At 38.6% G+C, this 72089-nt stretch overlaps 2 protein-coding genes across 7 annotated transcripts in view; both read right to left on the bottom strand.

Moving 5' to 3' along the window:
• Positions 1-12888, bottom strand: part of LOC306869748 (adenylate kinase isoenzyme 1) — a 22410-nt gene extending 9522 nt beyond the window's left edge. The window contains exon 1 of one of the 4 annotated variants that reach the window (XR_013784200.1): positions 12783-12888. The gene's annotated coding sequence lies outside the window, so the exon portion shown is untranslated. Of the gene's footprint in view, positions 1-8551; positions 8821-12782 lie in introns of those variants that run through there. The other 3 variants (XM_079416647.1, XM_079416645.1, XM_079416648.1) reach the window with 3 other exon arrangements.
• Positions 12889-28638: 15750 nt separating this feature from the next.
• Positions 28639-61489, bottom strand: LOC306869746 (G-protein-signaling modulator 1-like). Of its 3 annotated transcripts, none has more exons than XM_079416642.1 (14): positions 61262-61489; positions 48432-48653; positions 48195-48330; positions 46735-46877; positions 42442-42565; positions 42203-42318; positions 41191-41346; positions 40764-40872; positions 40573-40687; positions 39795-39865; positions 39210-39374; positions 34099-34255; positions 33191-33396; positions 28639-31768 (listed from the first exon to the last, which is right to left on the bottom strand). In XM_079416642.1, exons 1-14 carry the CDS (start codon positions 61318-61320, stop codon positions 31574-31576), a joined length of 1974 nt encoding a protein of 657 aa, XP_079272768.1. In that variant the 5' UTR covers positions 61321-61489; the 3' UTR covers positions 28639-31573. The 3 variants fall into 3 exon arrangements, with proteins under 3 accessions (XP_079272768.1, XP_079272767.1, XP_079272769.1); XM_079416641.1 differs by having other exon boundaries at positions 28645-31768; positions 40540-40687; positions 61262-61417; XM_079416643.1 differs by having other exon boundaries at positions 28645-31768; positions 40540-40687; positions 48432-48677; positions 61262-61373.
• Between the last annotated feature and the right edge of the window lie 10600 nt (positions 61490-72089).

The raw sequence follows: 72089 nt of genomic DNA, 5'->3' as shown, positions 1-72089 counted from the left end.
TGCACGTGATTCTAAAAAGGACTTTTCTGAATGCTTTGTATGTGCACTGCAACTCGCACAGGCTCAATTTAGTTCTCTGCACCACAACGAAGGTATCTGGGCATGTCAATACATTTTTTGATACTGTGAACTTTTTGCATACTTTCATGACTGGTGTGCACAGGCATGCTCGACTTCTAGAGATCCAGAAGGAACTTCATCCTCACAGAATGTGCCTTGAACTTGAACGATTCACAGATATAAGGTGGAGCTCAAAATCTGGCTCCATCAGCAAAATACTGACACTATTTGATGTACATTTAGAAACGCTAGCGGAGTTCTCTGAAATAAGTGGCCAAACGAAACTCGAAGCTGATTCACTCTTGCATCAAATTTAGACAAAAAAAAAAAAGTGTATTTCTGCTGGTGATATTTGGGAAATTATTTGAGGCCAGTGACGTTGCTACTAGGGCTTTACAGAGCAGCACAATATCAGTCACCGACTGCCTGTCGCTGATCAAAGATCTATGGAATATGTATGTACAGTTCTGAGAAAACGTCCAAAATGATTTCGACAAAGTTTTATAATTGACTAATGAACTGATGGAAAAGAATAACATTTCCAACTGGGATGTCACCAGCACCAGAGTTAGAAAGCTATCAGCTCGACTGAAAGAGTCTCTGGTTTCATGTAGTTTAGGTAAATCCACAGCCATAAAGGACAACTGTGATCCCAACATTGTGTGATTGATATTTTAGACTGACAAATCACTGAACTGGACAGCCGTTTCCAGGAGGATCAATACGGATTAATGCGTGCAGTTTGCCTGGCTCTGATTTTTTTTCAAAAGGGGAGCTACTGAGGATGCCATGTGAATACTACGGTGTTTCCTTTGAAGAAGCCGAACTACGCATTTTCTTTCAACTTCTGTGCAGGAAAATAGAAAACGGTCACTCTTTCTCTTCCCTTATGGAAGTTCTGGACACTTGCTCCGCTTACGTGTTCCCAAACAAAAGTAGACTGTTAAAGATAATGATCAAACTGCCTATGACTTTTCTCAACAGTAGGAAGAGTCAAATCAGCTTTGAGATGATTCATGACAGCTCTGCGTTTAAATAATCTTTCCCTGCTGTCTTTCGAACGGGAATTGGTGGATTCTCGTGAAAAGCTTTTAAATAAGAGGAATAAGAAATGCTTTAGGATGTTTACAATACACGTTTGGAATGCATTTAAAATGTGTTATTTTTTTATCGATCGATGCAAGGATTAAGTGCATTGGAAATTAATTATACAAAAATACACAAGGTAACATACACAAAGTCTAACTTATCAGAAGAACCGTTATCCATATGAGAAAGGCATGCGTCCTATAAGTAAATATTCTGTCATTTAGTTTTAAAATACATGTTAGCTGTCTTTTATAAGTGTTAATCTGTGTTCTGTTGAAATGAATGATTAAACTGTAATTTAGGTTTTAAAATACAGGTGTTAAGCTTTATTTATGTGTTAAGCTATGTGACAAATGCCAATCTCTAAAATTTCATGTACTGAATATTGAGTGTGAAAGTGAAAAAACTTGTAAACCTTTTAAATCAGAAGGAATGAGAAACTGCACTTTAGGATGTTTTGATGTCCGTTTAAAATACACAACATTTTTGGAATGCATTTAAAATGTTTTATTTCTTTATCAGTCAATGCAAGGTATAAGTACATTGAAAATAAATGAAGCAAAATACACAAGGTAACATAAGTCTAAGTAATCAGAATAACTGTCATTCATATGAGAAAGGCATGTGTCTCATCGGACACCATATATGGTGTACTTGTAAGTAATTTAAGTTTTAAAATACAGGTTAAGCTGTCTTTAGCTTAATGTTTAAGTAGCCTATTAATTTGTGTTTTGTTGAAATGAAATTGTAGTAGTGAGTGTGGCGGGGCCGAGAGCCGTGGGAGCGGAACGAGGCCGGTGGAGTGAATGATAATGAGCGACACCTGCGCCACTCACCGGTCTCGAGTCCCACGGAGGAGCTCCGGAAGGATAAAAGGAGGAGTGACGACAGTGGAAGATAAGAGAGGACCAGGCCTGGACATTATTTTGTGTTTTGTGTGCGGCAGTCGTCCGTGAGGGGCTGCCGCTTTACTTTTGTGTTTGTTTATTTTGTTATTAAATTCTTAAATGTTTGCCGGTTCCCGCCTCCTTCTTCCCGACCTACGAACGTTGTTACATTGGTGCCGAAACCCGGGAGGAAGGAGGGACACGCTGTCAGAAAGCCCTCGCTGCTGAGGGGGATTGCGGTGCTGAGGAGATCGGGCAGCAGGGAGTAGCGGGGGCGGCCGCTGGCTGAGGCGGCGGTGGTGCTGGAGCGATGGAACAACAGCTGGGACGGAAGGCTCGCTGCTGTGCTCCTGGGTCGAGGAGGGGGGTTGCCGTCCGAGAGGGAGCGTAGGAGTCGGCGCCATTTGCCATGTGGCCGTAGCCTGCTGCCATCCGCCATGTTTAAGTCATCCGCCCGATTAAGTTAATAATGCTTAATCGTCATTTCTGCGGTGGACGTGCAATATAGGCTACATTTTTCATACTGATTACATAATCTGAGAACATTTGTTTTCTATTTGAATTGGTATTAAAACATTTCGAGTTCTATAGCCTAGATATATTTCTCATGTCTGTGAGGCAACGGAGTTTCATTTCATTTTTGACACGCTCAAGTTTGCAGGAACTGAGATGGCAGAAAAAGTATCCTGTTTAGTTTCATATTTTACAGTGCACAAAGTTTTGTTATTGTGTACACAAACGTAGACCCTTAACAGATTCTAACGATGCAATTATTCTTGTCTGTATGACCAAAAATGACTGAGTAGCCTATGTGCAAGTGATCGCAGCGGCGCCTCCATGTGTTACCTGTCATGCAGTATAAGCGTGCTGCTATTCAGCTTTCACACGCCGCACAAAAACTTGAAAATGCGCAAATTTAATATTGGCATTATAGCCTACATGTAATATATAGCGGCATGTAGTATATAAAATTCTGGCTAGGCCACTGATGTAGGCTACAGGTCATGACGCACGCGGCACACGTATGTATGCAATTTCCTGTGAAATCCATCCCTACAGCTCTAAAATATAAATAATTCCTTTAGGTTTTTTTTTTCTTTTTTTTTCGAGCAGTTATTTGAGTAAAAACGTGGTTTGGAATATTTTTTTGCACCCACTTATGTATAGCCTATACCATTTTATATATATATATATATATATATATATATATATATATATATATATATATATATATATATATATATATATGAAATGGTAGCACTTTACAGAAAGGTGACATTTGTTCGCATTAGCCTAATGAATGATCTATTACAGTGCTGCTGCTGCTTGCTAACATACACTGTTGATGTTGTGGGTCTACTGTACATTACGTATCAAGTCCAGGATACAGCAACTGTAAAATGTGCACAAATAAGTGAGAACTGACACTGAAGTCTGATGATGTTCTGTACACTTCAACCTGCTTCATTCCCCTAAAGGGGATGAGTGCACAACCATACTCCTCAACAATCTAGTCCCTACCACGTTTTAAGACAACACCAATATGGAATAGTTTGTCCCATAGAGAGACGGATTTGTAACCCAAAGGTCATGGGTTCGAGTCTCAGGTCTGGCAGGGAATGTAGGTGGGGGGAGTGAATGTCCAGCGCTCTCTCCGCCCTCAATACCTCGACTGAGGTGCCCTTAAGCAAGGCACCGAACCCCCAACTGCTCCCCGGGCGCCGCAGCATTGGCTGCCCACTGCTCCGGGTGTGTGTTCACGGTTTGTGTGTGTGTGTTTGTTCAGTACTCACTGCTGTGTGTGTGCAATTGGATGGGTTAAATGCAGAGGTGTCAAGTAACGAAGTACAAATACTTCGTTACCTTACTTAAGTAGAAATTTTGGGTATCTATACTTTACTGGAGTAATTATTTTTCAGCCGACTTTTTACTTCTACTCCTTACATTTTCACGCAATTATCTGTAGCTACTTTCTACTCCTTACATTTTAAAAATAGCCTCTTTACTCCTATTTCATTTCGGCTCGTTTTCATTCCGGCTTGTCATCGCCATGGGCGTTGCTAGGTCATTTTTAGGGGAGCTTTAAATTTCTGCTCAGCCCCCCTAAAAATCTTGCGATTCTTCCCCTTTAAATTTCAAACGGCAGCAGATCTTTCTGCGCGTTCTTCAATCCACGGACTGCGGTGGCGCAGAGGAGAGCACAAGGTGGGTGTTTATCGATAGATTGTTATAATATCTACATCTGTGCAGTTCTTTGTCTTAAATACAGTTTACAAAAAGTCATGGGAGTGCAATCGGTTTCCAATCTTCTGTAAAGTTTTCGCTGCATTCACCACTCATCACACCACAGCTGTTTCCTTCAGCGAACGCCCTTAACACATTATAGGCATACTTTATAAAACGATCACGTTATTGCTATTTTCATTTGAAAATTTAGCTTTCAATATAGAACTTAATATTACAGTGCATGTGGCATTAACTACCATACAGTTATGCATAGAAGTGATTAAAGACAGTGACAGACAGCACTCAGTCAGTGCACTCATTTTAATTGCATATCAGAGTGATTGACAGAGATTGAAACATTGTGTGTCCTTCTCACAGACTGCTGTTTTTTATTTTTTTTATTTTTTTTTTACTTTTAAAAGTTAATCACAGCACCCACATAGTTTAATCCATTGTCCAGCCTTATAGCTGTGCTGTTTATATTGCTAATATGGATAGTCAGTGTAAGTTTAAAGTGATATGATGTTTTATGTTTACAATTTTCTGTTTGTACTTGAGCATAGAAAAAGATTTGTACTAGTAATGCAAACAGTAACATTTTTGGTTTGTACAGTAAACAGGTGTGTGTGTGTGTGTGTGAGATCAGGTAGACTTGTATTTGGCTTGTACTCGGATGTTATACCCATCTATGCAATACAATGGAATACTGCAATAAGTTTAGTATACCATCCTACCCTATTAATATTTTTTTTTGTAAATATTTATTTATTTTTTATTATTATACCATCATTGGGGGCTGAGCCCCCCTAAAATGAAAATCCTAGCATCGCCCTTGGTCATCGCTCAAAAAAAATAAAAAATAAAAACCTATCCAGATAAATCGCGCCATCCGGATAGAGTGAATTGTGGTTGGATGAGAATATAAACCTATACCATTCCGACACCCTATTGGTTTGTACGCGATCCATCGCACCTGCACATGACACAAATCACGTCACACTCAAAAAAGATTATTTCTTAAAAGTTATTATTTCTCCACTACTGGCTCATTTATCAAACGGGTGCTTTCTCTTCGTCCGTTGCCCTCACAGAGTCCTGCAGTTAAACTTGGATGTACATTTACATTCCAATAAAGGTTATTGATGACATGCCTCTGAAGTTTGACTTTTTGCACCGTTACAATACTTACAGGCAACTAGTCATCATATCTTCCGCTCCATGAAACACGTTAATGCTCAGTAGTACACATATATGGTTTTTTAATGTATTTGCATTGTACTAAAATGGGTTCATTTTCAGTGGGCACATATCCGGCTGAAACAGGTAGCCTAGTGCATCCCACATTTTTCAACATTAACATTTTAATATAACATTATAGTCATTATGGCCTTTAGAAAAAACATTTTTGAGGAGGTGGGGTAGTGCACAATAGGCTCCTGTGCCGCGGCCTAAGCTTTTGTCCTTAATGCCATTTTTTTCCCCTTCCATTACTTTTACTTTTATACTTTAAGTAGTTTTGAAACCAGTACTTTTACTTGAGTAAAAAACTTGAGTTGATACTTCAACTTCTACAGAAGTCTTTTTAAACCCTAGTATCTATACTTCTACTTGAGTAATGAATGTGAATACTTTTGACACCACTGGTTAAATGCAGAGCACAAATTCCGAGTATGGGTCACCATACTTGGTCACACGTCATGTCCTTTCCTTTCCTTTCAAATCTTGCCCATGCAATACTCAGCTACACACTCAAAAGTATGTACTTAGTACAGGGTGTCCGTGGGTCCTTAAAAAGTCTTAAAATGTCTTAAATTCAGATTCGATGGGTCTTAAATATTTTTGGTCACATTAATTTTACTGCTAAAACAATCATTGGACAGACGGAAGAGTTTTTATTTATTTTTTTCAGACAAAATCGCAGTTACATTAACGTTAGCAGAATACAGGTTGAACTACCTTCTTTGTGAATAATGTTCTCAATAATAATCATAATAATAATAAATATAAGTAGAGCTACAGCTAGCTGACCACCTGCCTTCTTGTTTTTGTCCTGACCGGACAAACATCCTGATTAAAACGTTAATGACAAAAAAATAACCAGCGGAGCATCGAAACGAAAGAATGATACTGCTGATTTTAATACATTCAACATAACCAGCGATTGATAATGGAATGGTATTTCTGGTTATCAAGGTCAGGCCGCCTATCTCTTTGACTTCAAAACAAATGACCATAACAGCACACATAAAGAAACTCTGAAGAAACACACTGAGGTAAAAAATCTAAATATGTAGTTTATTTATAACATGATATAGTTCAGTAACATACCAAGGGAGCTATTTCACTGAATATTCTCACGATTGCAAATGTTACCTTGGTTTTAGTCCAATAAACAATTAAAGTTAGTTAGTCAAGTTATTGTTAATTACATTTTAGACACAATATTTACTGTTTTGTTCTGTTTCACAAACGAAAATAGTTCCAAACAAGGATCACAGCAGAAGTATAGCACATTTAAGCAGCTGGTGATGGTTTAGTATGTTGAAACGTATGCATTTTCCCCCCAACATTTTTTATTTGTATTCCTAAATATATTTAAAACATTAATCTCATAACATTATTTATTGCAATTTTAATTTTGCAGAGTAAATTATTTAATCTGACTGCTAACATTATGAAAATATAGCTTCAGAATAATTTATTACACCAACAAAAATCTCAGTGATGGGGTAGTTTTGTGGGGATATTTGTGTGGAATATTGTCTGCTGATATGAAAAGATATATTCTAGTGAAAAATATTATTTATGACAGCGATTGATTTTTTTTTTTTTTTACATTAAACATATTAAATATTACATATACGTATGTAAAATAATGTGCATTTCCATTACAGGTTTAGGTTTAAATGTCATATAAGGTGGTATTAAAAAGGTCTTAAAGTCTTAAATTTCACTTGTTCATATCTGTAGAAAGCCTGTAGTAGCCGATGTGTTGATGTTTTTCTGTTCACAACACCTTATTTTACAGTTCAGTTTCAGTAAAAGCTCTTTTTTTAGAAGTTTTGAAAGCTGCAATATGTTAAAGTGTTGCAGTATGTACTGTACTATAATAATCTCAAAAAAAGAAGGAATTTTTCATGTGTGTAAATCAAACTGTCTATGCAATCTATGCAAAATGTTGCATTGTGCATCAGATGAAAGCTGTTTTTTGGCATAGCTGTGAAGAACATTATTAAAACCCTGCAGCCAATGACACTATTAGAGACATCAATCTACCCATCTTTACAGCAAAAAATAGATTCAGATGCAATATGAGTTCAAGTTCAAGTTCAAGTTGAGCTTTATTGTCATTCTGCTACATGTGGGGACATACTGTAGAACAAAATGTCGTGCCTCGCAGGACCACAGTGCTACATAAATACAGACATACAACAATAAAGTAAAAAACACTATAAACCTATACACGACTAACCTACTGACAGATTTAACTATAAGTATACTATATATAAGTATTTACCCTATACAAACTAAAAGAATAAAGGATAAAAAATGCAAACTATACGAATGCTTCACAAATACTGTACATGTGCAAAGAGAAACATTTTGAGTCAAGCAGCTGGTTGGGGAACAGTGCAGGATGATTTGTAGTGCATGAGCATGTAAACATACATATATTGCTGAGTCTTTTGTGGGATTGTGTACACGCAGCAGTGTGTGTAAAGTGTCTAGTGCACATAGAGGAGAGTGTGTTACTACAGGTGGTTTGTACAGGCCCACTCACCTGTGTGTAGCACACTTCGAATTGCACAAAAAAAAAAAAAATGAGATGGTTATGAATGCATAAACGAGCTGACGTTCCTCACAGCTGTGACGTATGTGAGCTGTCACACCTCAACACAAAACCAGAAGAGGAACCCACTGCTTATAGACGTGTAGAGCCATTACTGCCTCACACTGTAAACAGTATAAAGTTAACTGTAATTCAAAACTCTCAAACACTTATTTAGTTGTTTTTTTTGGTCTCAAGTTGAAGTTAGTTTCACATGTGATGTGTGTTTATGCAAATAATTCAGATACTTAATCACAACCATGGCTTGCATAGACCAACAGTTGTGCGTTATAAATTGTATGAAACAGCTGTGTCAGTCGTCTGTTCAAGTATAGAGGTTAGTGACACTCAGATGACACACCCACCACTATGACTGAGTCTCCAGACAGGATTCATAAAGCATAAAGACTCTAAACACTACAGCAGAAAGAGAGAGAGAAGCTTATAAAGAGTGTCTTACTGTTCTGGAGTTCTGCAATCGGGCTGAAATACTTGGAGCGTCTGGATGGCAAGTGCAAACAGATCCCTTTTTCTTGTGACGGCACAGCTGGTCATGTGACCCGCAGTGAGAACTCAGCATTTGCATGCGAGGCAAAGACTGGTCCTGCTGGTCTGTGCTGTAGCTGCAATGCTATTTTGAAAGAGCAGTGCTATAGTAAATTCTCCTAATGAAGATGTAGCTTTGAGAGCAGATCGTCTTGTATGAATGACTGTCAGAGATCTCTGCTCGCTGTTGAAGCATTTGCTACGGCTTTAAGCTGACTGTGTCTAAGGTTTTACAGACCGTTTTTAATAGTAAGGCTTACTCAAACAAAGGTGACCATATCCATTTTTAGATGTTTTTGCCCTGGCCTTCAGCCCCAAAACCTTGTGAATGCAACAGAGTTGGCACAAATATGTTTCAAAAAAGGATTATGTCATTGTTTCATTATTATTATTATGATGTGCCATGTGTTACAAGGCACTATTCAAGACTCAAAATGTCTCAGGTATTACATATAGAGACATAAGCTCAAACATTGCATAAAGCATAAAATATTTGTAATATAAAACAATATCTATCTATCTATATTTTTAGTATTACAAATATTTCTAATATTTTTGATACATATATTCTAATAATATTATGCATAAGAAAATGTATATGGCTGTTGTAAATGAACCTAAATGAAACTTGAGCCGAAGCAACAAGTCTGGTCATGTTTCCTTTCAAACATGGAAATGTGAGGACGTTATGAGGTTTAAAATGATGAAATAATACAGAAGCATGCCACTCCTGTTTCCTCCATTGTCTAATGTTGACTTGGTCAAACCAGCATAATAACTATGGTATGCAAGACACATTAAAGCTATTCCAGAATTCACATTATAGCATTCAAAGTCTTATAAACTGATTTGTATTTTTCACATATAGTCAAACACTGCTGAGTTTGGAACTATTTGCACTTCATGTGTCTTTACTGATCAGAAAAGGATCACTTAAAGTGCTTCAGGAAGTGGTTTCAGACACATTCCTGGTCAAGTGTACATCTGTTTGTTTAAGATTAAAAAAATTGCACTCCTCCCAAAACTGGAAGTGCAGCACATGTCTATTTTGTTTTGTGCAGTGAACTCCACTGACACACTGCAAGTGTTATGTAATTTACTGATCTGTTCTCCAGCGGGCTGGTTTATATGTGGGTGACCCTGGGCCACTGTAAATGTCACCCAAAGGCCTGAATCAGCACCGGACACTTCAGTGCTGCCTGTCCGGCCTATTATGGTGATTTTGCAGGACTCTCTGGCATGTGAGACTCTCTGTTGTTCTTGGCACTAACTGGGCAGGGGGTTTGTATGGTCTACATGCGTGTAATGTACTGCATGATGTTGATGAATTGATTATGGCAGAGATTCAAGAGCATTTGAAGCAAACACCGGTCCGGCAGCTCTCGCTCTCTGCAGCTACATGTCTTATTTCTACTGACGTGAAGTGTCTACATGGAAAGCATTAACTGAGAATCATAGCAGGTTTAATGGCTTGTGTTAATGCTTGTATTATTTACAGTTCAGCTTTATACATTGCAGTACAGTGTGTGACTCATTCTCAGCAAACGCTGCTATTTCTGTCCTGATGACTTCTTGTGTAATTAATGGCTTACTCATCTCTTATTATTTGATAGATTGGAAAATTTAAGAGATATTTAGAAATAAAGCATTCCTTTTGTGTTTCAATGTTAGTCCACATGCACAGTATCTGCATTACTTTATCTACTTTTCAAGAATTTAGTAAGCTGAAGCATATGACTAAATTACAACAGTCCTTCTGACTATACAGAGCTGACACTTTATGATACTTTGAGTTTACCATTCAAGATTACTCAGATATTAATATAGAGATATAAGCTCAAACACATCACAAAGCATACAAATATTGACATAATTATATTTATAAAATGATACCAATTTAATTATATAAATAAAATGATATGTTTAATTATAGGTTATTATAGTTAACTAAAATTTCAATAAAACTAAAAGTAAAACCATAAAAAACTATATTGTTATAAATATATAAATAGAGTAAATGTGATTTTTTTTAAGTTAAGTAAATGTTAAGTTCTCATTTAAATTCAGTTTAACTTGCTGTGCTAAAATAACCATTTTGATTTAAAATAATCGTTTTAATTTAGTTGAACTTGAATGATACCAAAATAGGTACACATATTATATTATATTTTTTACATAATATTTTTTGTAGTAAATGGACTAGTAAATGGGAGCTGAAACCACAAGTGTGAAATATGAAATATGATATATGACAAATATGAATATGTTACTTTACTATGTGTTTTATGAAACATTTTCTAAGATCATGTCATGGTTTTTCTTTTAGGTAAAATTTCAAAAGGATAATTAAGTGTGTGTGTGTGTACTGTATATATGTTGATTCCCTGTAAACTCCCATTTGCTCCTTTCACAAACCAACATAATTATGCAATTTTGACAGATACACTGTTGCCATGACTACTCAAAAATTGGTTCTAGAGGTGCAATAAGGTGTCACTGTGTGCATCAGCCAGCAAAATGAATCAAAAGTTAGAAAGGTTTGGAAGCACTTTGATTATGTAATGCTTTGGTAATGTAACACTTTTTTTTTTTTTTTTGGTTACTAGACAGCTTAACTCTACAAGGTTTCATGTCAAGAGTCCTAGACGAGAAGGCACAAATGCAACCTGAGGTGCACAGAGCTGTTTGTAATATTTTCTATTAAAAGCTAGTGTAAATATGAGCTGGATCGCTCAGCAGACAGCTGCTCACAGCTTCCCATCAGCAGCCACAAATGAAACCTTCATCTTCTGTATGCAATGCATTTTAACACAGATTTCAGTGATGCCATTAAACTTTGTGCATTCCTGTAATATTTTCAAATAGTCATTTTGAACTTATTTAATGTATTATCAATGTAGTGCAACCAAGTTGCTGCATGATTTTCCCCACCAAAAAAAATAATAAAATAAAACAATTGGCGTAAAAACCATTTTCACTCAGAAATTGCTAGTAAACAATTACACAGTTTCACAATTACAAAGAAAGGGCAAGTAACACATTGAATTAAACGTGAAATGTTTAAATAGAGAGATTGAAATAGTATTTTCTTGTAAAATGTACTCCAATCATATTTGAAAAATGCACTGCATTTGTGAACTTAAAGAAAAATGATCGAACTAATAAATCTCTTTATTATATTTATTTTAAAAATATATTAAAGTTTTATTAATTTTAATTTGATTAATTTACATTTTATAATTATATAAAATTATTATATAATTGTATATATAACTTTTTAAGCTGTACTGCCAAGAAAGGGTTGCAAAAATGGCAATAGTCAATTGTAATCAAAATAACAGTGAAATATAATATTTAGCATACGAACAACATTTTCTGAATGGTAGCTTAATGTGCTTTCAAGCCCTATTTTGTACCCTGTTCAGGAATAGATTATTTTTAATGTCATAAAAATATATATTAAATGTCATGTATGACCTCATAAATCAGCCATCAAAATTTAGAACTAGCTGCATGTGTTTTAATGGGACTCAGTGTCATGTGACACATCTGTGGACACCTTGTGCTCACTTTCTGGTGACATTGATATGAGGGAAACCTCGATCCCATCCTATCGTGTAGTTTCATGACCCTCCTGTCCACCAAACCGGTCATGAGGAGACCCTAAAAAAAGATGTTCCTCTATGGCAGCAGCTGCTGTCTGGCACAAAACCAGAGCCACGACCACTTAGTATTCCCAAACCCGATCAGAAAACACATTTCATCTATTGCCATAGTAACAGAGCTGCTATAGCTTTAAGAGAGGAGAGCGGCTCTGTTTGACGCAAATGAGGCCGTGTTTACAATGGAGAACATGGGACTGATTCCATCAGAGTGTTTATTCTTGAGCATGAGATCATCACTGCATTAAGCAGCTCATGAGAAAACACACATAGACTGCAAAATGATTAAACAACACACATGCATCTGCGTATTTGTCCGTTTGACATTGCAGCTGTCAAAACACATTCTCATGCAGCTTTACACTGATCGGCCTGTGAACAGCAAGACCTTAAAGAGCTTAACTCTCTCTCTCTCACGCACACACAAACACACGATAAGGCATTTCCTTGCTGTATTATTGCACTTCCTCTCAGTGTACTGACCTGTCTGTCTCTCTGTGGTCTAGTGAAGGCTGAGCGTCTCCGGCTCCTGTCTGTCTGAGTGACCCGCTGCACGGCAGCCCTCCCTCTGCCCACCACCGCTTTATATAGCACCGCACGGCTTTGGCTAACGCACTGCACACTGGGAAGACGGAGGGCTGCTGGGAGGGAGTGAAAGCCTTATTAGAAAGCCTTAAACTGAATTTGTATTGCAATGTTTGTGTGAAATTATCTTTTTTTTAAAAGGGTCTTGAAGTGCAGTTTCAGATTTTTAGATTCAAGTTTGTCAAGGTTAGTTTATAAATGCTGATTTTTTTGCACCAAAAAGGTCCAATATTTGTACAAATAAATAAATAAATAAAAAATAATAAATGATCTTTTCTATCCTCATTTTCACTCTCTGTGACGAAAACTCAATTCGAAGTAATAAACTATCGGAAATAAACTCCAATAAATAAACTGTCAGGTTACACACAATGATGAAGACATGAATTAGTGATCCCAAGCAGGTATTTATTGAACAGGTGGTTAAACTGAGAAAGGCAGGTAAATAATGGCAATAAAAACAGTTACAGAGTTAAAGGAGCATTGTTTGATGCTGATGAGTAAGGCATTGAGGGGAACTGTGAGTAAGAGGGCCGTGAAGGAGCCAGGAAGAGGGAACTACGGCAGAACCGATGGAAGGGCAGAACCTGGATGGAGCCAGAGACCCGACAGACAGAGGTGGGGCCATGGGAGATGAAGGCCCAGGTGAAGCTGAGGAAAGGAGAAGCCAGGGTGACATGATTAGTCTGGAGGTCCAGGGTGGATCTGATGGCTCAAGGAACTGAGGCGAAAAAGGGACCCGGAAGGCCACGGTGGAGCCAGAGCGACCAAGGAGGAAGGTGGAGCCAGAGGGAAGACGGAGCCCACTGGAGCCAAAGGAATGGAGGATTGAGGCATAGTCAAAGGCCTGGAGGTCCGAGGGAGCTCTGCAGAAAGAGTGGGATGACGGTCCATGGTGAAGACGAGGGAGCATGGAGCCAAGGTGGAGCTGATTGGTCAGAGGCCTGAGGTGGAGCTAGGGGATTATCACACTAAGGCAGAGCTGGAGACCGGAAAGCCCAAGGTAGATCCAAACCACTCAGTGGGACCACCGATTGAAGAGCTGAAGTTGACCCAGTAGAGATGGGACCAAAGAACTGGCTTGAATTGGCAGAGGAGGAGAGAGAGGAAAGCTGGGCAGGAATGACATCACCGAAGGAAACTTTGAACTCTCCGGTGAAGGAGACTTCGAGCTAAATGAAACTAGCAGAGATGCAAGAGATTCAGAACTGAGTGGAACCAACGAAGATGCAGGAGAGTTTTGTTGGATGGAACCCGGGGAGTAAGCATGGTTTGGATATAGGAGGGAATTATATTGCCTGTGCTCGTGGGCTGAAACTGTGCAGCAGGGAGGGGGTGGTCAAGGGCATGGTCCGTCAAGCTCCAGTAATATTCCTACTGGGACGGTCATCTGTGCCAGCTCATGAACCTGGTCAGACATGACAACCGGCTCAGGCTCTGGGACAAGCTGAGCTGCAGGCTCTGGCTCCAGGGTCACCTTATTCCATGAAAGGACTTTGGCAGGCACTGTCTCAGGCACTTGGTGGGCTGAGGTTTTGAGGTGGACTATGGCTTTGTGACCATGGTGGATGGGGTAAGGTGCTCTCTGGGCTCTGTATCTGCAGCAGGCACTTTCTCTGGCTTTGGCTTAGTGGCAGGTTTTAGGAGGGGTGGGGAAGGACTTGGGAGGAGTTCAGAGGCAGATGGTGTCTCTGTGGTGAAGACTGCAGACACAAAGAGAACAAGAGTAGACTGGGAATGCTGTGCCTTTGTGGCACTGATGTTGTTGCTCACATTGCCTACAGTGAGTGAAGAACCACTCACCACAGCACATATTCAAAATATCATTCTAGGGTACAGGTGGTAGTTCCTGCTGGTAACTGTTGGAAAAGAGTTTCATCCAACCCACTCCAGAAGACAGTCTTCAGGGTGTCATTGCTCCAGGACACCAGAGCATGAGGAACTCCTCCTCATTCGCAAACCACGCATCACACAATACAGGCAGCGCAATCCTAACAACCTGCCTAACACTTTGCCTTTGTCTGCTAATACACTACTTTCTTTTTCTATTGGTCTCTGGAATTGTCCGTCTGCAGTAAACAAAGTAGATTTCATTGCATCCATTTCTAGTCATTCAATACTAAACCTCATGGCCCTGGACATGGACCAAACCAGAGGAGACTGCTACTCCGGCAGCACTCTCCAATCATTTCTAATTTTTCCACACTCCCTGTCTGACTGGAAGAGGTGGTGGTACTGGTCTGCTTATCTCTAATGATTGGAAATGTATTCCTTTACCTTCTCTGGGTATTAACAGCTCCTTTGAATCACACTCAGTCATCATTACCCACTGTAATAATTTTAGAACTATTATTTTAATTTTAGCTTTTGGAAATATAGTCGTATGGATTCGATATTTATATGATTAACTGATATTAATCAAAACGTCCAATTTATACCTTATTAACGATATCTCATTAACGACTTGTCCAGCAAGCATTAAAACCAGTATCTCTTAACAATTCAGTTTATTCCCGTGGCCACGGTAATACAGAATTGATTAGGTAATTTTGAGCATAGGTAACGCGATCGTTAGTAAATAGTTTCAGACTTGAAAATCACATAGCACCAGACAAAAGATTTCTTTAGATTATTTACTACTCTACATTACTACTAAGCTAAATAACACAAAAAATAATACGTACACACACAAACACACATACACGCTGCAGGCAATGAATTGTTTTGATTTGAAGAGAGTTTAAGGTTCTAATGCTCGTTTTCAATAATGCTCTAACTTCAACCTGAGGGAGTCACAAGCAAGGAACTTTACTAACTTTACTCTTAAAGATGAATGCAACCCAGGTTCAGCAAGATATGAAGGTAGTTGTTTGATTACTTGCTTTTCGAGTTGAGTCGATCGCTGGGATGTTGTTTTCGCGTGTTCCCGCGTGGTCCAAGGGAAACCTCAGAGGCTGTGATTGATGTCGTTGCGTGATGTCACTGGGAATACCCTCCTGTGAGTGGTTGGTTTCTCTGTGACGTGATGACTCTCTTAGGAAGTCTGTTTAGAGTTCTTTCGGCTTCAGGTGTTAAAGTTTCTTTGGTCAGAACTTTGAAGGCATGTGTGGAACCTTGCCAGATGGTATATGGCTGAGAGCGCTTAACAGCGCGATCAGATGAGGAGCCAAAGTTTCAAGCAGGGCAGTGCGCGAGCAAACAAGCACAAGCCAATGCGGGGTGTCTGTCTTTATCGGGCTGATTTCAGTCCGAACCGTTTGCTGTTTGATCCAATCACAACTATTTCTGTAGGGCGGAGCCCCGCACGGCTCAGTTTTCTGTGCGTAAATCCTTTGCGGAGTTATTTCATCAAATGAAGAACATAAACTAGCAGATTCGTATAAGTGTTTTAATCATACATTATGATGAGAAAAGTCATCCACCCCAAATTATCGTTGACGCAACTAGCTATCATTCAAAATCAAAGGTATTTGGCATACACAAAGTACATACCTTAATTTTATATACTACTTGGGTTAATGCATCGATTAACATCCTACCTTCTAAATAATCACACCAAGCATATGAAATACATAAAATAACATACAACCTTAATATATATTGTCTACATATTGTGTGTGTGTATATATATTTTGGTAGCAGCAACAATTATTATTTGTCCTTTTGGAACACTTATAAAGGTCTGATTTTCTTTGTTCTGCCAATAAGAAGAAAAGGAAAAGCGTATGATAGCATCATTGAATTTATGCGTTAATGGTCAGGAGATCATGTCCAAATACTGAGGTCTTGGTCCTGTTTCTGGTTGAATTATGGTTAAGTGATAAGAACCAACCATGAAGTCCTGTTTTAAATACATTCCAGATTTTCTCCACAAATCTATCCTTGTTTTTAGGGATCTCGTGAGACGTTAAGGAGAGCAGAACAGGATGTTGAGTGCGGGCTGGTAATTTATTAATTTTACGGCCCCAGATAATGAAAACAGGGGAGTTCTTCAGGAATGTGCTGTCCTGTTAATAGGTGTGTGTATGTGTGTGTTCTTGTTTCGACAAGGTTCTACACATTCCCCTTTTGCTCGGTGAGGTTCCCATTGTGAACATCGGCGGGCACTGGAACAAGAAGCAGGGAGAACAGGCACACACAAGACACAAACAACATCTCCATCACTGACTGAATCCTGGTGCAGGGTAATTTGGGAAGGAACAGGTTAGAAACTTGAGAAGACGTAGGATTACGTTCTTTAGTATTATTGGTAATAGGGTCATTTTGATTGGTTTTGTTTGTCAGGGCTTCGACGAGGCGGTATAGGCGTGATCTCAAGGTTGATTGAGTTCTCCGGTTCAGGTTCTTGGTCGGTTTTATCACGTTACCTCAACTTGAGAATGTGGTGTCGCTTCGGCCGGGTAGCTAATGTAGGGTCTAATGGATTCTAGGCCGCAGATGCTCTCAGTATTATCGCGGACAAAGGGTTTACTTTGGCAAAGGAAGTGAATGTCCTTCGTGAGCGTACACATCTTTAGGTTTGGGGCCAGATACAACTGCTCGTTGTTATAGTGATACGTAACGACTTCAGGAGTATGGATTTTGACATAGGTGTTCCCTTGCCAAAATCCCACATTCACAACATCTATGAGCCGGTAAATGTTATTAGAGTCAATAATGGGCAAACTGAGGAGAAAGGCCAAATCGCCTGCTTCTGGGTCTACATACAAGGGAATAGCGCTACCTAGGGAAAAGGCGAGATGAGTTTGGATGGGGCTAGCAGGGCCCGCAGTGGCCGAAGTTAGGATGCTTTGGACAAGGCTAAGAGGTATCAAATAGTGTAGAATCCTACCCATGGCTAAGTTATCAACTGAGGAGCTTACTTCACGTAGCATGTCGGTCATGAGGGTAGTTAGGAGTTGTGTTTGGGCTAAATCGTTTTGCACAACCGAAAATGGTTTATTAATTAATGGATTTTATAGCTTGGTTTAGAAGGGTGCTATGGGTATTTAGAATTGCGATGGTGCCGTTCAGAGATTTTCCGAAGGTCTGTAGGGCGTGACTCTGGACTAGGAGCTGTTGTCGTATTTCGGGCATTTCGGCCTGAATTTTGCCCACATGCCGTCTGACTGTGGCCAGATTAACAGCATTAGCGTTGTTCATGCCGATGTTAAACAGAGTTCCAGGGCGCCCAAAAATCGTTTGGGACGCCAGTTGTACCCACTTAATTCAGCCTGGGTTACAGTCATTTTCTGTAATTGGTGCAGCATGTGGTTCACATCTGCCTGGGCGTGGGCAAGGACTTCTCGAGTCCAGCGGGCTCCAGCTCAAGTGGTTTGGGCGGCTGAGAGGGTGTAGTGAGCTCTGAAAACATCACAGGGATCTAGTCGGACGTATACCTTTCGGGTGTAGGTTTTGCAGTTCGTTATCAATAACCCTGGTTGTTCACGGAGTATTATCCCTGATGCTGGTCCGGGCGAGGCAACTTCTGGCTGGGGCATAACCCTGATTATGCAGCGAAACAAGGCGGCGAGTCTTAGCATCTTCCTGGTGATAGAACAGACAGAAGGCACAATTAGCTGCGAAGATTATGATTTGGCGGGTCGCCTCTATCACTTGACAACGGTTCTCACAACGAGTTACGACGACTTTATTGAAGGGAGTCAATCTCAATTTTGGGACCTGGATTTAAAGAATTGGTAAAGCGAGTTCCCTGATGAGGGGACTAGAGGGGAAAAGAAATTATAGTGAGAGAGGAAAAAGGAAAAACACAAAAGAGACACAACAAAAAACAAAGAGATACACAAAAAGACACAAGGACACCAAATGAGATGAGGCAGCGAACGAGTGTCACGTGTGGAGTAACTCCTCTCTACTAGAGGTTGGCCCTATATGTGCAGCTGAGGAGAGACTCAGTAAGTAAGTGAGAGTAAGTGTTGTGTTTAAGCAAGGTCGGTATATGTTTTCTAAACAACAGAGGTTATGTTAGTGTGGTGTAGAGCATATGATTGTCGGTCTGCGTCAGTGGGTTTAATCTTCCCCCTTTCCTGGTCAGCTGGAGCTCTGGTGCCTCTTTATCTGGTTTCGATGGACCCATCAAAGGACTGGCTCGCTGCGCCCTTGTTTGATTTTGATTCGGTAGGCGACAGGTGAGAGCTTGTCTACGATTTCGTGGGGTCCTGTCCAGTGAGGTAGGAGCTTCTTTGACAGGCGATGGGGAGTGTTCTGCTTTGGTTGTTAGTAGTTTAATAAACATCCATATGTATTCACACTTGGTTGTCTGTGTCTGCAGCTCACAGCTGCAGACACAGACAACCACGGGAGTAATAGTCTAGTTGTATTGCATTGTTCCAATGCAATACAACTAGACTATTACTCCCGTGGGTTTAATCATTAGCGTAGCTAACTAATGCATGCCCCCTCGCCCGATCATGGAGCAAAATTAATCTTAGAATACTGCAAGTCAGTATCGGATTAATGATAAGTGGGAGTCAAAATCTTGATCAAGTAATTGTTGCAACAATCGCATAAGTCCCATATATCTGGCCAAGAAACTCCAGATCAGCAGCGCATATAAATAGTTTTATATTAAGTTGAATTGATCTTGGGCGAAAAATCCCCACTTTCAGTTATGAACAGCATAAGCCCCATATCTGACTAGTACCTCTCAGATCGGCAGCGCATAGAGTTTTAGATTAAATCTATTTAATATTGGGCAAAGAAAATCCCCAATTTCGGGGTTTTGTTTTAAACCGCGTAAATCCCTCCTGAACAGATAAAATCTCTTCAGGATAGCGGCTTCAGTTTAGCTGTGTGATGAGAAGAAAAAAATCTCACTACAGTTTTTGGTACGTCGTCTGTTTATTGTCGCGTATCATTGCATTCATATATATCCATTGATGTGATGCAATTGATGGTCGATTAAATGGTGTAATGCTTTGCCATTGTCTGTGAAGTGAACGCGCTGTGTAAGTTATGAATTAAGTGTGAATGACAGACTGAGCGCGAGATTCCCATACATGTTTGCATCCGGCTCACGTGCTCCGTGCACACCGGCTGTTAAGCGTGCATCGGTTTCTTAGCAACGTCTGACCCCAGAAGGCGATAGCGAGGCCTTTCCGGTTCAAACAGACTAATGTAAACAGACCACTGCATGTAGCCGAAGCTACCGCACTAATGGCCCTACATGGATAGAAGCTAAAGCCCTTACCTCAGCTGTTATCTGTTAGCATCTGACTAACACTTAGAGAGACCGTGTGTGTAAAGTGTAACAGTTCCCTTCCTCCCTCTACACTTTCTTTCTGTTCCATCTTCTGTTGGGCTATCAATTACTTTGGTTTCCCCCACATGCTTTTGTTTTATTTGTGTATTTTATTTTTCCTGTGTTGATTGCAGCAATTATTTATTTATTTTATTTGGTCTTATTTTATTTAATCTACTCCAGTCTGTAGTTAAGTCTAGCTACACCTATTGAGAAAAATTTAATTTACTTAGATTTTAAATCTATTTAAAACAATTTTCCATTTACTTTCCTAAGCAATTAGGACATTTTAACTTGGTTTCTAATTTTCAATTCTACTTAGTTACCCTTTTCCTCTCCTTCCCCTATAAGTATAGGCATAAGCATAGGCAATGCTAGCCACCACGGTGCACAATGAGCCCTCAAATCTATTAGTGGCCCACCGCCACCGGCATCAAGCTGCTTCATGTATCCTAGACACTTAATCTTTCTGGTGTCCCCTCTCAATGTTCCCTGTTAGGTAGCATGCCCCCTGGGGCTTGGGCAGTGAGCTGACGAATCATCCATGGGAGCTCTCGGTGACTGGACTCCTCTGCCTGACCTAACCGACGTGTACGGGGGGGGGGGGGCCTCGGATACCTCTGACCCTGTACTCCAGGAGGCAACACGCAGCACGACATCAGCAATGGGGTACCTCAAGTGTTGTATCGACCATACTGACTGACACATAAGGGCAATTTTGGTTAATTACCCTGTGAAGTTCCACGGTGGTCCACTCTCTTGAGAGGAGCGAACTCCGTGTAACTTGAGACCCACAGGCGAAACCCAATTTTGGCTGTGCCAGCTAGTTGTTGGCCCTCCCTCACTTGAGTGACGCAACATTGTGCCAAAAGTCATTTTCTGTTTGAGTGGTTGCCAACGGGTGCCATGGGTGCGGGTGATCAGGAGCCCCTGCAGTTGCGTGCTCGGGAGAGTCAAGGGGGATGGCCCAACCATTGGGGTTCACCCGGGTGACCGCAGCTCACCACCAAGCCTAGAAACACCTAAGATATAGCCATTCACTCAATCTGAAACTTGAAGAGGACTAGAGAGCCTCTCTGCTTTAGCGTGCTTGGTCTGTCCAGCTATCTCTCTCATCACCTCCCTAGGCAGTATAACCCCAGAGAGCCCCGCTCTGCAGTCCTTGTCACAGTCCCTAGAGGTGGTAGTAAGCCCTTGATTTCCAACTATCCCTTTCTAGGTTTGAACTTTGATTTGTTTTATTAATTTCAGGTTTGTTTTATTAATTTCACTTTGGGTTTGCAATCACTGAAATGACACTTGGCTGTTTCACCACATAGAGGCCTATAACACCATAGTGAGGTGTCAGTCCTCACTTTCCAGTCTGGCAGCATGTCACAGACTGCTAACCCCATTCCCCAAGGAGGAGATGTGAACACCTGGCTAAGAGGCATTACAGATAGTCTCACCCACAAGACCATTGAACTTTTAATATTCTGAGTAATAGTCACGATTCGGAAGAGACTCCTGACACACGACTCAAGCCAGAATCACCACTATGGGGAGCTAAACAAGGCCCTCAGTTCCCTAAGCTACGCCTTCACAGCCCAGCTGACGAGCGACGAGCACGGCACCCATCGTCAGAAGGGGCTGACACATGCCCAAAGCTGCATAGGAAAGCTGGCAGTCAAAGTCCAGGATGATTTCAGGCATCAGACCACTGAGTTCCTGAGAGAGCTATTGCACATCTCACGCTGCACAGACAAGCTCGAAGTGAAAACCCAGGATAAACTCAAGGTACTAGACGGAGTGAAGCAGGAAACAAAGGAAAAATTTAACAGCTCCAAGAAGCCCTTGAAGTTGCTAAACGTGACCGACAAGAAATAAAGACTTCCAATAAAGACATGAGAAGACATCTACAGTCTATACAACAGCTACTACAAAAAGCCAAAACTGACTTTAAAACAAAGACTCTAAAATAAATGCTCTAGAAGACCACCTGAAAAGGAATTATAGCCAAGAAAAGCGGAGCCCTCATCAGCATCACCATCACTGAGAAAAACGGAGTCCCCCATCCAAGAATTGCCATACAATGGAAGAAGTGCATGGCCGCAAACCAAAGCATCGCCAGACTTCACTACAGAACACTTCCCTTCTAACAAAAGAAAAAAGCCCTCCATGCAGATCCCGAAACTGCACATGAGATGACTCTTAAAGACCTTGACAAACTGGCTAAAACATCACCCAGTTTGACCGAACGCGACAGAAGGCCTAGATATCCAGAAGTGGAAGTTCACGCGAATGACAGAAGCAGGTTACACCTCCTTAGACCCACATCCAGTCCTGAGAGTCCATGTGGTGCAAAGGTCCATGAAGAGGTGCACGGCTGCACTTCCATGGACCTTCAAACGGAACCACCGGAGAAGAGGGACCCAGGCAGCGACAATGGTGAACCTGACCAAGGTTGACACCCAAGCTGGGGATCCAAAGGCTGAGGAAAATTAGAAACCACCTGTCATCTGTCCTGTCTGATTCACCTGCCATCTGACCTTCATGATCCACCTGCCATTCGACCATCATGATCCACTGTTGTCTGAAGATGTCTCCAGGTGAACATCTTCATCCAAAAGGGGGGATTCTGTAACATCTGCTTATGATCCTTGATGGTCATTGGGACTTTATGTCTTGAGACCCCTTTTAGCCTTTTGACATTTGCATATAATTCACAGACCTGGCCCCACATTCAACCTTTAAATGGGTGCTAAATTGCCAATGGTTGCCCCCACTGTCAAAAAGACATTAGACAGACAGATCTGTTCTCTCCATGGGACTTCAAACACATTCCAGAGAACTAAATGACCCTCGATACCAGACACCAGCGGCCTGGCTGACCAGTGGACTAACTCCACGAGTACAACACACATAACACACGCATAGAGACATTTCCTTTATTTAGACCATAATTAATCAGTTACAAAGGTATCTGGTATAGGCATGTGTTGTTTGTATGTTTCCTTATTATATTAGCCTAGTGACCACTCGTTATTTGTATTAGTAAGATCTAAACACTCATATTCAGGTGTATGAATGTATCTCTGGTTTAATATCTTCTAGATGTCTCTTTCTTGATTTCAAAATGATCTGCTCTTTATTTCTCAAACAATGAATGGGTGTTACAGGGTCAGATAAAACTTCTCCCACACCCAAAAGGCGAGTTTTTCTCTTTACCTGCGGTGCCCTAGACACACATCACCGTAGAAACCTTACGACTCCCCTTTCGGAGGGAGTCCGAGCTTCTGGCAGTTTTGAGGTCAGTAACTTTGGCGATTTAACTTCAGACCAATCAACCCGTGGCTGGAATGACGAAGCTTTCACTCCTAAAGGAATTCATCAAGAATCTACGCATTATACATGCAGCAGGACACTTCACTCAGCATCAACTGCTATGCCGATGACATGCAGCTCTATCTCTCTTTTCAACCAGATGACCCAACGGTAGCTGCACGGATCTCAGGCTGCCTGGCGGACATCTTGGCGTGGATGAAAGAACATCACCTACAGCTCAACCTGGCAAAGACGGAACTTCTGGTCTTCCCTGCCACTCCGACTCTATGGCATGACTTCACGATTCAGTTAGGCTCATCAATGATTACCCCATCAACTTCGGTCAGAAATCTTGGTGTAATCTTTGATGACCAGCTGACCTTCAAAGAGCAAACAGCTCTTTTGGCTGGTCTGCCATCAAACACAATCAAACCTCTACAAATGATTCAGAATGCAGCGGCACGACTGATCTTCAACGAGCCCAAAAGAGCGCATGTTACACCTCTCTTCATCTCCTTGCACTGGCTACCAGTGGCAGCTCGCATCCAGTTCAAGACACTGATGCTTGCGTACAGAACTACCACAGGCTCAGCACCCTCCTACTTCCACTCACTATTACGAACCTACATCCCCTCCAGAAGTTTGAGATCTGCTAGTGAGCGACGCCTTGTGGTACCATCACAGAGAGGCTCAAAATCACTCTCCAGAACATTCTCGTTCACCATTCCTGGCTGGTGGAATAATCTTCCCACCCCTATCCGGAACGCTGGATCCCTGGCAATCTTCAAGCAACAACTGAAAACTCATCTCTTTCGGCAGTACTTGACTTCATCCTAAACTCAAAAAAAAAAAAAAAAAAAAAAAAAACTTTCCCTCTATCTTTCTCTCCGCTTACTAGCTTGTACTTATTTGAACAATGACTGAGACTTGGTGTTACGAGCACTTCCTCTGTCTGATTGCCTCTTCAAGATTAATCGCTTTTTGTATTCCCCAATTGTAAGTCGCTTTGGATAAAAGCGTCTGCCAAATGACTAAATGTAAATCAACAAACCAGTGCAAGTAACCGCTTGTTAGCTATTTAGATGCGCTTCTAGGCTTCAACCCCTTTTGATTAAGGTGATATAATTCTTTGATGGTTCTAACAGGTTGTGTTTAGCTGATGTGCAAATCCTGCCATTTTGCTCTCTCTCTTGCGTGCGAGTGCTCTCTCTCTCTCTCTCTCTCTCTCTCTCTCTCTCTCTCTCTCTCTCTCTCTCTCCATGCCTTCCTTCCATTGGCATCTATGTTTAATGTGTGTATGTTTGTGTTTAGTTCAATGTTACATGTTCCCCTGTAGTGTAGTTTAATAAACATCCATATGTATTCACACTTGGTTGTCTGTGTCTGCAGCTCACAGAAACGAGGTCACTTTAACGTTCCGGTTTTGTTACATGCTAATGAGCGATGTATTAGTAAGGAAATCATTTTCCTTAGTCAATAGACGATTAAAACTGTTCGTACTGCGGACGAACAAATCATTTTATTGTACTATTAATGCTACAGTTAATTCCTGAAGATGAATATATAATTGATAACAACCCGTTATGATTAATTATGTTCATCTCACTTTGAGCTAATTTGTTACACAGGACTTGTGCTAATTTTAGATAGACTTCACTGCGGTTCATGGGACACACAATCAATGCTAAAGGCATCTTTCCTGACCAGGAGCATCTGGGTGCTGCCCATAAAGATCCGCCTCCATCAGATACAGCATCTCTGCATTCCTTCCTATGATTAGTGTCGTGGTACTCAAAATTTCTTCCTGGATTTGCGACAGTTGTTGCCCCAATGCGTGAGTGCGCTAAGGAAAAAGGACTGTTTGCTTGGACTCCTGCTGCTCAAAACAGCTTTGATGACATTAAACGGATGCTTGTGTCTAGTCCTGCCCTTGCCATTTATGACCCCACACTTCATTCAGTAATTGCAACAGATGCAAGTGACTATGGTTTGGGTGCAGTGTTCGCCCAAATACAATCGGATGGAACAGAAAAACCTGTGGCTTTCGCTTCCCACACACTTACTGATACTGAAAAAAAAAATGATATAGTAGAGAAGGAGGCCCTGGCATGTGTGTGGGTTACTGAGAAATGGGGAACATACTTGTGGGGCCATCGCTTTACACTCCGCACAGACCACCAGGCACTCACCACCTTACCACAAAAGGAATGGGAAGAGCTGGAATTCGGATTGCTCGCTGGGCAGCACGTCTGCTTTGTTTTGATTACAACGTTGTATATCGGCCTGGTTCCCTGAATCACACAGCAGACTGCTTGTCTCGTCTTCCCATACCTGCACCTGCTGATTCCTCTGCTGACGTCGAGCCTGAAATTGTTGCATTCATTTCCTCAACATTGTGCTCTCTTTCCGTGACTGACTTTGAAACTGCCTGTGCTGCTTGTCCTGACCTGGAGAAACTACGACAGCAAATCACATGTGGCTGGCCACCCTCCATCAAAGCAGTGAGTCAGGACTTGATTCCATATTTCAGAGCGAGAGACGAACTCTCAGTAAAAGATGTTTTAATTTTCAGAGGAACGAGGCTGTTAGTCCCTGTAGCCCTTCGACACACTGTGATTTCCTTGGCCCATGAGGCTCACCAGGGAGTAGTGCGTACAAAACAGAGACTACGGGAACTTTACTGGTGGCCGCAGATGGACTCTCAGGTCCAGTCAACCGTCATTATAGTCTATACCCCTGCTTGTAGACTATCATTAATGTTGTGTATGTAGGCTAAGTGTGGATTCAGAGATTTATTTTTAGTTTCACTTTCACTTTCTAGATTTGCGATCACACATACTCTGTGTATACTATGGAGCAGCAGTACTCAGCCAGTACTATGAAGCAAGATTCACGCTTCAGGCACACCCTCTCACCCCCCCAAATTGGACTGCTGACAGCTTGGTCCCCCCCAGTTAAAAAATCCCATCTGCGCCCCTGGAAAACAGCATCGATTGAGAGTTGAGAAATTATATTGGTTCATAAAAATAAGAATCTATTAAAACAAAGAAATCGTTTTTTTGTTAGTTTTTTTACCCAGCACTAGCATATTTTGTTGTTTTTAGTGTCCTCCGCTGTCACTGTGGTGTTGAACATGAAAAGTTAATAATTGGAATCTTTTCTGGGAGCGTCCTAGGCTTTTCTGTGCTGATGGCCTGCACCCCAGCAGAGTCGGAGCAGAACTCCTGTCGGACAACATCTCCAGGACGCTACGCTCCATCTGACTAGTAAGCCAATTCTTAAATAACTGCTATGATGACTTTTGTTTTACCCACTTAAAAGATAGAAGTACTTACGTTGTCCAATCTATACAGACTGTGTCTGTTCCCCGAATAGTGAGGTCAAAATATAAATTTAATGCAGGATGTAGAAAAAATCTGATCATGATTAAACCAGAAAAACGCAAATTAAATGAATAAAAACTTTTTTAATGCTTGGGCTCCTAAACATTAGATCACTCGCACCCAAAGCAGTTATTGTAAATGAAATGATCACAGATAATAATTTTGATGTACTCTGCCTGACTGAAACCTGGCTTAAACCAAATGAATATTTTGGTCTAAATGAGTCTACTCCACCAAGCTACTGTTATAAACATGAGCCCCGTCAGACTGGTCGTGGCGGCGTTGTGGCAACCATATATAGTGATATTCTCAATGTTACTCAGAAAACAGGATACAGGAGGTTTAACTCCTGTAATACTTCTGCTTAATGTTACACTGTTAGATACAGTATGCAAAAGAAATCTCTCCTGTCTCTTGCTCTGGCTACTGTGTATAGACCGCCAGGGCCATATACAGATTTCCTAAAATAATTTGCAGATTTCCTCTCAGATCTATTAGTTAATGTTGATAAAGTGCTAATTGTCGGAGATTTTAACATTCACATTGATAATACAAATGATGCGTTAGGACTTGCGTTTACTGACCTAATAAACTCTTTTGGAGTCAAGCAAAACGTCACCGGGCCCACTCATCGTTTTAATCATACACTAGATTTAATTATATCGCATGGTATTGATCTTACCGATATAGATATCGTACCTCAAAGTGATGATGTTACGGATCATTTCCTTGTATCGTGCATGCTGCGTATTACTGATATTAATTATATTGCTCCGCGTTATCATCCAATCAGAACTATTGTTCCAGCCACCAAAGACAGATTCACAAATAACCTGCCTGATTTATCTGAACTGCTCTGTGTACTCATAAATACACATGAACTAGACCAAATGACTAGCAACATGGGCACAATCTTCTCTAATACATTAGAAACTGTTGCCCTCCTCAAATTGAAAAGATTAGAGAAAAACGTACAGCGCCATGGTACAACAGTTATACCCATTCTCTCAAGAAAGAAACTCGTAATCTTGAGCGCAAATGGAGAAAAACTAACTTGGAAGTTTTTAGAATTGCGTGGAAAAACAGTATGTCCAGCTATAGACAGGCTCTAAAAGCTGCCAGGGGAGAGCATATCCGCAAACTCATAGATAATAACCAACACAATCCAAGGTTCTTATTTAGCACAGTGGGTAGATTAACAAATAAACACACGCCACCCGATCTAAATATTCCCTCACAGTTTAATAGTAATGACTTTATGAATTTCTTTACTGATAAAATAGATAACATCAGAAATACAATATCAAATGTAGATTCTACTGCGTCTAGTATTTCAGCTTCATTCATCGCGCCCAAAGAAAAACTGCAGTGTTTTACAACTATAGGACAGGAAGAGCTAAATAAACTTATCAGTGCATCTAAACCAACAACATGTTTATTAGATCCTGTACCCACTAAACTACTGAAAGAGTTGTTACCTGTAGCAAAAGAACCGCTTCTCAATATTATTAACTCATCGTTATCATTAGGTCACGTCCCAAAACCATTCAAGCTGGCGGTTATTAAGCCTCTTATTAAGAAACCACAACTAGATTCTAATGAACTGGCAAATTACAGACCCATTTCAAATCTTGTTTTGAACACCCTTCACCAACCACACAACAAATATGTCCACTTCTGATAGTCACACTGAAAGTTGACAAATTAAACAGTTTAGCGAGAGTGATGTGTACTTTAATGTATTTAAAATGTGTTTTAAGAGAGTTTCAGCCGAAAGAGCCAAAAGTGCCTACCTGTTTCTCTGCTGATGAATATGAAAGGTTAATATCAATTTCATCAACATTTTATTAAAAGCAAGGGATTCATTTCCATGTTCATGAACAGAAAATAAATATAAAACAATTCTGTACATTAAGTGGCTTTTCAAAGGCTTTCAGATTCATTCACACCATATTATAACAACACATGGAAGGCAAATCATAATACAGGAAGAAAATAGGTAACTCAAATAGACTACAAAAAGTAGTCCGTTTCAGTTAATCCATGACAAATAATATATATATTAATAATTTACTAATTCAACCCCATACTAAACCTCATCATCACATAATATCATTATGAATCTAGTACATACTTCCCATATTTTATTCATCTTCAGTCAGTGAGCTGATGGTTTGATCACTGTAGTAAGATAAAAAATAATATTAAAAATGAGGGTTAGTTACAAGCATCATGCATCAGTCATAAACATATTCATCAATATGAATAGTTGTTTAGCTTCTTAAAATAAAAGTAACTTCATAAATATTTAGGAATTATACATAATCCATAACACTTTCTCAAGTTAAAAAAAAAATAAAAAAAATCTAACTTTTGAGGCATTTGCTTATTTTCTTTTACCACAAGATGGCAGTGAATTGACTTGAAATATATTATAATATATATTCATACCCTCCAATAATAATTGCTCAAATAAAAAAAACAAAAATGCTCAATTTCTCTACTTCCAAAATACTGAAGATTTACATTTCAAAATGACTTTTTAATGCTTCTACGTGAAAATGCCATCAATTAGCCATTACTCTGCTCTTCAGTCAGCCACAAATGACTAAAATATTGACCAACTAAAGCAACTCAGTCAGTGTCTGAACTGCACGATTCAGTGATTTGGAGCCAGTTTTGGAAAACTCACTAATCACTTCTTTTTTGATTCAGAAACTAAAAGCTGTTTGGTCAATTCAGTCGAAGCACTGTGAAGCATGAAAGTGCAAACTTAAATTAGCTTTTATGCACATTCACATACTTTCCCACAATCAACAACACTTAAGTCTTTTCACAGTCTCTATTTTTGTTTGCTTGTTTTTACAGATTTCTCAACACTTTCAATAAATACATCTGTGGAATTACAACAGCATCTTCAATTAAAAAAAAAACAGCGGAATGTAAAGCAGCCCTAATGTCTTGATTTTGTTACAGTGCTGTCAGCAGCTAAAAGATTAAAGCTGAACCAAAATGCACTTGCGATTAAGAAGGTGAAAGATACAGCGGCATCTGCGCGACACTAGGAATACTATCAATGGACACGGACTAAATACCGCTGACAAGCTCAGAAAACACGATATCAAAGAATACAATCAGAGTCTGCAGGTCTAATTAAGGCAGTAGACGAGAAACACGTGACAATGAGAAGCTTGATTTGAAAGTCTGGCATAGGAAACAACAGAGCGAATTCACTAAACACCAGCACCACATTGCATTATCTATACCCTACGTCCAACTTAACCTGGTGCTGATATGAGGCTTATTATAGAATCCACCAGATTCAAAGGTCAGCAGCATTTGCTTGATACAAATAGCTAACACTACTTCATTACTGCCTGGACAAAGCAGACCATCAGTGGAGTTTAAAGGGATAGTTCACCCAAACTCCAAAATTTATTTTTAGGCCATCCAAGAAGTAGGTGACGTTATTTCTTGACCAGAACAGTAAAGAAGATTTTTAGCTGAAACCACAATGATTCATAAAATTGAGAGTCAAATACAGCATATCATACAACACAAAATTAATACCTGTGGCTCCCGACGATTATATCGAGGTCTTATTCAAGTGAAACAATCAAAACTGAACATCATTTACAACATTATATGTAATCCAGAGCCTCAGGCATGCAGAAAAACTGGGGCCAGTTATTCAAAAGTAATCTGATCGGATTTTGGCCATCAGAATGGCTCAAATCTTGAAAATGGGTTGTTCAAAAGAAAAAAAGGATTCTGAATTCGGATTAGATCACAAAATCCAATCTTGGTTTTGATCTAGATTAAATCTTCAGTTTGTGTTGTTCAAAACATTTTAGTAAGACTGAGATCATTTTGATCCAAATAAACGGGATTATTCTGATCCCAGCAGAAGGGTGGATTTCAGGAACAAAAATGTAATAAAACTTTAAAACTGGTCCAAAAAATACTACATTTGTAACATGTAATAGATCCCCAAATCCCCGAAAAGCTGTCATTATCAAACAAAAATATTTTATTTGATTTAAAGTTTTTGTTTTTAATCACTGATCGTAAACTACAGTGGCACAATCATCAGAGACGGTCCAGTCAGAAGAAGTAGTACATCTTGGATGGCCTGAAAGTGAGTAAATTAACAGCAAATTTTCCTTTCTGGGTGAACTATTATTTTAATATGTTAATATAATCTGATGTCTCTTGCTTTTGTTCCTTCGTTGTATTATAAATCACTCTGGTTATAAAGTGTCTGCTAAATATATAAAAAAATCAATTGGAGAAGGAGGTTATAACTGACTGTACTTTCAGATCCAGACATTATTTTTCCTTTTAAAGAGCCGCTTCAGGCATTTGGATGCTGTACAGTCTCTGTAAAGTACATCAGCTCTCCTGCTGTTTAGATATTTTGCTAAAATAGAAAAGATCAAACTACTTATGTTTTTGCACCTGATTTGTTAAATTAATTAATTTTGTTAATTAGGTGCTGAAATCTGAATTCGCCCAGAGAGTTGTATCCCAAGTATCTGTTCCTCCAATCAGTATAAACTCTATCAAACATCATGTATCATTGGCTGTAAAGCACAGGAGGCGTAAATCTGCACCGTATACTGAGATGGCACTTGTGTTTTCATGTCTCACATGCGTCACTGTGTGCACATTTCTTCATCTCATGAAAGAGTCAATCTAAAACACTCCCCATCAATCGTCCTTTCTCATTCGGTCCTCGTTGCGTGTGTTATTTTTATTTTTTTTCAGGAGTCTGCAGCCCCTGGCTCTCTCTCCTCGTCATCCAGCTCCTGTTCGTCAGACGGGAGCTGCACACGCTGCTCGTCCATTCGCTTGGCCTGAACTCTCTGGATTAGGCTGAAGAAATCCTCGTCTGGAACGGTTGGCGCCCGCGGACCCCCTTCAGGAGGAGAGCAGCGCTGGTCATCTATCCTGGACGACTGAACAAATGCACAGAGAAACAGTCAGTTCACAAGGAAGTGTTTTTATTTGACACAAACAGACATGAGCTACTTGTCCAGCAGTGCTGGGGAGCAACTAACCAGCAGCAGCGATGCCACAAACATGACATGATTTACTAACTTAACATGATTCACAACTTAACACGTTTTCCAGAAGGTTTGTGCTGGCAAGCTGTTCAGAACTACTGAAACAAACTCCAAATGAACTGTTTTGGCTAGATCAAGTCAAAATGACTTAATTCCCATTCGTTCTTTGATTTTACTTTAAGTATATGAAGTTATTGATATACTATTATATTAGTGTTATGTACTATTATAATATTTTTTGTTTATATTTTGAATTAACTTTTATTTTCCTACACTGTTTTCATTTTAATTTAAATTTTACTCATTTTATTTTGTCCTTTTGTTTTCATAATTGAGCATTATTTATATAGTATTATAGTTTTATGTAATATTTAGAATTTTTCTATTTTCTGATTTTATTTTAATTTGAGTTTTTGTAATTTTTCTTCTTTTTTTTTCTTGGCAACTGAAATAAAATAAGTTGAAGTTGAAGTACTAAATTAATTTTAAATTGAAATCTACAATGTAAATGCAAATAAAGCAAAATAAAAACATTTAAAAATGACAAAAAGCACAAAACAAAATGACAAAAACCTAAATTAAAATTAGAATTGTTGCCTTGGCAACTAACTGAAATTTGTTGAAGTGCTAAAACTGAAATAAAAATAAAGATAAATAGAAACATTTGGGGGAAAATAATAAAGATGACAAAAGCACATAAGACTGCAAAAATTCAAATTAAAACTGAAAATAAAAAAATAAGATATTCAAAATATGCTTTAATAATCTGTAAATAATACTAAAACATGAAAAATTACAAAAACTTTTTAAAAACTTAAACTCAAATTAGAAATGTAACTGATATAAAATATGTTTTTAATTGTTCTATTTTGCATTATTTCAGTTTTAATAATTGTAGTACTTCAACTTAAAGAGAGAGTTCACCCAAAAATGAAAATTCTGTCATTAATTACTCACCCTCATGTCGTTCCAAACCTAAGACCTTTGTTCAAGATATTTTTGATGAATTTCGAGGATTTTTGGAGGAACTATACTTTTAAGTTATTTTATTTCAGTTAGCTCCAAACTTCAAATTTTAATTTAAATTACGTATATTTATTTATTTTAGCTTCAATGCAACATTCTTTTAATAGTTTTAGTTCATAGCCTTGACATTGGGACCGCCGAACGCACTCATAATATAGAAGGATGTTTCTGGGAGCTCACTGGAGTTTAGAACAGAACAAAAGTCACTGAGAAATCACACCAGACGAATTTAGCCTCAATGCATTTCCGTCATAGATTTCACTGATAACTGAAGGCTCTATGTCTCACCTGGCATTTGATGAGCATGTTGAAGAAGTCGTCGCTAGGCTCCTGCGGGTCATTCTCTCCACACAGGTGGCCCAGGTTATTGTGGGTGATTCTGAGTCCGGGCAGGTTACTGACGCTCACCCTCTGATCGTCCAGACGACGGCTCTGAGAGCTGGCGATCAAATCGAAGAGCTCTTCTGTTTGAGGAGACGTCAACAGACTGGCATCTGAGAAACAGCACAAACAACTCGTGCTTTAAGATTTTAATCTGTCATCATTGTATACAGATGATGAGCTTCATCAGCTCTTTGGACAAAAGTGGTCCTGACTGAACTGTTTTTCAAGCAAATTAGGAAATGCAAAACAGTTACAAAAATTACTAAAACTTTCAAATTAAAATAAGAGGGGAAAATGCAAAGAATAAAATTAATTCAAAATATTGAAGAAAAAAGACCAGTAAGGTCCCATTAGTTGACGTTAGTTAATGCATCGACTAACAACGAACAATGTATTTGTCACTGAATTTATTAATCTTTGTAAACGTTACTTAATAAAAAATACAGCTGTTCATTTTGAGCTCATGTTAGCTCAGGTCCATTACATAATATGAACAGATACAACTTTTGTTTTTTTAAATGTATTAATGAATGCTGAAAATAATTAATACATGCTTTAGTTTACTACATTATGATCTAACAGTGAAAAAAAACTTCTAATGTTAACAAATGCAGTCTCATTGTTTGCATTAATTTGCATCATAAATCAGCCACTTTCACAGTATGTAAATAAAGCAGAGGGAATATTCTTTAAAATGTATCCATAATCGTACGTGTTTGAAATAACATGAGACGAGTAAGTGATAGCTGTGTGATCTCTTCCTTTAAGGAACATTGAGATCTCTTGAGTGTCAGAGAGATGGTGTGACTGACCGATCATGTCATTAAGTGTGTTTGGATCCGCTCCTCCGGCGTTCTCTCCATTGGGCGGCTCGTCCAGCTGACAGCGCTGGTCATCCATACGGCTGCTCTGAAACTTACTCAACAGGTCAAAGAAGCAGTCCTCATCTGACGCGTCACGAGCCAGTTTCTGCAGAAAACACACATCAGAATATCAGCTCATTGCTCACCATCAGCTGTAATCATACCAGCTACATTCACAGCATGATATCAGTGTGCACGTTCAAAAGATAATTATGTCACATTCATCCATCACTCTTACAGCCATTGGTCTGTTATAGGGCTCAAATATGACAAATTCCTAACATGTTTTGTGACATTCACCACATCATATTACTGAAAATGCCTTATTATTACGAGCTTATATGAATGAATTTCGGGTTCCTGGTCATGTGGTGGTGTATCTATTAGTAAACGCTCATGTGAGCTCTTATCTACATCTCAACAGCTCTGTGTGCGCGTGTGTGTGTGTGTGTGTGTGTGTGTGTGTGTGTGTGTGTGTGTGTGTGTGTGTGTCACGATGACCTTTCAGTGGTCGGATGCACACACACTAAAACACTCTCCACAGCAGGGTACAGAAACCAAGACCAAAACACTCAAATACAAAAACTAAAGATCTTGAAAGATTCATAACTAAAAATCAAAATGCCTTTTAACACATTTCAGTCATCCTGATTCAAAGGTCACCTTAAAACCAGTGGCACATTAGCTGCTGTTTGATTCAGTGATCTGGAATCAGTCAATAGCAGGGTGAAATGAGCGTGCATGAGCGACCCAACCCTGTTCAACAACACTTCCACAAACCAGCCACATATAACGGCACATTCCACCATAACAACCGCTGTCCTGTATCAGCATGCATGCTAATAACATTCAACCACAGTTAGACAATCTATCATGACAAAGCTTAATCGTCACATCCCAACTCATCAAGCAACACAAGACCAAATCACATTCAGGCTCAAATGTCCTGATAGCACAATCTTACAATGCAACGCAATATAAAGCCAGCAGATCACTATCATAGTGAGACTAAATATGAATAATTATGGAGCGATTCATTAATCCACAGCCGACCATCCAATCACAGACATTTCTCGCTCTGTTCCATCAGTGTGTGTCCAATCTTTCTCTCTCTCTCTCTTTCTCCATCTTTGTGCCTGACTGTGGGAAAACAACTCATTAATTTGACTCTGATTATGGGACGGTTGGGGAAGGGAGGACGGATTTTAGGGTCAATAATGACCAGAGACTGTATAAGCACACCTTCAAAGACCGCAGAATGTTAAAACACACGATCACATACAAATATATGCAAATACAAAGTCATGCACAGCAAAGCCTCACATTCTTCAGCCTGTATGTCTGTCACCTGTCAGCGTCCGGTCTCTGCTACACCTTCCCTTGACTGCTCATCTGTCTCTGTTCAGCTCTCACTGCTGCTCATGCATTTACTTCAATAATTCAGTTACACGGAGGGTGAGATACAGGGAGAGAGAGCGAGTGAATGGACCATGAAAGGTCTTTGTCCAAATAACATCATCACGGTTTCCATAGAAACCCCTGACCCTGGTGTTACGGCCTTCGGTCACACGCATAAACCCTAAAACAGCCACCGACACGGTGTGTGTGTCGAAGGTCGAGGACTGGGTCGAGGACTAAATTGCATTACCATGTCAACAATGAACCTAAAATTAGCCAAAAATGATCCTAAAATAATGGCAATTATGTGTGAAGCCTCTATGCAAAATTACTGCTTTTGTATTGTAAACGTGTTGAACAAGGTGCAATTAGGATCAAATAAAAGAATCAAGCAGCTAAAACAGTATCAAAATAGTAGTCTAAATCTACTTATAATCTGAAACAATATACCAAAAATGTTGTTACTACAAATATTACTATAATGTATAAATACTTTTTGCATTCCAATAATTTGGTAAAATAATGTCACAATGTAATGTAAGATGATAGTTGTGAACAGGCATCAGCAGCAGGAAATTATGCACACTGAGACATATTTTCATATATCCCTCGTCCTCTGGGAAAGTCACATGCATTAGCAGCCACGCAGCTGTGTGAGTATTGATTAACAAAGGAACACAGAGAGCCACGGCTATCAAGTGAAACCTTTAGTGAAGCACTTTAAAAAATAGATTGAATTAAAGCCCTGCAGACAGACACATCTGCAAACTTACACTCTGACAGTCAGCAAAAAATAAAAAAAATATTAATCTCATTAAAACACTGCTGCACTAGCAACTTTATATATATATATATATATATATATATATATATATATATATATATATATATATATATATATATATATACACACACTACGCTACGATTACACGCTACAAGCGCTACGATTAACTTCAAATCAAAAACACAAAGATCCAGTCAACTCAGAATTACGCTTAAAGCACTCAGAACTTCTGAAACAATACAAAAACACACTGAGACAGAAGAAATTGGATCATTATAACAACACACTTCAGAAGATGGAAAACACAATTGATCAGGGTCAGTTCTGGAGCACTTGGAACAGTCTAAACAATACAAAGCCACAAGAACTAGCCATACAAGATGGTCAAATTTGGAAAGATTATTTTGAGAAGCTCTATACACTTCAAACTGACCCTCTGAATAATCCCAACCAGTTAAAAGTCCTTGAAAAATTTAACGCTCTTGAATCATGTATCAAAAACAACTAAAATCCACTTGATTATCCAATAACCCAACAAGAACTTAGTGGAAAACTGAAATCCCTCAAATGTAAGAAGTCCTGTGGACCTGACAACATAAAAAAAGAGATGATTTAAAAAAAAACCTTCAGATTGCACTACTCAAACTTTTTAATTTGACTTTTTTAATTCAGGCGTTTTTCCTGAGGTCTGGAACGCAGGACTCATCTCTCTTATCTTTAAAAGTGGAGAATAAAAAGATCCAAATAACTACAGAGGGATATGTGTAACCAGTAATTTGGCAAAAGTATTTTGCTCTATAATCAACTCTTGGATTTCATCTTTCTTAAAGCAGCACAATGTCATCAGCAAATCTCAAATTGGCTTCCTCCCTAAACATAGAACCACTGACCATATTCACGCACTACACACATTAATAAATCAACATGTACACCTAAAGAAAGACGGAAAAATATTTGCATGCGTCATAGATTTTAAGAAGGCTTTTGACTCCACTTGGCATAATGGATTGTTTTATAAAAATCATTCAAAGTGGCATAGGGGGTAAAATATATGACTTAATTAAAAACATGTATAACCAAAATAAATGTGCAGTAAAAATTGGTAAAGGACAGACTATTTTTCTCAACAGCGAGGAGTGAGACAGGGCTGCTGCCTCAGCCCGACTATATATCAATGAATTGGCCGATCTGCTGGACCAATCAGACAGTCCAGGACTACAATTCGACACAGAAGTCAAATATTTACTGTATGCAGACGACTTGCTAATTCTATCTAAAATACCAGAAGGTCTCCAGAACAACCTTGACATTTTAACTAAACACTGCCTTGATTGGAACTTCAGAAAAAAAACAGAAATCTAGAACATTGTAAAAGCCCGCAGGGCACTGCACGCCATATGAACAAAATTATTCAAAATAGACATCCCCATCAGAATCTGGAAAAAGATTTTCAATAGTGTCATACTGCCTATTGCCCTGTATGGAAGCAAGATCTGGGACCCAACGAGTAACTACAGCCATAAAGACTGGCACAAAAACCCTTTAGAAGCTCTGCATGTAGAGTTCTGCAGAAGCATCCTTCATGTGCAAACACGCCTAATAACACCTGCAGAGCGGAGTTAGGCCGTCTCCCCCTAAATCTAATCATTAAAAAAAGAGTTTGAAAGTTCTGGATTCACTTAAACTCTAATTCTGAAGATTCTCTTCATTTTAAAGCACTAAAAACAAAAAAATGAGTGCCCAAAAAAGTCATCTTTGTGTATTGGTGTTAGATCTGACTTACAAAGCATTCAATATCACCAACCCTGAAAAACCTGTAAGAATCAAAGAAATTATGAATGAAGAGAAGGAGACATACATACAGCATTGGAAAGAACAAACCAAAGGCCAAAGTCGTCTCCAATGTTATCTGAAACTCAACAGAGAGTACAGTCTGGCTGATAATCTGATCTCAGTCAGGAATATAACTCACAGACATTTACAGACTGAGTGACCACCAGCTGGCCATAGAAAGAGGACAACATAAAAAGACATGGCTACCTAAAGAAGAGCGAATCTGTAACGAATGTAGATCTGGATCAGTTGAGACGGAGGAACACTTTCTCCTCCACTGTGACAAATACACGTCCTTAAGAGACGCACTGTACAGTCAAATACAGCAGATTATTCCTGAGTTCCAGTCACTCCATGAAAATTACAAATTAAGAATATTACTCGGGGAAGGACCTGCTTCCTCTTTGGTAGCACAACATATTTATAAATGCCTCAAACTAAGAAGTAAAGCGTGAACACATCTGCATTAGTAGTACCATTAATGTTTATATAAATATATATATGGATGTATTTTACATGTATTTTGTTTTGTTTATTTATGGATATATATTATATATATTTTTTGTTTTTATTCTGCTATGTACAATGCTTTGGCAATATGTACAATGCTTTGGCAATATGTATCTAAGTATGTCATGCCAATAAAGCAACATGAATTGAATTGAATAGATAGATAGACAGACAGACGGACAGACAGACAGACAGACAGACAGACAGACAGACAGACAGACAGACAGACAGACAGACAGACAGACAGATATTAGATGTTCTTATTTGTTACACTGTGTATTTAAGTTTATATTATTATAATGGTTTTATTCTATTATTTTGATATTTTCATTGTTATTATATATCTCTATATATATTTCAAGCTTTGGCAATATTGTATTTTTTACAGTCATGCCAATAAAGCAATATTGAATTGATAGATAGATAGATAGATAGATAGATAGATAGATAGATAGATAGATAGATAGATAGATAGATAGATAGATAGATAGATAGATAGATAGATAGATAGATAGATAGATAGATAGATACTCACTGGAGGTGTGACATGAACAGTGATGTCATCCGTGTCCACAGGTGAGTCGAGCCAATGTCTCTCATCTGATGACTGACTTTCTGCGTAACTTTTGCTTCTGCTAGACTGAGACAACTGGTTTCTCGACCTTCTCGAAATACCATCAACATCCGGAGCATCTCCATTCTGCAGCACAACAGCAACATACATCAGCATCACATAAACATCACATCAGCCACACATCATGCTCACATCATCACATCAGCATCACATCAGCCTCAAATCAACATTACATCAACATCACATCCAGAATCACAGCAGCATCACATCCACGTCATAGAGCATCACAGCAGCATCACATCCACGTCATAGAGCATCACAGCAGCATCACATCTATATCACAGCAGCATTAAAGCAACACGTGTCTGTGTTTCTGCACGACCATGATTCTGCCAAGCAGGACATGCTCCTGGATGAGAGTCCATCATTTGATGCTGACTTTAGGGTTAGGGTTTGTTTAACAGGCATTTAAACTAAAAAAGATTTTGACTCAGGTTCATGTCCTGCATGGTAAAACCCAGGTCACTCAGATGTTGAGCATGTGACCTTTTCAGAGCTGTATTTCCACAGGTCCACACTATCCATGCTGGCTTTCTTGATGAACTTGGGTCTGGCTCCTGTTGGAGAAAAGAAGCAAATACTGATGATTATTCATGTAATATCAATTTACAGACTGCAGACATGTACTTTTGGACAGCATACACTACAGCATTACTTCAGCACTGAAATAAGCTGTCACATCATGGTTAGGAAAGCTGTCTCATACATTTGTGTATATGGTATGTTACTCCACTGAGAGCTTTCTTAATTCTTTAAAATAATTATTTTGAAAATCAATCAAAAAGCAGATTTCCATTGTGAAAAGACTATATAGTGTAAGAACTAGCCCCACTGTAGTGTTATTTACGAATTGATATACTATTATAGGTTTTAATAATATTCTGAATTTGATTTTTATATTTTTTGGTTTCGTTTTCATTTTAGTTTATGTTTTAATAGTGTTGCTGTGGGGTTTGTCATTTAAGATATTTTGTTATTTAAAATAAAAAAAATGTAATTTTGAAAATACAGTGTCTACACTAATTTCATTCACTTTTATTTCAGATTTTCTGATTCAAATTTTAGTACTTTGAATTTAACTAAACAAAAATGTTAAATGTTAAATTAATTTTTTATTACATGCATGTATATAATGACCCTGCCCTGCTGTCCCATGTACTGAAGCGCTAGTGAAGTGTTTAATGTGGTGTGTCAGTGTTAGTTTGTGCTTGTCATCTGCAGATACACATACTGTTTAGATATGATTCGTCTGAGACTGTGTTACCCTGCACTTTAAACTCAGATTCAGACGGAGAGAGATCCGCATCCTTCACCCCTAGAGCCTCCATCAGCTCCTCCACATTCATCCTGGATGTCAGCTCTCCGTTCCTGTCTCCGATCTGAGCAAAATCCACAAAGTTACACGCATGCCAAGCAGGACTGTCACTGCTGAATGGGGAATCGGTGTGGCCTCACCTCTCTGGAGATTTCCAGGTGTTTCCGGGCATGATGCAGAGCCTGACGGTGCTTTCCCAATGACACATAAGCATTACCCAGACTCCAGCAGGCCCGGCCCTCCCCGACTCTACCAGACACACAGAACACACTACTGCTTAGAGTCGCACTGATGTGAGAATGTGTGTGTGTGTGTGTGTGCGTTTTTGTGACAAATGAGGACATACATTTGTATAATGACACAGGTATGACATAGGTATTACAAGGTGAATGTGACTTATGAGGACATTGCCCCATGTCCCCACTTTTCAAAACGCTTATAAATCATACAGAGTGAGTTTTTTGGGGGAAAGTAGAAATGCACCGTTTCCTGTGAGGGCTAAGTTTAGGTGTAGGGTAGGTGTAGGGCGTGTGTGTGTGTATATGTGTGTGTGTTCACGGCTCACACCTGTCGTTGAGCTCCTGAGCGATGAGCAGGTGTTTGAGGTGATATTCTATGGCACGTTCATACTCCTGCAGCAGTGTGTATGTGTTTCCCAGACTGTAACACGCCTGAGCTTCCATCACCTGATCCTTCAGCTGCCGAGAGAGCTGCAGAGTTTTCCTGAAACAGAGCAAAACATCTGTGTAAGTACTCAATTTTCATGGAAATATTGCTAAAATTTAATTTATTGCTGTGATCAAAGCTGCATTTTCAGCATCATTACTCCAGTCTTCCATGTCACCTGATCCTTCAGAAATCATTCTAATATTCTGATTTGCTGCTCAAGAAGCATCTCTGGTTATTATCACTATTGAAAATGTTATGCTGCCAAATATTTTTGTGGAAACTGTGGTATATTTTATTTTTCAGGATTCACAGATGAATAGAGTTCAAAGAACAGCATTTATTTGAAATAGAAATCTTTTTTAACATTATAAAATTCCTTACAGTCACGTCTGATCAATTCAATGCATCCTTGATAAATAAAAGTAATACTTTCTTAAATAAGAAACACCACACCTCTCCTCAATAAGCCTTATGATAAACATATTCTCAAAAGTACTATTTAGTTATTAAGTGTAAAATTGTTTACAATGACGGGGAAAATACAGAGTGTGCTAACATATAAATACATGACAAAAAAATGTCTAAATCAAGGCATTAATGATTTTATGTCTCTCCCTTATTTGTGAGTTTTAACACACAACCAGAAGCGCACAGTAAATAATCCATAGATGTATGTAAACTACAACTGTGACACATCCGTTTACTCTTTTATTTTATTTTTATTTTTTCATTAATTTATTTTGCTTGAGTCTGCCTTTATGTGTGAGTTTTTCTTCTTGTTTGTCACAAGTGAAATTTTCTGACGATGCTCTTTAATGTCCTCCTGTTTGTAGAAAATAATTTCTGTTTCTTTAATAAACAGCTGGTCATGCGTGACACATCCTCTAGATGGCGCTGTAGTCGTTGTTACCTGTAATACTCAGTGGCTGCATTGAACTGGCCTAGGAAAATGAGAGCATTGCCTAGGTTACTGTATGCTCTGCGCTCCGCGGCCTTGTCGCCAAATTCCTTTGCAATGGAGAGACGCTGGAAAAACAAGGAGGGGATGTGTGTTACTCTGAAACTCTGTCTCAGCCACAGCAGAGGCTTCACATCAGTACACAGTTAGATGAGTGAATGAGCTGATGGTTAGTGGCGTTTGGCTTGTACCTCTCTGTGGAACTTGATGGCCTCAACAAAATTACCCAGCAGGTAATGAGTGTTGCCAAGGTTACCGAAGGCTCTTCCCTGTGAGGCTCGGTCTCCCAACTCCTTCACCAGGGAGAGATTCATCCTGAAACAGAAAACTCTCTGCATTTCACTTTATTCAAGTAAAAACACATTCATTTCCCCATAGAAAAACTGATTTTTAACTATAACACCCTCCTGGGAAAAAAAAAGTGATTAAATGTACTGAATATGCACTTGTAGTGTACTTAATGTCTATTATATTGAGATGGTCCTCACTGCAGAACACAAGATCCAGGGGGTGTGGTTTGATCTAGATCCAATTCCTCCCACCTGTATACCTAAACCTACCCATCTCCACCCCCTGATCCCTAAACTCACCCATCCCCACCCCTAAAACTACCATCTCCACCCCCAAGATGTGGATCCAACCCCGCCCCCTGGATCTTTGTTCTGCAGTGAGGGGGCTACTGATTATTTTTTTAAAACTGTCCTTGCAGATAATATATTAACTTAAATAAAAGGCCACTTCAGTGACTTCAAGAGAGACACTTTCATGAATGTTTCTAAACACACTTAAGTACACTTTTTTAAAAAGTGCACTTTGTAATAATGTTAAAATGTTTTATTTAATGTTTTAATATTTTTTTTTTTAAGTAGTACACTTATTTTGACATGTTGACTGTAAAAAAAAAAAAAAAAAGTTGAGCCAACTTAAAATTTTAAGGCAACCAGCTTCAGCAGATTTTTGAGTTTTCTCAACTTGTTGTTTTAAGTTTATACAACAAAAAGTTGAGAATCTCCTACAAAAATAAGTTGAGAGAACTCAAAAATCTGCTGGAGCTGGTTGCCTTAAAATTTTAAGTTGGCTCAACCTTTTTTTTTTTTTTTTTTTTAAACAGTGTATACTAAAGGGGCAATCGTGGCCTAATGGATAGAGCGTCGGGCTTGTAACCCATAGGTCGTGGGTTTGAGTCTCAGGTCCGGCAGGGATTGTAGGTGGGGGGAAACGGCACTGACAAACAGGAGAAACACTGTGCAACGAGACAGTAAGAATCATTTACCATGGATTTATTTTACTGTAACACTAACTGCACCACGCTATTGTGGCATAAATGAGGGATATATCAAATTGTATTGGTATATTTTTAATGTAGACGTGTATTAAGGAGTAATGGAATATAATTTCAGTATTTTGTGATTAAGCTAGTTTGTGCATTTATACTAAATGTATTAGACCACTGTTCTACAAATACCTAGAACCATGTAGGCCAAGTTCATTTTTTTATACCAGGGTATTGAGGTGCTATAGGCCTGTGTTTTTACTGGTTATCATTATGTATATATGGAAGACCAAGGGTTAATTGTAATGTTCATTTTAACTCAAACAGTCAGAATAATTCAACCATATAAAAATGTGTTGGCTTTCCTTCTGCATCCTAACAGATGTAATCCTGCATTCTCAAGCTACTGTCAAATGTGCACTTTTAAGAGACAAAAAAGTAATATTACTAATATTGCAGCCAGCACTGCAAACTGTGCTGAAGATACATGTAATCAAAGTCACGCAATACAAACCTGTTTCATGATTTGAAACAATAGCCTGTCACTCATTAGAACAGGGGTCACCAGACTCGGTCCTGGAGCACCAGTGTCCTGTAGAGTTTAGTTCCAACTTGCCTCAACACACCTGTCAGCAAATTTCTAGTATACCTAGCAAGACCTTGATTAGCTAGTTCAGGTGTATTTAAACTCTGCAAGACACCGGCGCTCCAGGACCAAGTGTGGTGACCCCTGCATTAGAGCATGCAGAAACTAGGAAATTCATTTTTCAATTAAGATATTTATTTTGTTAATGAAAAATAACTGGAAAAGTGTCAAGAATTCAAAGACGTGAAGTGTTTATGTTATGTTCTCAGCATAGTCGTTTAAAACCACAATTATTAAAATCTGGCTTCCACAACTTTCACTTAGGAGCAAAAATCTGCCTTTAAACTTGAAAGAAATAAAGGTTTGAAATGTATCATGATAATTATTGATATCGACTGATATGAAACATTTTATTGTGAAATTTTTTTTTGGCCATATTGTCCAGCCCTACTTTCAAGGGAACTGACTGACTTCAGAAAAGTTTTGATGCCATTTTCATTTAATGCCTGATAACTTGATAAAGTGCAGCCATCACCGGGGAAACCGCTGTATTTTTGCCGTACAAAAGACGCCAGAGACCTATTGACAGAGAATGAATGTGCATTTGCAATAAGCCTGTTAGTTGTTTTTTGTTCAGATCAATACCAAAATCCACCCATGATTTTACGCAGCAAGCACGCAGAGCTGTAAATAAAAAAAAAATTTAAAATATGGTTTATAATTTTATAATTTTTTTGTTTTGTGAAAACCTGTATCTCAGCTGTAAATCATGATATTGGTTTAATATGTTACTAGACATTGCTCTATCCCGCTCATACCATAGAAATTTAATTTCTGCAGATCTTAAAAAAAGGTAACAAAAAGCCTTAAATTTGAATTTAAAAATTCTGCAGATACCATGTATGCCTAAATAGTTAAATAAAATTCCTTCCTTTATATTTGTTGATATTTGTGTTTTGAAAAGGAGGAAAGACTGCATAGGGCCCAGATGTTGAAAGGAGCCCAGAATGGGGGTCCAGAAAACTCACTGGAGGGGTGTAGCATGGGTCAAAGAAGAACACGGTACACTCTGACAAGGAGCGGTTCTAGATGCTTTTTCTAGACCCTTTTTGTTTGTTCAATTTGCACACTGAAAATGGGCTGGAGCTATTATGTTTTAACTCTCAAAGTGCACCAGATTACTGCATTTAAATTTAAAATGTATAAAAAAAATTATCCTGGGGTGGCATGCACCCGGACCCCCCAAGAGGGAAACAGGGGGTATCATATCATGCTTTTTTCATGAGCACGATATGAGCCCCCAACCACGTCCATTAGCCCCTTATGTTTTGGCCGCAGCCACAGATGTTTTCAAATCCTAGAAACGCCCCTGATTTTAACAAGCAATATTAGATGTGTGTCAATATAACGGATCGGTGCATTTATTGCATTAATAATGTCACTCGCAGCTCTTAATTAAGTAATTAAGTAATTGCTTTAATAAGTATTTGTGTATATTACTGAAGAAGGTGGTACATGATCTTGGTAAGCAGTTTGACAACATCAAATATTTTTCATCAGAAATTGTGCTCATTAAAATACCAGCAGACATGCTAATCCAGCACAAATTGGTGCATGAGATGTCACCAAAATGAAGCATTTGAACCTAAAAACTAAATACCAAAATGGGTGGGAACTGAAAAAGGTCCACTTTTGAAAAAAAAAGAACCCCCCCCCCCTTCCATTTAGCTGGCTACGGGCCTGTAAAGTGCATGTAAAGTAATTAATTATAATTTTAAATGTAGTGTGTTATTCAGTTACATTTCAGTAACAATTCAGTTAATATATTTTTTAAAAAGTACTAACTCCAATATGAATGTGTAATTGAAAATATTTTTAAGTACATGACATTGAAATGACATTAAAGTATGGGCTAAATTTAAGATTGCATATATAAAATGTATATATATATATATATATATATATATATATGCATTAACATAAATGAATAGCTTAATGTGATATATATTTCTCAGTCATACATAAATGAAACTACTTTATGTACTAATAAACTGAATGTGTTTTAAATGCACAATAACCAGGTTTATATTATCTCCATCAACAAATCCTCCTATTCTAACTGAATAGTGCTTGTTCTACAGTAAGCCCTACTTTTTAACTGAATAAATGTAATTGTTTTCAGTTGTTTGCTGATTGTAAAAAAAATATTTAACATCAAATAAATGCAAATATTTAATAATAAACTATGCCGTGATTTTTTTTTTTTTTAGAGTGCATAAATCTGACCTGTTTCAATGATGTATGACTGACAAACATGCATTGCATTAATGTTAAAACTGTGCAATGTTTTCCTAGTAAACAGACACACAGAAGGAGCTACTAATGACTGTTTGAGGCTGTGTGTCCTCCGTCTGACACCTCTGGTCTCTCTGCGTCTCATTTATGTGCAGTTTAACCGTCTGGATCTGCTAAATGTCGCTGTTAATAATGAGCTGCGCTGCAGTCGGGCAAACAGGTCTCGGTGGGTTCTGCCTAATGATGCTCAGATGGTTCAGTAAACTCTCTATTGCTCCTGTGTGTGTGTGTGTGTGTGTGTGTGTGTGTGTGTGTGTGTGCTGGACTCACTCGTAGAAGGCCGTGGCTCGCTGCAGCGTGTCTCTGACATCAGGGGGAAGCTCTCCGGGATCCTGTGAGACGCCCCAGAGCTGCTGCTTCCCTTTGGCGTGAAACACATTCCCCATGTTATACAGAGCCCTGGCCTCTCCGACCTGCACACAGCAGCCGATTGTACACTGCTTATAATTTTTCATTTCTTCAATTCAACAGACTCAACAGTGCAGAAACCTTCGAGAAAAATCACACTAGCTCTGCTCTGAAACCAAGTGTGCCGCATAACTAGGCAGCACTTTATAGTCAACATGAGATCAAAATTATGAGATACATCACATTTAAGAGGTGCAATAGCTTGCAAATGCTACATTATGACATTAATTGTACTGAATGTCCACTTGTAGTTTATTTAAAAAATATATATTTTCAGATATTATAATATTAATGAAATAAAAGGCCGCTTAAGTGTATTTAAAGACAGACACTTTCATGACTGTTTCTATAAACACACTTAAGTACACATTTCAAAAGTACACTTTGTAATCGTCAAATTAAAAGCTTTGTCAAAGTGCATATTAAATCCTAAAAAAATAAGTAAGAGTCTTTTAAAAAAGCTATTAAAACACCTGATAATAATTTTAAAGAAGCACATGTAAAGCACTTGATTATAATTTTAACTGTAGTGTTTTTTGATATTGCATTACTATTAGTTACTATAATTTATAAGTTACTATATTTTACACTAAATTACTACTAAATTGCAACTTCATTATTATAAATGTGTAATTACATATGATACAATACATGATATACAGATTTGAATAGAAATTACATTAAATAATATTTTAGTTTATCATAAATGTTTGTCAGTACATTCAGCAGAACTGTAACCATATTTCATAGACAATAGAAGTAATTATGAAATTACATAAAGACGTACTTAAATACTGCTTAAGTGGATCAAAACCCTCTAAAGTTCAGCTAAGTGCATTTAATATCAATTTAAACTACAATATACATACAATATTTTTTATTGAATTGCAATTAACATGTATTTTCATTATCCCCAAAAAATTATATTCAGTTTTCACTTGCATATATTCTAAAGCATATTATTTCTGTAATAAATAGTCACTAAGTAGGTTTCACAAGAGTTGCTCCAAACTAGCCTACGTTACACACCATAACATGTATTCCTCATAGTCAAGGCAATCCCAGAATCCAAGGTTTACTTTATACTTGTGCAATTATCAGATTATTTTACCCAAAGGGACATAGATTGCATTCAATGTATTTTTATCAGCTCATGCATTCCCTGAGAATACAAATGCAAATCTTATTTGTGGTTTGTTTGGTTATCAAATCCATCAATGTGTGCTCCAGTAACACATTCAGTCTCCATTCAGTAAGAAACAAAAATGTATTTCTTCATCTAGTAATATCTAATAAGGACATCTTGACAGAGGTTATCTCACCTTATCTCCTTGTTCTTGAGAAATGTCCAGGTGTCTCTGACAGCACACAGCTGCTTCATCATAGCGGCCCAAAACCTTCAGAGTGTTTCCCAGATTTCCGCTGGCTTTCCCTTCCCCAATCCGTTCCCCGATTGTCCTGAATTACAATGCAACTCTGTATATTTTCATTGAATACAAACTTGCATGAAACTGAAACTATTGATGACTATAAATGGCAGTCATATTCACTGTTCTCACCGAGCGAGTGTGAGGTCGTGCCGATGGTACTCCAGGGCTTTGCCGTACTCCTTCAGGTAGAAGTAAGCATTGCCCAGCTGGCTGTAAATGGCACTGAGGGTCTTGAGATCTTCTGTTCCCACCTGAACAGCAGCTTCAAAGAACGCTGTGCCACCTTTAAAATCTCCTGCTTTACACAGTCTTTCCCCCTCCAGCGCCAACTCCAGACAAGATGCCTCCATCCTGCAAACACAAGGCATTCAGATCCTATAATGAATAAAAACAATGGGCTTTGTCAGGAAAAATGCCATAATGCTGTCACGTTTGGTGAAAGGCTAAACACAAAATTGCACACTAACATGGCTGGACTTATTAAGAACTTAAAAATCCTCAGAAAGCAAATGAATATGCATGATTTACATAAGAACTGTGTGTTATCTTGGCATTTTGAACAATGAACAAGTATCATGTTGAAGCTAACAGCTACATAGATTTTCAGATGGTCAGAAGATGAGGTTTGTGTATTATAATAATGCCAGCTGGTTTCCATTATGTTTCAATTAGGTCATACATGCAGCAAAAATAACATATGACATCATATTCTGTGAGATTTTCTTTTTCGCATTGCGGCATTTTATGTCATTGTGAGTCCAGGACTACATACAAATAATGTCATTATCAGCCAAAAGTTGTTGTCATTGTTTGGTTCAATGAATCTAAAATGTTTACATGAACTGATGCATTCTGTGTTGTCACCACGTACACTAATTATGTTCATGCATTTGATGCTTTTATCCAAAGTAATGGTTTCACTTTATTTTGATGATCCCTTTAACACATTCTGTAAGTAACGTTGCACCTACATATTTACTAACTCTAATGAGAGTTTGTTGACATGTAGGTGCTGGTAGACTGGTAGGGTTAGGGTTAGAATAAGTTGTCATGTACTTGCAAAGTCACTTATAGTCAGTAGAATATCTATTGGGACACCATCACAATAAAGAGTTATCAGTTATTAATCAGACAGTCTACTAATACTTCGAATTCTCAAAAGGGAGCATCTATACATATATTTATTTACCATTATTTTATATATATATGCATGCATTCATATCCGTATATATGAATATATGCATATATATAAAATAATAGTAAATAAATATATGTATAGATGCTCCCTTCAAATTTTGTCATTAATCACTTACTCCCAAGGGCGTAGGTTTGCTTTTTATATGCAAAGAAAATAAAAATTCAGATTGAACCACTGATGGCAGATGGACTATTTTGACTATGCCTTTCATACTTTTCGGGGCCTTCACAGTGTTGTTTACTTGGCAGTCAATGGGACAGTCACAAGCCTAACGGTTTTCATCCAAAATATCTTAAATTGTGTGCCGAAGACGAACAAAGTTTTTACGGGTTTGGAACGACACGGGGGTAAGTGATTAATGACAAAATTAATTTTGAGTAAAATATACGTTTGCTTAAATATTTGTTGTTGGACATTAAATGTGACATATGTACAATTTTAATCCTTTATATACGTGTATTTTTATGATAGCAGTAACTGTAAATCAAATGTAAGCTAATACAGCCCTAGCTCAAATGAGTTAATGTGAATTCCTCTTATCAGTTAAAATGTAGTCTGTTTTCTATTATTTATTTTTATTTTTAATTCAGTGATTTGAACTTTTAATTTAGTGTTTTTAATGCTTTAAAGAGCAATTTTAGATTGTAATGTTTTAATGTTCTACTAATAACCATAAAAGGTACAGCTGTCATTAAACCTGAGAGAAAGGCTGCATGGCTAGAAACGGGTGATCAACTGAATGTGCAAGTAGCAACCATGCTAAAATGTTTTCATATGTCTTAAAAACCATGTCATTAAATCGTGGGCACAGTACATTAAATACAGTCGGTTGTAGCCTATATTTTTATTTAATTTATTTATTAAGTTTATTTTTGGACTAACAATAAAGTCAAATTATTATATGTGAGGGAATCAGTCGTAATATCATTGCATTCCTATTTGTCATTGTTAGAGGAACTCTGACTCTGACTCTGACAGTTAGCCTGCCCCGGACTAGGGCTGCATTTCCCAAAAGCATCATAAACCCAAGTACATCGTAGACCCATTGCCACCAATGGAGCTACGATCAACTTAGGCTTACGATGCTTTTGGGAAACGCAGCCCAGGTTAGTTTCCCTGCATAAGTTGCCACAGTGACAGTGAGTTTGAGCTATGGTAAATTTGCTTTTGGAAATCAAATCAAGAAACAATAAGTCAGACTAACTGAAATAAGCCTGGCTTATTTGGGAAACCTGTTTTATGAAACAGCTCCCTGGGAGTATACACTGACTAAGTGAGGGAGCTAAACAGAAACAGCTAAATGGAATAATTAACTAATGAGTAACCGAAGAAACTAACTAGGAACTCACACAGGCAAATGGGAACAGGGACAACTGTTCCCCCCGAGGAACTAAAGAATACTAAAAAATAGTCCACAGTAAACAATTCAGTCCATGGGGGAGTGGAGGGTGGAAGGAGCCAGTGGGAAGCCAGGAGCAGGAGGAGCCAGATGGTGGGCCATCCAGCCAGGATGAACCCCCATGGTGGAGTCACAGGAAGGAGGAGCCATGGTGGAGGCCTTGGAGGAGGAACCATGGAGACAAGCTGCTGCGATGGAGCTGACAAAGGTGGAGCCGAGCAGACGGAGAGCCAGGGTGAAACTGGAAGCCTGGAGGGCCGAGGCAGAGATTAGAGCCAGAAGACCATGATGGAGCTGAAGCGACTGAGGCCAAAGGTGAAGCCAAAGGGAAGGAAGAGTCAGACGGAGCCAGAGGGATGGAGGGATGAGGTGATGCCGGAAGAGTGGAATCTCATGGCGGAGGCTGGTCGACGACTGACCAAGGCAGAGCCGGAGGGTTGGAGGGCCAAGGTAGAGTCCAGGGCTCAGAGGTTGGAGGTGGAGACAGGGGATCCACACACCTAGATGGAGCTGTTGACTGGAAGGCCCGAGGTGGATCCACAAAACTGGGTGGAAACATAGTGGTCGGCAACAGGCGGCCCGCGGGCCAAAAGTGGCCCGCCAGCAATAATATCTGACCCGCACCCGTAGCCAGATTATTTTGATAGTGGCTGGTTCTGAAATAGATCTGTCATGACAGCAACAGTTACTCACAATCAAAGTAGGCTATGTGAGCGGAGCGCGAGTGGATCGGTGTGAGGAGCGAGGAGCGGATTTTTTTAAAATCGGAGCGTCATGGTTTTCACTCGCTCCAAGAGCGCTCCATCACCGCTCCATCACGAGGACAATTCATGCCAACGACCCATAATATAACTGCATATTTAGCAAGAATTCACATGTTAAACATATTTAGCTAGCTATAGAAGAAAAGGATCACTCAAATCAGAAAGAATGTGAAGGCTATGATGACTGCACTGGACATGAGCGGGAAGTTATATTTCTCAAAGAATTTATTTGTTCCTTCTGAATATTTTCAGCTGACAGCTGACAATTGCGAGTGAAAAAGTCATAATCCTGAGAACATAGCAGTCTTTTTTTCCTCCTCAAAACTGGACTTTAACTTGCAATTCTGACTTTATAACTCGCAATTGCGAGTTTATATCTCACAATTGTGAGGAAAAAAAATCAGAAATGCGAGAAAAAAAGTCAGAATTGCGAGTTTATATCTCACAATTTTGTGGGGAAAAAAGTCAGAATTGTGAGATAAAAAGTTGCAATAATCTTTTTTTATTTTTTATTCAGTGGCGGAAACGGGCTTCCATAGAACTGTGATATTTCAAACATAGCTACTGAAATACTTTAGACGTGGAGCGTTGCTTCTGACATCAGTGAACGCGGAGCAGAGCAGGAGCAGGAGCAGGAGCAGAGTGATTATTAAATGTCCGGAGCACGGAGGGGAAATTGTTGACGCTCCACTCTGCTAACATACTCTGATCGGACATCGCCACACAAATATGGCTTTTTGTTAATGACTGTCGCAGGATTTTACACAGAGTAACAGCTGGTCTGTCACAGGCAATTCTGGTTGCATTTTTCATCAATTAATATCTTAAATTATCCTTTGGATATGTTCTGGCCCGCCATCTAGTGGAGAAATCTTTTTTTTTGACCCGATGCCAATCTTGGTATTCGGCTTTGTTTCAATCAGTCTTGATTCTCATTATAGCTGAAGACAAAACATGTTTCCATCTCGCTCTAGGAGCCTCACAGCTTCACTGTCTGAAAGCAATTATATCTAGCCGTGCTTTGACAAGCAGCTCACTGGTTTTGCTTCTTTTCCATTAATGTCTGAAACAGTCATGATTTTGGCTTGGCTGCTGTAGAGCAAGAACGAGATTTATTCAGTGCTGCGGTTTGAAAAGTATTTTGGCTGGAGCAGTAGATGGGCTCACGTCCACCTCTGCTTTGTTTCTTTCCTCTCTGGATCTGCAATAAAAATAACACTTTAAAGGAAGAAACACCACTCGATTTTCATATTTTCTGAAACCATATAGGTGGTGCTTGACTTTGCAAAAGTTCATCACTATGACAGTGTGTCACGATGTGGTTGCTAGGGTTGGTTTGGGTGGTTTATAAGTGGGTTTTTTCTGTCTGGTATGAAAAGAGACCTGAACCCTGCGTCTCAGTGATCTTCTGCTTTCTAAATATAGCTCACATTCCTCCTTTAAGTGAAAATGGTGCGTCTGATGACTTAGTAAAGTAGCAACACAATTCTCTACAACACATAATTCGACAAGTCAAGCACGTCATTGTGTAATAGTTTGGGTCAGTTACTCTAAATGTGAGCATTATTGTTGATTCACTGATATAGAGCATGTTTCAATGCAGCTTCACTGTAATAAACAGGAAAATATCAGTGCTAATGTTATTAGCACTGATATTTATGTTATGTTATGCTATATATATATATATATATATATATATTAACACTAGCTTTTCTAATCTTTTTGTATTCTATTTGTTTTCTTTTTATTTATTATACAATTAACAAAAGCATAAACGGCCTCTAACACTAGCTTGCTCTATTCTTTTTCTATTATATCTGTTTTCTTTTTATTTATTATATAATTTTTTAAAAAACTTACTACGTGTACTGTGTTAAGCTAACTGAGACTTGTTATAGCATCATTGCTCTTTTGTAGATTTTGATTGCTTCCATTGTCCTCGTTTGTAAGTCGCTTTGGATAAAATGTAAATGTAAAATTAATACATTTTGAAACAAATTCAATTTCAGCTGTAAAGCAGCTCTACAGAAGACAACATTGTTATTATTCAGATAAAGTCAGTTCAGTGTTGATTCAGTTCAGTTTAATATGCAAAGTGAGAGTCATTAGTCATTATTCAGCTCAGTTCAATTTGAAATTTATAATATAATATACAATGGCCCGGTTTCACAGACACAGGATTAGGACATAGTTCAATCAGGACATTTAAGTAATTTTTCTAAACATGCTTAGAAAAAAAACATTACTGGTGTGCATCTTGAGACAAACCAAATGCACTGATATATTTTAAGATCAGTCAGAGCAAGTTTATTTCAGTTGAAATGGCTCAGACTTACATTTTAGTCTAGGACTAGGCTTAAGCCTTGTCTGTGAAACCGAGGGTAAATACTTTAATTATTTATTAAAATATAGTATAATTAATATATTTCATATATATTAATGCATGATGCTTGCTCTCTATAAATCTGATCAATATAAATTAATATGTATGTATATTTAGTATGTACTATTGTATTTATTTTACGTAATACAAGAAATAATGAATATATTTTGCCATTTTATATATATATATATATATGCAGAGAGAGAGAGAGAAAGAGAGAATGCTGCTTCAAGCATCATTATACAGACACTACAATATACATCTACAGTATATATAGTATGTATTGCCAGTTTGTTCAGATTGATCAGCTCTTTATTCCTCCTGAAGTAGATTATAGAAAGAAGCTTCCATAAAACATCCATGTGTACCTGCATTTAGGTTTAGTGCGTGTCTTCTCAACATAGAGCCCGAGCTCCTGGTTCAGAGGTTTCAGTGTGGCCTGTGGTCTGGGCCCGCGATGAACCAGACGACACATGGCTATCTGAGCCCCACTCAGAGGAAACGCCTCAGTCGACATCATCCACAATATACAAAACTCACAGTCCCAAAACAATGCAACAAATCAGCAAGGAAAGCTACAACACATGAAGTTCTCAAGATGATGGTTCACAATCACATTCCATGAGTTGCAGCATTTTTCTGTGAGCAGAGTATCATCTTTCAAATGTAAGTCCAGGTTAATAGCCAATCGAATAGTTCTCAGACTTTCTCAGTTGAATCCATTGAGGAGCATGCACACTGGACTCTTCAAAAGCACCAACAAACTTCTCTGAAACTTCATAAACAACTGCTAGTTAACACTTCCTAATGAACTCCAGCTATCCATTGAGATCAAAGAAAATGATCCCACATGAGCACTGACCAGCAGGACGACTGCTCCTGAGAGCTGGAAGCTGCCCTAATTCTCCTGAAGGACACCTAGGGCACAGGCCAGATAATCCTATTCCTGCTGACCCAAAGAGCTCAAATGCAAGAGATGGCCATGACAAAACCTCTACAAATGCAGTCATTGCACCATAAGTAACACAATTTCTATGGAAAGAAACACACTGAATGCATCTAATCTGCCTAATTTGATCTAATGTTGGTTACATACTGTATGTCTATGAATGATTTTGACCTCATACTTTATTCTGTTTGAACACCCAAGAAGCCCTTTGTGTTTCACATGACAAACATGAAGCTCTACATACAAACCACCAGAATGATAAAATCTAATTTCTCTAGAACATTTGTGGCATGACTGCAGTTTGCAAATTGCAAGTTATAAATCAAACATATACGCAGCTACCAGGGAACATTCTCAGAACTTTGGCTAACATTCTTAAGGCTAAAAGTATCTCCTAAATCTCTGAAACATTAGGAGTAGTGAAGAGGACTCCTAAGTCACTAAGACCAACTCACAACTATCCTAAAATGGCTGTTGCCGGCAATTTGCCTAAGAATATAAACATTTTATAAACATTTGACGATAATGAGCTTTTAAAAAGGTATCACCTTTAGGGTTTGGAGGCTATCCCAACTCCAAATTTTCCTTTGATTATATCCTTTTCATTAACCAGCTGGGCAAGAAGTAACAGCTGTTCTTGTGTCCAGTTTGGATTTATTTTACGTTTGCATGTCTTACTATCAGCCATGATTATTCTACTCTATTAATTAAAAAGCTGTTTATATGCATATCTGCTAGGAGAAGCATACATGCAAGAGGCTGACATTTAGCTGAACATATACTTGTTTAATTAGTGCACTTAACCTGTATTTTAAAATCTTTATTTGAATGTGGCAATTAACATTTTATTTTCAAACCTTATATACATAATATTGCGCTCTACAATATTTCTAGGAATCAATCTCTGACAGAGACCCCTCCCCTCCCCTATCAGCCAATCACTGTTGTGCATAATTAGTAAGCATGCTGACATCATCCATAGCAACGAGGTTAACCCAGCCCTTACTCTTAGCATAAGACTTATCTCTATTCCTTAGTAAAAGTTTGTCTCAGCAGCTTTGTGAATAGGTTTTAAGAGAAAACTCTTTTTACTGCTACTTAGGAGAACTCTTAGTGGTAAGATAAAATGTTTTGTGAATACGGGCCCTGGTCTTTAATAATGTTCTCAAAACCTCAACACAAAAGCATTATTTAAACAATGCTCAGGGAACTTTTTTTCTGAAATGTTAAATGTTATATTAATGTTCCCATAATGTTTGCAAAATGATCAAACTGAATTTTCCCTTTAAAGTTCAAATAATCAAGAAAATCAAAAAAAACTGATTGATCAGGGAACATTCAAAAATTAAATTCATAACTTTCAAAACATTCTTAGAACATTTTCAGTAGCTGGGTATTAGTGATGCGCGGATTAACTAAAACGTCACCCGAATCCGCAGCTTCAAATAAATTATGCACCCGCCCGCACCTATATTTGTGGCTGATTTAGATAACCCCACCCGACCCGCACCCGATCGTCACATTCAGGGTTCTTATGGTCATGAAAAACCCAGAAAAGTCATGGAATTTTAACACAGCAATTTCCAGGCCTAGAAAGTTTTGGAAAAATAAATAAACCCAGAAAGTTTTGGAAAAGTCATGGAAATCTATTTCACAATTCTCTGTATAATAGAATTATGTTTAATTAGGTCCTGAATTTCGGTGCGGGATTGTGCATATATCGCATTACTCATTCCCGCAGCTTTTAACTCTAAAATGAGGGAAATTACTGCAGAACATTTATTTGTCCTGCAGCCTTGTGCAGTGCTCCTGCTCATGCCATGTGTGAAATATATTGCTTTATTAGTGTAACGAGGCTTCAACAGATTGAGGATCCATTTGCAGTTTTATTGAAAACGTGGTAGAACAGACAGGGTCAATCACCAGGAAACACAACAGTAAAGGCAAGACAATACGGAATCCAGGGACGGGCATCAGATCAGGGCAGGCAGCAATAATTCAGAAATCAGTTACCAATAGCAAAGAGTCCAGGGCAAACGGCAAGCAATCACAACGAGAATAAACAAGCCAAGATAATCCACAGGTAGACAAGACACAGAAAGAAACGCTCAGAAATGCACTCAGAAAGGCAATACAAGACTTTGCAAAGTGGGAAAGACTGAGAGCTGTATAAATATTCCACTAATGCAGGTCAGGTGCAAGTGCAATCAGAGCCAGGTACGTGAGTGGGAAATAAAGTCAGGTGACAATTCGTTTGTGACAATTATCACCTGCTGACTTTACATGTCTTTACAAGTCTTTAGATCGGGAATGTGGCACACATTGAGAGGCTTAGCAAGTTATGCTGTTCAGGAAGCACGTCACTGAGTATGTGACATGCACTCACAGAAAGGCCATCATTACCCTGACATGCACACTTTTGATCTCAGCAGCATAAGTGTGTGTGAGACATTTGTCTAGTGTCGCTCCTCAGCATGTCACAACCTCGCTCTCTCAATTAGGTTAAAGGCTGAGATCATGCATGAATATTTAACGCTCCACTTTTTCAATATGTACAACATCAAACGAGGGCCTTCATCATAAAAGTGGAGAACACCAGATCTTATGTACTGTTGAATGCTGTTTTTAAAATGTAAATAATTTCTGAATTCTAAAGGTGTGGGATAAATTTGCTTTGGTTGCTTTTCTTTGATTAATCAGACAGGTCTACACCGCTGCTCTTTCTAATGGTTTTGTGGATTATTCACTGGTTAATCCCGAATTACAGATAATATGATATGGAACAACTAGGATTAAGTATTTGAGTATTTAGTAATTAGCTGAGTGCTCTGGCATTAATACACTGCATGTAATAAGGTTATACGCTCACTGACACAGTAAGTCAATGTAGTATGTTTACTGTGCAAATTGTCAGCATGCGTTGAATAGCAGGACTGTATTTGCCAAAACATGCAGTACACAAGAGAGACAGGGCGAGGAAGAACGCATCATCAAGGAGCGTTTGTTGAGCACAATGTAATGAGGTCATGTGTCAGCTATGACATCATGTGTCACAAGCTCATAGATGGGACAGTCTATAGGTTTATAATTGCTACTAATAATAGTCTGCATGCATACTATTAATAAAAACTAGTTTACAGTATATACAGAGTGTAGTTCAGTCAGCAGCACCCTAATCAGCTGGTAAAGAGTTAAAAAGAGTAAGGTCAAAGCCAAGTATACAAAGTCTGGTCTACTGGCCAAATAAAACACCTCCACAAAGCCACGTCAGGCAGCTCAGAAACAAAATGGACTAGAAAAAACAAACAAAAAGTGGTATGATTTACACTTCTAGTTTCCAAAGGTAGCCACAAGTCTGCAGTTTAATTAACTAAGTTTGCCTCAGATTTAGTGCTGAATTTTGGAAGAATTTTAAACTTTTAAAATTCATAGATTATGTCTGGCCAAATAGGACCACTGCACATCTAAAAAGAAAGTTTTAGTTATAGCTGCATACAACATATATATGATTTCCAATTCATGATTCTTAACAACAATAACGTCAGTCTTAATGTCAGACAAGTTATGAACTGGACTATTTGTTCTGACAATTATTGCATAATGAAGAGATGTGAGCTATTACTTACTGTCAGTGTGATGCACTTGAACACAGTTTGAAAACAGGAAATTTGACTTCTCAAAACACTGTAGCATGTGTGTCCTCGTGACCTACTTCTGATATAACCTGTTCAAACTATGAAAGCATCAACAGCTGAATCATGATAAAGAGCCTTGCTCGGCACAATTAAGAAGCTAACTTTCAAACTAAGAAGCCACTGCTTCACTTGTTTTCCTTATGCATCTCGTCATTAGAATTCTGGCTTTTAAAATCATTTGTTTTGCTGCAAAGTTAATTGATCATGCATAAAAGTTTGAGATCAGTAAGATTTTTAATGTTTTTCAAGGGATACTCTTCTGCTCATCAAGGCTGTATTTATTCAATCAAAAAGTATACTTCACTGAGAGTATACTTCAAAGTGTACTAAAAGTGCTACTACAAATATTTAATTAGTAAACTATCAGTATAAGTTCACTTTTAGTATAGTTGCAGTACAAGCTAAAAAGATTGATGTAAACTAGTTGTGTACTCATACTGTTATACTTCAAGTATACTTTTATATACTAGAAAGTGGGCCAATTTATTCCCAAGGAGTACTGAAATAGTACATTTACAAGTATACTACTAGTATACTGATATATACTTAAAAATATACTTGAACTTAACTTAAGTATACTTAATAAAATAAACTTGAAGTATACTACTTTTTGGTAAGGGGATGCTGTCTTTGTCCTGTTCCACAGACAGACTGAGGATGTAATTTGTCCCTCAGGCGATACGACTCTTTAACTCCTCCCAGTGAGCAGGACTTAAACTGGACTGTTCCTGTTGGTCAGCACTACTGCTTTTATCCAATCTTTTTTTGTATTTTATGGATACTTAACAGTTCATAAGCAATTGTCTTACCAGTTTAATCATCTTGTCTGCTTGTCTTGTGTTAATTGTTGCTACTGGATACTTGAATTTCCCTTCTGGATTAAAAAAAGTAACTATCTATCATCTAATGCCAAACCCCCTACAAGCTCAGTTTTTGGACCTCAGTATTACTAAAACCCTGCATACGGCCATGCCTGTAACTGAAAAACCGATGAAATTTTTAGCTAAAATTATGAGACACATTGGTCGATATAGCAATGCTAAGGGGAACTTTTAGCATCTTAATAGTGACACAAAAAGTGCTTCAGTTTTTGACACCTGCTGACTGAGAACAGGTCGGATATAACTACAAGAAAACTGAACTTAAGTGTAATTCTAGATCTAATATGTAATGCAAAAGCAATAGTTGTTTTTCATCAGATATCATTTTAGCATGTCTCTCATTCATCACTATTACAGTTTAATGGGTCATAAAAACCTAAATTTGTTAAATATGGGGTACAAGAACCATACTTGCCATAGATATTGGTGGACCATCAATTTTCAGATTAGTGCTCAATAAATATAAAGCTCAATATGTTTGAGATAGCTTTATTTAAACAAATATTACCTCAGTCATAAAACTGTAGCCTTGAAAAGTACAAAAAAGCTACTAACCAAGCTGAACCCTGAATTAATAAATAACACTGACAATTGATCAACTATTGAGTGGATTCTACAGTAGTTGCATCAAACAAGCTTTGTGCCAGCAGTGATTCATTCAAAAGGTTTAAGTGTTAAAGGTCAGTGCGAAATGTCTAACTCTCACATTATGAATCTGGATTATATTTGTGTTGCTGAGACTCTTTCTTGTGATGCTTATAGACGTCTGGAATGAATGAACCTCAGACAGCAAACTTGAGTCAATCGAGACCGATGACTCACTGCTCTGACATCACACACACCGAGCAGAGAGATATTTCTATGGTCGCTATGAGGCGTGACGTACACACACACGTCACGAGAAACTGACGTTCTTGGTCTGCAAATCTCTCTTTGATACTCATTGTGTGCTGTCTTCACATCTTGAAAGGTAATAGTGTTCCCACAACATACCACTCAAATGAGATGTCAACAATTACAACATCACTGTCAACCAAAATATTTTCCTCAGGCGTCAGAAAGTTTATTCACCATGCAGAAGCAGGTAAATGTTCTGTTTTCTGGCCTCATGCATTAAAAAATTACCCTAAACATTCATAGGAAGGATGGAAGCATGCATAATTTCAGTGCACTGTAATTGAATATTATTGAAATCAGTCAAAATCAACTGTTCAAGACTGTTGATTGGGACTTTCAGAATGCAAGACGTAGCAACAGTGAGATCTGTCAGAGAGGCATAACGTTAACTGTTCGACACGTATGCAAAGACCAGGGCAGAGGTGCAAAGAACATTGCTGAACATGCAAATGTCTCTGTAAACAGTGAGAAACTGTCTTTGTGAGTTGAATATCGCTCTCCTGCCGTGTCTAATCTGTTTTATGTGGTTTTAGCCTTTCACAGACCATAACGAGCCCAAACAGTGGCGTTTGCCATCTCAATCTGTGCAGTCTCTGCCAATCTGACAGCACTGTCTTCAAGAGAATCATGCCCACGTCTACAAGCTGAAGACAGGCCCTCCCTCACACAATCACAAGCCGGCAGACCCTCTCCTTCTGCTGGTGGTTTTCTTCCACCTCCCCCCATTAAGAGCAGCTCTTTCTCTCAGTCTGCAGCAGATCAGACCCCCATCCCCCCCGCCGTGAGCTCCTACCTCGAGTGGAGCCGCTTGCTGGCCAGATCTGAGTCCATGCTGCCCGCCGACTGAGCCATTGGTGAGCTGTAGGAGCCGTAGAGAAACTCCAGCTGCTCACTGCTTCCCTCTTCCTCTGGGGCTCTGAGCAGACGCACTTCAGTCCTCTGTGAGTGTGTGTGTGTGTGTGTTATGGCAGCTGCTGAGGAAGTGATGTATTGTGCTAATAGACCATAAAAGGCAAGTCCCTCCTCTGAGTGACGCTGGTGAGCAGGAAGCAGAGTGTGTGTGAATATGAATGTAAATGTGAATATGAATATGAATGTAAATGTGCTGCATACACACTTACACAAACATATGCTATCTCTTTTCTTATTCACATTCCCCAGCACAATTATACATTTTGTAATTTATATATTTTTACTTATCTTTATTTCATTATCTCTATCTTATTGTTATTTTTGTCTGTGCACTGGAAGATTCTGTCACTAAGACAAATTACTTGTGTGTATAAGCATATTTATATGTGATAAATCATTTTCTGATTCTCGTAGCTCTTCATGCATGTATCCAGAGAAGCATTTGGTCACTCTTGCTCTGTTGCTCTTTCAAAGCTCAGAGGACTTGAAAGTCCTGTCATTATTTACTCACCCTCATGTTGTTTAAAACCTGTATGCTGTTATTTTTATATGAAACACAATAGGATAAATTTAGAAGAATCTTAAAAAAGTAACAAAAGTTACCATGGGTACTGTATTGCATATATGTTTATGCATTCAGCAGATGTTTTTATCTACAGCGACTTACAAAAGCAGTTCACCAAAAAAGGCAACAACATTCACAATAAACTGTACAATTTATTAGACTACTATTAGGAAGATTAGGAAGCAAGCTAGAGAATGCAAAATAGAAATAGAATTATTCCAAGTGTTCTAAAGTCATGCAATATTTTTGTTTGAGTAACGGGCCCAAATTCCTTAAATCACAGTTTACCGAAAATCATCCACACAGCCAGTGCAGGTGTCAAGTCTATGGAATCTAGAATTGTGAGCTATAAACTTGCAATTGCAAGAAGAAAAAAACAGGTAGAATTCTCAGTTTATATCCCGTAATTCTCATAATTCAAAGTCAAAATTGCTAAATAAAAATTTGCGGTTACCTTTCTTATTAAATTTTTTTATTCCATAGCAGGAACAGGCCTTCATACAAATCTCATTCACATTCCGATATAAAAATTGTGTCGATGCGTTGCACCAACATTGACATCACTGATGCCAAAATTCTCTTGGTTCTTGCATTGAAATATGTGGAGAAAGAAACTGTAGAGTTACAGTCCATTAATTACAAACCACATGCATATATATATCATATGACTTTAGAACACCTAGAACAGGGATGGGCAACTTCGGTCCTGGAGGGCCGGTGTCCTGCAGAGTTTAGCTTCAACCCCAATCAAACACACCTGCCTCTATCAATCTAGTGATCTTGAAGACATTGATTAGCTTCTTCAGGTGTGTTTGATTAGGGTTGGAGCTAAACTCTGCAGGACACCGGCCCTCCAGGACCGAAGTTGCCCATCCCTGACCTAGAATATAGTGCAGAAACATACTTGTCAATATTATGATCTTTTAAAGGTGTTTTCTTAGTTCTTTTTTGAGTTTCAGAGGTGTAGTTATTGAATGGACAAACGCTAAAGATTCTACAAAAGTTCTAATTTTGCATGCCACAGAAAGGTTTAGAATGACACAAGGGTAAATTAGAACCAAATTTTCATTTTTGGGTGAACTACAGCTTTAAATGTGTTTTCAAACATTTTGCAATTTAGTTTCTTATCTTATATGTTGTGTCAGATAAAATTATAGATCTGTTATAGATCTATAATTTTACTGTATGACATTAATGTGGAGATCATTTAAACTTTGACAAAGGTTTGTATTGAGATCTAAGACTTTTAACTTTGGTATCTTTTAAAGCCTAATCCTCTCTAAAAGAGATTTCATCATTTGATGTTGTCATGCAGATCTGTTGTATTTAGTGTACACACTGCCTGAGTGTTTGTCAAACCCTCATTCATAACGCTTTCCAAACAACCCTCAACAAAAATGAGAAAAACAAAACTTACATCAAAGGTTTGGTCTGTCAACAGATGAATGAGATGGAGAGAGGACATGCAGGCTTTGATTTCAGAAGCACACATTCATCTCAGCCCTCATGTCTGACAGTGTAATCATATCCACAAGCTAATGTCACCTTGAGCTCATTTGTGTTATGATAAAAATTAAAAGGGCAAGTATTTCTCAGGAAATGGTGCCTTGCAAAGTACCTAGAGTTTTTTTTTTTTTTTTACATTTACTAACCTTAAAAAGCCAAACCATAAAACACTACATTATTACAATTTTTGGTGACACTGTATTTTGATGGTCCCTTCTGTTCACACTAAGTAATGTTGCAACTACATATCGACAAACTCTCATTAGAGTATTAGTAGACTGTCTGCTTCATATCTGCTAACTCTTTATTGTGATGGTCTCCCAACAGATACTCTACTGACTCTAAGTAACTTTATAAGAACATGTTAACTTATTCTAACCCTACCAGTCTACTAATGCTCTACTAACACTCTAATGAGAGTTAGTAGAAAAGTAGTAGGTGAAATGTTACTTATAGTCAACAGAATGTGTTAAAGGGACCACAAAATAAAGTGAAAGCCAATTTTTAAAAATCATCACATTTCTTTTTCAGTGCATGTTTTGTCCCATGGTACTGTCACTGTTTTTCAGGCTTGGATGTTTCAGGTCAGTGCAAATATGTCTAATAATGGCTTTATCTTACAAACATCATAACACAAGGAAAAGGACTATTTTAATTTTGAGAATATGCAGCGAAAGTCTGGGGTGCTTATTTCAATAAAGCCTTTTTAAGGTGCAATCAGCAATAGTTCAGCTAGCATTTAAATGCAATGCCACTGTGGTATTGGTACTTAAAGTACATGTAGACTACGTTAAGTACTGATTCCAAAATGTCATTAGACATCAACTAAACTTTCGTGAAAATATTTGTATTATATATGTTTGGGCTGAGTTTTAATTGTAATTTTATTTTTTTATTTTTTTATTTTTTTTAAACCATTTTGACCAGCAGGTGGTGATAGCCTGTGGTCTTTCAATTTTTTCAAACAGTGAATCATTTATGAAGCAATTGGTTCAGTTGATTCAAAGTTTTGAGAAGCTTTGTTTCTGTCATCACTAGTCTATTGATGTAAATTGCACTGGTGCTATTGTGTTTTAGAGAGTGGTAAATTCCTGTCAAACAGAGAAGAAGCAATTTGGGCATCACTCAGGATTTTCTCCATACAGTATCAGCCGTCTTGGCTTTCTGTCTTCAGAGTTTTTCTGCTTATTCAATTCGAAAAGATGATTCTCTTATTTGTCTGTCACTGGTAAAGTGCGATAAGTGTATTGCATTGTACAATTTTCACTCTTCACATCAGCAAAGGACACTACGCTACTATAGTGTAGATCAGGCTTTCTCAACCCTGGTCCTCGAGGGCCACTGTCCTGCAAATTTTAGTTCCAACTCTAATCAAACACACCTGAACCAGCTAATTAAGCTGTTCAGGATTACTAGTAAGCTACAGGCAGGAGAGTTTGATCAAGGTTGGAGCAAAACTCTGCAGGACAGCGGCCCTCCAGGACCAGGGTTGAGAACCCCTGGTATAGATTCTCTCTTCGGGTGCATCTTAATCAGCTCCCTAGGTCAGTAGTCAGGGCACTGATCAGGGAGTCAGGGAGGCGCAATCACAAAATCCTTTCAATGCACTGGAACTCGTGGCCTAATGGTTAGAGAGTCGGACTCGTAATCCAAAGGTTGCGGGTTCGAGTCTCGGGCCGGCAGGGATTGTAGGTGGGGGGGAGTGAATGTCCAGCGCTCTCTCCACCCGCAATACCACGACTTGAGCAAGGCACCGAACCCCCAACTGCTCCCCGGGCGCCGCAGCATAAATGGCTGCCCACTGCTCCGGGTGTGTGTTCACGGTGTGTGTGTTCACTGCTGTGTGTGTGTGTGTGTTCACTGCTGTGTGTGTGCATGTTGGATGGGTTAAATGCAGAGCACGAATTCCGAGTATGGGTCACCATACTTGGCAGTATGTCACTTCACTTTCACTTTCACTTTTTCTCCCTGAAAAATCCCACAAATAATAATCCCCGCTGCCATTTTAAAGTGCGTTCCACTTTGTGAAGTGGACGAGGGTAGTTTATATGAACAGACCCTCAACCCCTCGATTTTGACAGAGGGAGCGAGTTTGCTTCATATGCACACTTCAGGCCACTCCGCAGACCACAATGCAACACGATAATGATTTCATCACAAATCGCGTTTAATAGAGTGGTGGAACTATGATGTCACTTTGTAGGCAAAAACCCAGAAGCGAGTTAGTATTTTAGCACTTTCGGTTCCATCGTCCCAGAGTCAATGGGTTTTTTGAATGGGAGTTTGGTTAAATCCCCTAAAATAAGGTCCGTGGTTCACACAATCTCAAGATACACCAGAGGTGTTCAGCTGGGATTAGGACTTTGCTTTATGCAGACCAGTCAAATTCTTCCATACTGACTGAATCAGTCATGTCTTTTTGAACCTTGCCTTATACACAGAGGCACTGTCATGTTAGACTAGAAAAGGGTTCTGTCCAAACTGTTGCTATAAAATTAGAAGCACACAATTCCCTAGAATATCATTATATGCTTAAACATTAAGATTTGTACTCATGGAAATTACTAAAGGAGTCAAACCTGTTCATTAGAAGGGGGTGACCCAATACTTTTGGCAATATAGTGTATTTGTGTCTATGGTTAGCTGCATAATGCCGTCTTTTGTGATTGAGGTCAATAGAAATGCTTCTCTATCGGTGCGAGTGCTGCTCCTCACAGAACAGATCGTGAAAGCACTAAGCAGACAGCAGGTTTTGTCATTCATTATAACAAACGAAGTGTAGCGACGATGTAAATATTCATTATGCCGTGTAGAGAGCTGCATTAATTAAAATGGACAGTTTGAGATTGCGATGTACGGTGCCCGGGAGGTTCAGTTAGTTTTGTCATGGCCAGTACAAGATATTAATTCGTGGGAACGTCATATTATGTCGTGGCCATGAGATTGTTTTGTTTGCACATTAAACTCGTGGCCATGAGAAAATATGTCATTCTCCCAACATAAGAAGTCGTGGCCATAAGAAATGGATGTCGTTCCCTAAGCATAACATCTCGAGGCCACAATATAAGGATGTCGTTACCTCGACAAAACGATCTCGTGGCCACGACAAAACTGAAGATGGCCCCACCCGGGCACCGTAGTGATGAACTAAGACGAGTGACAGCTTTTAATGATTATAAAGGGAGTTTGCAAATGTGTAATTGAATTTATACACAGTTTTATACATTTTTGATTTTACACAAAAGTTATTATTAAGTGACTTACATTTTTGGAACACTGTTGTCTATTTCGTCAGTGAAAATAGTTCCAAACAGAGTCTGATACGCTGCGCGTCTCTAAGCAAGCACAGCTGTGTTTCCTTTATGAATGAATCTGCGTTTTCTAACAAATCTAGTGAGTTGTTGAGTCAATGACCCATTCATATAGGGAGTCATTTGCTTCGTTCCTAAACGAATCGATTGAATGAATGATTCAGTGACAAAGACGGTGACTTGCTGCCACCTACTGGCGGTTTCAGTTTCATTTTTTAAATATAAATTTATATAATATAATATTTCTATAATATTTTTATATAATAAATAAATTTAAATCGTTTAATATTTCTATATTCAAAACTTTATTATCGTAACATTGTTATTATGAAATGCATTAATGCCACCTCTTGTCTTGTCAAAAAGTCAGTAAATATTCTTTAATGCCACATTTCGGCTCTTCTGTGCCGTGAAAAGATGAATTGTTGATGATTTCTTTTGATTAGTAACTTATTCTTCCTTATTGTATCTTATTATTTTAATTATATTATTGTTTAATTAAAACTTTCGATATAAGATTATAAATCTACAATTTTTGGCACAGAAGATGACATACATTTAATAAAGCTAGAGACATTACAAAGGTAAAAAATACAAATAAAAAATAAAAAAAAAACCTTAAAGGTGTCAAATATTGCTTTATAATGGGAAGGTTAATTTCTGTCATTGATCAGTAGGTGTTCCTAATTTTTTAAATAGGAGCACAAGTTTCCTTTTAAAAACTAATTGCAAACAGTTATGCAAAGTGTGAACTATTAAATATAATCTACAAATCATGCAACACTGTACCACTAAACTTTTTTACTTTTTTACACTTTTTTATTAAACAGGCCAATTAGAGACAATTGCTAATCATTAAAAAAAATATATATATATTAAACAAAAGGGGTCATTAATGGTGCTTACATTATAACGTGCAAATTCACACTGAAATAAGTTTAATGTTATTATAGATTATAAAGGGTTTTATAATTAAATACATGCGAAAGGTCATCTAAAATTAACATTATAACAATAAAATGTTTTAAATTTTTTCCAACCTAGAATCCCCCCAGTGAATTTTGGCCATTTCCACCACTGATTGTAAGCAGTTGTAAGAGACGTTTCTGTCGCTCCTACGTTTGGAACAACTAAAATATAATCAGCAGATAAGAAATGTATGTGACTAACTGGCCAGTTTTTTGTTTATTGAACTGTTGTTAAATATCAGACGGCAATACTGTGTTTCTTCTTTTCCTCTTCGTTTTTGTGGTGTGGTTTTCTGGCTTTAGATGGCAGAATGTCTGTGGCTTGTGTTCAGAGCCTGTGGGCTCTTCTGGGGCCGTTTTGTTTGAGTTGTGACAGATCTGGGTTTTTCCTGAGGAATTCAGGGGAATAATAGGCCTCTTTGTGTGCGTTATGGATGTTTGGATAATGAATGTGTGGCTGTTCATTTCTGCTTGTGTGTCACAATCACATCGTCCAGTACACTCACTTAAATCTCTCTTAAATCTTCCGTGACATTTTCACAATGCTCCCCAATGACGCATATAGCGGTTCTTATTCAAAAGCAGGATTCTGTACAGTGTGTGTTATGAGTTGAAGTGCAGCGTTTGGCCTCTTTCTCTGTGTTGTTGTATATTGTCCACTAGAGGGGGCAATGTATCCGTACAAGGCATTATTTTTCTCTCAAAATATATTATTTTTATTATATTATTTTTTAATATATTAACGTATAACGACAATAATAAACAATGCATAATTAGTATATATATTGATAAATATATGATAAAAACGTACCGGCCTAGAACTTTCTTGTGATCCAGAAGACCTTGGTTAGCTTGTTAACTGTTCAGGTGTGTTTGATTAGGGTTGGCATTAAACTCTACAGGAAAGTGGACCTTGAGGTCCTCTGTTCTAAAATATCAATGATAAAGTATCAGTGGTAAATACAATGTAAATGCTGTTTTATATATATATCAGTTACAATCTCTTCGGGATTAGAGCTCAGTTTTGGCATTTCTGAGACTTCACTTAGTTTAGCAAACACATACAGAATTCGTTTTGTTTTTTGTGTAATTAATATTCTACTAATGTAATTTGGTCTTTACAGTAAGGCAGCTGCCTGATTTCTATGAGTTGACAAATTATTACAGGATCAAAATTAATCATGACAAAAATTTATATCTTGATCTCACAGATCTGAAATTGACTGAACAAATACATCTTTAAAATGTACCGATACTAGTTTATATTTAGTTAAATTCATCAATTTATTTATTTATTTGTTAGCAAGAAGTTCATAAAAACATGTCAGGTCGCCCTATAATCAAAAGATAAAAAATAATTAATAAATAAAAATAAAATATATGATGAATAAATGAAGGCTGTTTTAAGACCATTAAGATGTTATTGCACTGTGACATTTTTTTCAGCAGCTAAGCACATTATTACAGCAATTTTCATTACTGTATATGTGTCCAGATTTTTCACTTAAGTCATTTCCTTTGTCGTTGTTGTCATTCTCTTCATTCTCAATGCTTATTGACTTTAGACTACTGCATTATAATACTTAATTATATATATATATATATATATATATATATATATATATATATATATATATATATATATATACATCAGAATGAGAATCAGAATCAGAATGAGCTTTATTGCCAGGTATGTTTGCACATACGAGAAATTTGTTTTAGTGACAGTAGCTCCACAGTGCGACAGAATGACAGCGACAGGACAGGACACAGATAATAGAAAAATAATGTACAGATATACAAAATGGACAATATGAAAAATAGCACAAACACAATATACAAAATAGACAATTCGGTATGTACAGGTATGTTAGGTGCAAATTTGAAATGTAATAAGTATGTGTATTAAATAAAAAATAAAAAGTATGATAGTGTTGTGTGTTTCGTGTTTATTGTTAAGAGTTCAAATGTTCATGAGAAGGATTGCCTGAGGGAAGAAACTGTTCCTGTGTCTGGTCGTTCTGGTGCTCAGAGCTCTATAGCGTTGACCAGACGGTAACAGTTCAAAGAGGGAGTGTGCTGGATGTGAGGGGCCCAGAGTGATTTTACCAGCACTTTTGCTCACTCTGGATAAGTACAGTTCTTGGAGAGTGGGGAGGGTTGTACCAATGATTCGCTCAGCAGTCCGGACTACCTTCTGTAGTCTTCTGTGGTCAGATTTGGTAGCTGAGCTGAACCAGACAGATTAATGAAGTGCAGAGGACGGATTCAATGATGGCAGAGTAGAACTGTTTCAGCAAGTCCTGTGGCAGATTGAACTTCCTCAGCTGGTGAAGGAAGTACAACCTCTGCTGGGCCTTTTTAACAATAGAGTCAATGTGAATGTCCCACTTCAGGTCCTGAGAGATGGTGGTGCCCAGGAACCTGAATGACTCCACTGTTGTTACAGTGCTGTTCATGATGGTGAGTGGGGGGAGAGCAGGGGGGTTTCTCCTGAAGTCCACGATCATCTCCACTGTTTTGAGCGTGTTGAGCTCCAGGTTGTTAAGACTGCACCAGACAGCCAGCTCCTTAACCTCCTGTCTGTAAGCAGACTTGTCACCATCCTGAATGAGGCCGATGACTGTGGTGTCATCTGCAAACTTCAGGAGCTTGACGGAGGGGTCTTTAGATGTGCAGTCATTTGTGTAGAAAGGAGAAGAGCAGTGGGGAGAGAACGCAGCCCTGAGGAGCTCCAGTGCTGATGGTGCGGGTGCTGGATGTGTATTTTTCCAGCCTCTCTAGCTGCTGCCTGTCTGTCAGGAAGCTGTTGATCCACTGACAGACGGAGGTGGAGACGGAGCGCTGAGTTAGTTTGGGCAGGAGGAGGTTTTGAATGATAGTGTTAAAGGCCAAGCTGAAGTCCACAAACAGGATCCTCACATAAGTCCCTGGTCTGTTCAGGTGTTGCAGTATGTAATGCTGTCCCATGTTGACTGCATTATCCACAGACCTGTTCGCTCTGTAGGCAAACTGCAGGGGGTCCAGTAAGGGTCCAGTGATGTCTTTCAGATAAGCCAAAACCAATTTTTCAAATGACTTCATGACCACAGATGTTAGAGCCACAGGTCTGTAGTCGTTAAGTCCTGTTATCTTGGGTTTCTTTGGGATGGAGATGATGGTAGAGCGTTTGAAGTATGAGGGGACTTCACACAGCTCCAGTGATCTGTTGAAGATCTGTGTGAAGATGGGTGCCAGCTGGTCAGCACAGGATTTCATACAGGCTGATGTCACACCGTCTGGGCCTGGTGCCTTCCTTCTCTTGTTCTTTTTGAAGACCTGGCGCACGTCATCTTCTCTTATCTGCAGTTCAGGTGTGGGGGAGAGGGGGGTTGCAGGAGGTATGAATGGTGTTTTTTCAAACCTGCAGTAGAACTCATTCAGGTCGGCTGCCAGTTGTTGATTCTCCACAGTGCTGGGGGATGGTGTCTTGTAATTGGTGATGTCTTTCAGACCTTTCCACACTGAAGCCGTGTCACTGGAAGAGAACTGGATCCTTAGCTTATCGGAATAATTCCTCTTTGCCACTCTGATCTCCTTTTCCATTGTGTATTTGGCCTGTTTATACAAGACTCTGTCCCCATTCCTGTAAGCATCTTCTTTGGCCTGATGGAGCTGTCTGAGTTTAGCAGTGAACCATGGTTTATCGTTGTCATGAGTTAGATGAGTCCTGGTATGAATGCACTATCCAGAAACTGATATAAGATGTTACAGTCTCTGTGAGCTCGTCCAGCTCGTTTGCAGCAGCTTCAAAAACACTCCAATCAGTGAGGTGGAAACAGGCTTGTAAAACCCGCTCTGTCTCATTAGTCCATCTCTTTACAGTCCTTAATACAGGTTTTACTGATTTCAGTTTCTGCCCGTAGGTCGGAATAAGATGAACCAAACAGTGATCAGAGAGTTCTAAAGCTGCCCGTGGGACAGAGTGATATGCATCCTTTATTGCTGTGTAACAGTGATCCAGTATATTACTGTCTCTGGTGGGACATGTAACATGCTGTCTGTATTTTGGCAGTTCACGGGAGAGATTTGCTTTATTAAAGTCCCCTAGAATGATTAAAACAGAGTCTGGGTGTTGTTGTTCTGTGTCTGTGATCTGATCAGCGAGCTTCTGTAAAGCTGAGCTCACGTTGCGGTGGAATGTAGTCACTCACGAGAATGAACGAGCAAAACTCCCGAGGCAAGTAGAAAGGTTTACAGTTGATGAAAAGTGTTTCTAGATATGAACAGCACATCTTCTTTAACACTGTTACATCTGTACACCACCTTTCATTGATGTAGAAGCATGTCCCACCACCGCATGATTTCTCCTCTGATTCC

Source organism: Barbus barbus (assembly GCF_936440315.1).
Source record: "Barbus barbus genome assembly, chromosome: 5".
Lineage (NCBI taxonomy): Eukaryota > Metazoa > Chordata > Actinopteri > Cypriniformes > Cyprinidae > Barbus > Barbus barbus.
This window is presented reverse-complemented; position numbering and strand designations above follow the sequence as displayed.

Coding starts and splice junctions, on each gene's coding strand:
- LOC306869746 (XM_079416641.1), bottom strand. CDS start 61,320: ATGGCTCAGTCGGCGGGCAGCATGGACTCAGATCTGGCCAGCAAGCGG. Junction 39,866..40,539: donor AGACGAATCATATCTAAACA/GTATGTGTATCT, acceptor TTTCTCCAACAG/GAGCCAGACCCAAGTTCATC. Junction 33,397..34,098: donor CACACTTAATGACATGATCG/GTCAGTCACACC, acceptor GCTGTTTCTCAG/ATGCCAGTCTGTTGACGTCT.